This window comes from Protopterus annectens, chromosome 2.part0 (assembly GCF_019279795.1).
Source record: "Protopterus annectens isolate FY-2018-M chromosome 2.part0, PAN1.0, whole genome shotgun sequence".
In the NCBI taxonomy this organism is placed as follows: Eukaryota; Metazoa; Chordata; order Ceratodontiformes; family Protopteridae; genus Protopterus; species Protopterus annectens.
Genome location: NC_056728.1, coordinates 47,026,697 through 47,098,785, shown reverse-complemented (window position 1 = coordinate 47,098,785; position 72,089 = coordinate 47,026,697). Strand labels below are relative to the sequence as shown.

Here is a 72,089-nt window from a genome sequence, read left to right as displayed (position 1 = left end):
CAGGACTAAGATGGAATATGTGTGTGTGAATGGGAGGGAGGATGGAGGAATGGTGAGGATGCAGGGAGTACAGTTTGCTAAGGTGGATAGGTGTAAATACTTGGGAACAACAGTTCAAAGTAATGGCGTGTGTGGGGAAGAGGTGACAACGTGATTATGGGTAGGATGCGGGTGGTGGGGAAGAGTGTCATGTGTGATTTGTGACAGACAAGTACCATTAAGAGTGATAGGGAAGGTCTATAAGAGGATAGTGAGACCAGCTATGTTATATGGGTTGGAGACATTGGCATTGAAAAAGGAGGCACAAGTCAGAGTTGGATGTAGCAGAGTTACTGATGTTATGATTTGTACTGGGTGTGGTCTAACAGTGTCTCAGTCGGTATTGTGCAACACACACTACAGTAGTGGTCATATGTGAGCCATTCTTTCCTGGGGTGACTCAGGGCCCTGAGCTGTGTGCTGTATCACTGCAGACAGACACACCTTCTATGGCCATAAGTTCTGCTCAGCAATATATCGGTACAGCATGTGTCGTTGAGACATAATATTGTTTGAACTTCCTATTTTCCACGTTTACTTGCCCCCTACATTCCATTACAGACTTGATTGTTTGACATAGTTGTGTTTATTTGTTTTCAGTTCAGTTGGTATACTCCTTCACTCTCAGTGTGTCTGAATGTGTCTGTCTGTGTGTGTGTGTGTGTGTGTGTGTGTGTGTGTGTGTGTGTGTGTGTGTGTGTGTGTGTGTGTGTGTGTCCCTGTCTCTCTCAGACAGATGTAGGATATACATCTGTTTTGTAAAGGCAGCATTGTGCCTTTAGTAGGTAATGCTCATGAGCAGCTGATGGGCTGTGCATCACTTGGAGTCCCCCACTTGCTAATTGCATGTGGAACAGCTGTGGTATCATTCCCATACCCAATAGCATGGAAACACAATCCTATAACTGAAAACTTAATGTGGGCATTGCCGCTTTTCCTTGCCTGGGAGGAGTACTTCATGGAGGTGTGTGTGACAAACAGCATCACAAAGTGTAGTTGGGAATACCTCTTATGACAAACACTGTGGAGATAGCCCAACAAACTCAGGGAGAATGTTCCAGACATAGAGACAGAATGTAAATATTGCTGTTATACAGTTGAATTAATGCTAGTTTGACAGAGTTTGTGTGGATATGGCTGATCTGCATGAATTTAAGTCTGATAGTGTTACGTGGTTGACATAACTTCCAAATGTAGGGCTATCCACAAATTGGACAGAGTTTGGACTCTTATATTTGGAAATTCAGTAGCATACTCTGAGGATTGCAGTCAGTAAATGGTAACATTCATATGTGTTTCTGACTTCATATTCCTCAGAACACATATGTTACAACAAGCCTGTTACACCAGCAACTTTCTCACTTTATGACAGCAATATGTCAATAATGAACCTGTGTTTGGACATCTGCCCCCAAATATGTCAGGCTTTGTCCAGATGTCATTCTGTAAGAGGTGTATAGGTGTAGTATATCATTATATAGTGACTTCATTCCAGATATCATCCCAGTGATATATCAGACTGCCAGACATGTTATGTAGAAGGCCTTATATATGAGAATGAAGCCTGGATGTTCTGTGGGACTCTATACAGTTGAGAGGACTGTGTATGTCTGGCAATTGTTGACAGACTGTCAGGATTGTGTAGCATTGTATTGTGAATGTGTTATTTCGCCTGTGTAGGGGGGGCAGATGTAAGTGTTGAGGGTCCTTTTCTATCTGACTTTACATGCTGCTCCAGCTTCTGGTGCTCTATCAGCTGTATATGTTTGAAGGGGCAGACTGAGACATGTCCCATACCACAGTCAGGTGTCAGACTACACTGTGAATTGGTCCAGTATATATAGGGGTAGTGTGTGAGTGGCAAACATGCTGATGATTTTGTTCACACAGTCCATATACTCTACTGTTCCTGTGGCTTACCAATATGTCACTTGAATGGGTATGCACATTCATGGTGGTGTCTGTTGGTCAGTGCTGTTACATCCCTGTAGTGCCTGATATATTTACAATTACATGTGTATTCCCCCATAGCAAAATTGGGTTTGTGTTGTGTCAGTCTGCCTATAGTTTAGACAGTACTTGGTGACACGCCTAGCAGCTCAGTGAAGTTTCCCTACTGTGATGTTATATCCCAATATTTATCAGATGTACTGTTGCCTGGCCCCCATACGTGTTGCGTATGTCTGACACATCAGTGGGATGATGTGAAGATGTATGTCAGTGAGTAGTAGGGAGTAATTTGGTTTTGGACTTGGGCTATTCCACAGACAGGAGGGTGTTACTGCATCAACTGTGTCACCTTATCTACTCCAGTATTTGGGATATGTTCCCAGTTTCATCCCCCCCCAGACAAGTTTGGTCCAGTTTTGTTGCACTAAGGGATTCTGAGCATACCTCTCGACTGGCCAGATTGTTTCAGACTATCCAGGATTATTGCTCATATGTATGTTCTGCTCCAAAGAATCATTATTTTCATTTCTGTGGTAAATCACTGTGATGATGTGAGGATTTCTGTCTGTAAATGATGACATACATGTCAGTTTCAGAACTCACATCTTTCTGAACAGGTATGCTGATACGAACTCTGTTACTGTAGGAACATTCTACATTTATAACTGCATTATGTACATTATGTCCCCATTCTTGGACCATTGTCCCCCTATTTTGACAGCCTTTGTCCAGAATTATCGCACTAAGAGGTGTAGAGGTATGGTGCTGGTTATGACTCCACTACATGTTATGGGCATAGATATATCTATACTGGTATATGTATATATTCATTTTGTATATGTTTATATAACAATATATATATATATATATATATATATATATATATATATATTCTATACATATTTGTTTTATATGTATAGCTCCATATATATCTGCTGTATATACTTTTTAATATTTATCTATCACCAGTCTCATCTATATGTATATATTTATATACACTATACATGACTGATTCCACAGTGTTTGTTCCCTACTATTCTATACCTGTACTGAATGATATATTTGAAAAAGCACCATTCATTGTTACATCTCAGATGGTGTAGTGGTAAATTGCTCTGAGTATGGTGTACAGGGTCCTTGGCTCAAGACTTGCCAGGGATGATTATTTTGTTGCTGGGCAGAACAGTGGCTGATGGAGACAGGGGAATAAGGCAGTTTTAAGCAGTTGTAAGCAGGTTTGCATGGGTTTTCACAATGGGAACTGATGCCAACACACATTAAATGGGAAACTGCTTAATCTTTGTAGGCATCGTTTAGCATTGCGCAAACTCACTTACTGCTGCTTACTGCAGCTTACTCCTACTTATCCCCACGCTAATTTCTTTAAAAGAAAAGAAAAAAGGGGTGATAGGAAAGTGGTGAAAAAGGAGGCATGCAGAGGGGAAAACAATGTGACAGATAGCTAGGGATGTGCAGGACAGGTATAGGGAAGGTGCATTTGTACAGAATTTGGAGGTGAATTTGGACACTCAAACACCTGAGAGAGGGGTGAAAACAACAGTAATGTGTTGCTAAGCCAATTAGACCAGAATACACCTGGCCAGTGGGCATGTTTGTGAAATGGACAGCTATGTATGGGGTGACTTTTTTTGTGGGAACAGATTGCCTTTTTTTTTTTTTTTATAAGGTGAGAGTGGGATGTTGGGGAAGGATAGTAGGTATATCTGGGGAGGTAGGTTGGGTAGGAAGACAGACAAGACAGCAGACAGGGGCAGTATATGACACATGTGGGGGGTAAATACCTTGAACAATGAGGGTGTTTGGGAATCGGACACTCATGAGCCCCCAAATGGGTACAGTGGGACTGAGGTCCCCACTTATGGGCAGTCACCACTGCACCTTCACAGACCCAAAGGTGGCTGTGCTGGGGGCTGAGCAGGAGGGGCAGGCTGACCCTCAAGATGCACCACACGGCCGCCAAGCTGGCATAGCAGATCTCTGAACTCCTTTTGAAGCTTGCTATGCACCAATCCCTGGACCTGACGATGGGTGACTGTGTCCTGTCCCCTCCCGCTCCCAGGGGGAGGACGGGTCCCATCCCCTGAGGTTGTTCCACCCGAAGATGGTTCAGGACCAGTGGACGAGGATGTCCTGGGTTGGGTCCCAGACATGCTGGAGCCCAGTGACATGGCCAGTTGAGGTGGAACAGACAGATCCTCTGGGATCGGCCTTCCCAGATGTGCTATGGTGTTGCAGTTTTATAACATATGTTGGTTAGTCATAAAAAACACATTCCAGGATTAGTTATAACAGCATGCATAGGTATTCCCATTAACCCAAAACAACAGATTTGGAATAGATGCATAGCAAACAGAACACATGCATATATAGAACCACAGTGGACATTATAACAGCATGCAGGTTACATTGATATCAACCGGCCACCAATGATAGTATTTGAACAGGGAAAATTAATAGTCAAACGTTTAAATATTTGTAGAACAATAGGACACATCCCAACAGTAGGTTTGGTGAAAAACATACCCATTGATTTATGTGTTTAAATTATTGGTGCAGATAGGATGGGGGAGAGAGAGAGAGATGTCAATTAACAACTGTATAGGTGTCAATTGCCCACAACTTTAATGACCATTGCTCTAATCATTACTGTCCAGGTATTACCTCACTTTACGTTGACCTATGGCCTTGGATTGGGCAGTGGTATGTTTGTACACAGTGTATAGTTACAGCCTTCTTACAACTAATGTATACCTTTTCTTACCTGGCAGACCTGTGGAAGAAGTTTCTCTTAACACTACCTGACTGTTTCTACCCATATTCACATAGTCAGGGTTACATATGTGCACTCATAGTGTGTGTGTGTGTGTGTGTGTGTGTGTGTGTGTGTGTGTGTGTGTGTGTGTGTGTGTGTGTGTGTGTGTGTGTGTGTGTGCTACTGCCATACTCCACCTTGATTTCTATCGGTCACCCTGTGTGTGGGTGGCAGTGACCACTAGCTCTGACAGCATGACACTTGATGGACATTTTCTGGAGGAGACTACTTGGTGTATGTACTTATCTTGCTGTCATTTGCAGCCTTGGGGATGGACAGTGGGTGTTGTACACAGTGTATAAGTACAGCTTTCTTACAGCTAAGATATACCTTTTCTTACCTAGCAGACCTGTGGAGGAAATTTCTGTTAACACTACCTGACTGTTTCTACACATATTCACATATTCCTGGGTGAAATTATGCATACAGCTTACTACCACTCCTGGGATTTGAACCATGCCTGTTTGTGCAAAAAAATACAACAAAGTTTGTGCTTCATCAGAATGAGCTATTGAGAAACTGCTGTCTTTTGTTTGACTGTTTTCTGCCTAATACTCTCTTGGTTGTATAATCTGACCTTGTAATTCTGACATTCATGCATGGCAGATAGTTCTTATACTGTGTATTCAGACTTTGACATAGCACAGTCTAGAAAACACTGGTTAACACAGCATTACTATGCATGTATCAGATCTTGGTGCATGGAACATTTCATATAGTTAATCTCCTGTTTTACAACTCCACAATCTTTGTCAGATGAGCCTTTTTTTAATACTTTCAGAGCTATAGTTGCTGTGCAGAAACTGTACACATTTTGATTCATACCAGCAGATATCAAAGTAAACACAACCAGTCCGGAGTTTTGACTTTTATTGACAGGTACTGATATTTATATTCATGTATACCCTGTACATAATGTCTCATTTATTCAGTACAAACCATACCCATTTTTGAATACTGACAGGTGACATTCTACTCCTATTTATTTGCCCTGAATACTACAAGCTAAATTAGTACTCACCAGCCTCTCGATGCAGCCTTAGTAGCCTGCTGGCATGGGTGTCCATGTTCACGGTCCTCTCATCTGCAGCTGTACAGGAGATAGAGAAACATTTATGCATATCTATCCATCACATACACAGGCTGGACTTTGGAAAACACTTATTGATATGGATACTTGCACACAGCGGGGACATTACTAGCCCATGCATCTTGGACCCACTGGTCCAAGAGCTCCCTCTTCCTACTCTTCAAGTCAGCAAAGTGGTGCCAGACTTGCTCACTAGTCCAAGGAATACCAGTAGCACTAGTGAGATCACGTGCAATACAGTCTCAGGCTTCCACTTTGTACTGGGTGCCCTTCATGGTCTTTTACTAGGAGTCCAACAATGACCCTGGACTCCTGAATGCCCCAGCACTGCACTCAAAAGCGCACACCTTCATCAACACCAGCCATAGTGACTGCAGTAATCAACTACAACTGGGTATGGTTGTATTCCCGCCTCCCAGTTTTAAATAGGGCTGGATTCCCACCCTTTGCCCTGATTGGCCAAGTTTGAATATGCTGAGATAAGCTAAGTGATGGGCAAACCCACTTAGCACAGATAAGCACTGCTTAAAGGAGTAGATGCTAAGCATTGCTTACCAGTGTGCAAATCTGCTTAGCTACGCTAATTATTGCTAAGCATACACATTTAAGCAATGCTTACTCTGGCTAAGCATAGCTGAGCACAATTTAGTGTTATTCAGCTTTCATTTTATGGACTATCTGGATTGTGGGATTGAGTCCTTCTTAATGACATCTTATGATATGTATGTTTTCCTTCCATAACATCCCTCTATGTGCTTTCATTACATTATATTCTTTTATAGCTATACTGTATGGGACACTTGTGTTTATATGGGGGTTTCACATCTATACTACACTGACACCTCACATTTGGACCTGCTACACTACTCTGGTTAACAAATGTATATTTTTCACTACCTATTTATAAAAAAGATACTTTTAGTGCTGTTTACTGTTTTCACATATAAAAATGAATGGACTGCATTGGGCTCAAACCATGAATAACTGCATGTGCAGCCAATGTTCTAACCACTACACTATTTCACTTTGACTAGTTTGGCTGTATGTTTCTATTTAGCTCCTTCAGATGTTTCAGCTATGTTATACACAGCTACATGACGCACACACCCATTCAGCTATGCTTAAACTTTATTGGGGAATGGAAAAAAAATAAAATAAACGTGTTTTATTTTTATTTACTTTAGGGGTATGCACATTGCTTTCTGCCTCTGAGGGCAGGGCAGCTGGACAACTACATCATACAGGGGGTATTATTTTGCATGTTCCTGTCAGGAACATGCTTACTTATTTGGTATGCCATCATGTACACTGGCGTACCATTGTGGGGGGCTGTGCTTCTGTGTGTATTCTAATCATATCTCCCAATCTCTTAGAGCAAAAAATCTGGACAAAGCCTAACATGATGGGGGGAAAATAGGGACAGATTTTAAATATTGCTCTAACAAACTTAGACAGTTGATGGAATAATAGGTTTTGCATTAGCATGAATTTTCTGAATGATGTTGGGTTTTCAACTCAACTGTTGGGAGGAACACAACAAAACTATGTGGCAAAAATCTGGACATTCTGTGAAAATTTGTACAGTTGAGAGGTATGTTTTGTCTGCAGACACTATTTTGTGGTAATAACAGTGTCCACGGACACTGTTTCTTGCTTTAGAATTGCTGTACGGCAATTCTAGAGTGCAGGGGGCATGTATACTGTGCGAGCAATGCTCAGACATGCCCCCTGCACTCGTTCATGGATTGTACATATGCAGGCTTTACAGCAGTGTGCCTTCATGAATATGCAAGGTGTGATGCTGTGCTACACTGGCACAATCCACTCCATGCAGGAATAGCACTATTCTGGCATTGAGTTTAATGAATCCCAGGGATCTTTCAGCCTAGGGTTTTAACCTTCCTTAGCATCTCATTCACTCAGTAGCTTCACTAGGACATAGTTTTTTATCCTTCTCTCCCACTTATTGCTCATTTAATCTGGTGTTGTAATTAGTTCACCCATTCCAATTATTTCTATTCCCATCCCATCTGGCCACCACCTGCAACATTGCCTCCCTTTTTTCCATTAAATGTATTAAATCCATGACTTCCAGCCTGTCTTTTTACAGTTTTTTTTAATAATACCATTTTCCCTCCAATAAATCCCTGTCTTGGTGGCATCAATCCCCTGTTTCTGGAAATCCCAAAAAGTAAACAGACATTTGTAATTATCTTTTTCATGGCCAGAGTACATTGTGCATTTCTTGAATAACATCTCTAAACTCACTGAATTTTGGGCAAATATAAAACATACAAAGCAAATCACTCGTGTCTACTCTCATAACACCAGCATTCATTTGTGGTGTCCACATGCATCCTATGTAACCTACTAGGTGTGTAGATATAATTATGCAAACATTTCCACACAATTATGCAAACATTTCCACACAAAAATCTTGTGACTTTTATCACTTTGAAGCCCCTATACATCTCATCTCACTGATCTGCTGTACAATGCATGTTCAATTTCTTTTCCAGCTTCTTTCTAGTTTATTTTATGACTAGAATTGTGTGGCTTATATAACCCTGTACAGTTTAGAAATTAATCCCTTCCTTACTATATCCAAAGTTCTAAAAGTGTCCAACAGCTTTCCTAACTATGGCATTTCAACTTTTAGCAGCAACTCTCTCTTAATTACAGTATATAGTCCTTAACCCCATACATTATGTAGCTAGCATTTTCTGCCAAGAATTTGTGTTGAAAAATTTCCCATGTTACAAATGTCTGTGTTTCCACTCTGTGTTTCCACTAGGGAGTCCTAACTGCAACCTTCCAGATATCTAGCAACCCATTTTTTAAATCCTGACCACCTCGTTCATGTTAATTGGCACAAACCAGTCCCTTACTTCTTTGAGGTCCCTTCTTTTATTAGACAGTTGTTGTTTGCTCTTAACTGAGTCCACAGATTCATTTCTTGCTTTAAATATTCTAGCCAAAGAAAGTGTCTAAATCCATCACCCTTTCTATCTGTGGCTGAATCCCAATTTCTGTAATTCTTATCCTGTCCTACTGATAATTTTGTAGAAGAAAAAATATCAACAGTATCATTCAGTGGGCCTTTAAGTCTGGTATTCCTAGTCCCCTTTGACCTTTTGAGAGTTTTCAACTACTTCCAGGAAACTCATTTTTTCTTGTCCCCAGATGAAATCTCTCATAGCATTAGTCAAATCCTTGCAAAAGATTGTACTTAGTCTAGAAGGACCAATTGGATATAACAGAAGGCCTCAGAGAGTATGGACATCTGCAAGGTTTATACCTTGTGATCTGGATCCACATCCTTTAACTCACATTTAATGAGTCTAATCAAACAATTTTCCTTGTAATTTGGAACAGGAAATATTCACTTTTTGGGATGAATCATGTGAGAGAGAGATTGCAAGATATTTTATACTTTCTGCGCCCCATTTTTAGGATATTTACTTCGTAATATTTGAGAAGGTTTATAGTTAAATGGTAGCATTTGTGTTTTGTCCGAGTTCATGTTATACCGAGAAAACTCACCAAATTTCTATAACTTGGCAAAAAGAGTTTCCATTTACCTGTCTGGATCTGACAAATACACAAGTAGATCATCTGCATATAGAGCTACTTCTTTCAGTTCCTCAGCAACCCAATATTCCATTAGTTCAGAGTACCTCAATCTCAGTGCTTAAGGTTCAAAGTATATTACACTCAGCAATGGGAAGAGGGAGTAACCTTGCTGTACCTCTGGTAATTGTAAAGGTGGGGATTCATTCTGCATTTGCATTTATACAAGCATAGGCACCCTTATAACTGTTTTACATTAAGTAGAGAAAATCCTTTGGAAATCCTACCTTTTGTAGAACGTTAATATAAATATTTCCACCTCAGCCTCTCTACTACACTTACCTGCAGCAACTACAGCAGAGATGTAAGGGAGACAGCTAGAAAGGTGCTTGGTGTGACATCTGGACAGAGGAAGGAGGACAAGGAGACCTGGTGGTGGAATGAGGAAGTACAGGAGAGTATACAGAAAAAGAGGCTGGTGAAGAAAAAGTGGGATTGTCAGAGAGATGAAGAAAGTAGACAGGAGTATAAGGAGATGAGGAGCATGGCAAAGAGAGAGGTGGCAAAGGCTAAGGATAAGGCATATGGAGAGTTGTATGAAAGGTTGGACACTAAAGAGGGAGAAAAGGACCTGTACCGATTGGCTAGACAGAGGGACTGAGCTGGGAAAGATGTGCAGCAGGTAAGGGTGATAAAGGATAGTGAGGGAAATGTACTCACAAGTGAGGAGAATGTGTTGAGCAGATGGAAAGAATACTTTGAGAGGCTGATGAATGAAGAGAATGAGAGAGAGAGAAGGTTGGATGATATGGGGATAGTGAATCAGGAAGTGAAACAGATTAGTAAGGAGGAAGTACGGACAGCTATGAAGAGGATAAAGAATGGAAAGGCTGTTAGTCCAGATGACATACCAGTGGAAGCATGGAGGTGCTTAGGAGAAATGGCAGTGGAGTTTTTAACCAGATTGTTTAATGAAATCTTGGAAAGTCAGGAGATGCCTGAGGAGTGGAGAAAAAGTGTTTTGGTACCTATTTTTAAGAATAAGGGTGATGTGTAGAGATGTAGTAACTACAGAGGGCTAAAACTGATCAGTCACAACTTAAAGTTATGGGAAAGAGTAGTGGAAGCTAGGTTAAGAAGGGAGGTGATGATTAGTGATCAGCAGTATGGTTTCATGCCAGGAAGGAGCACTACAGATGTGATGGTTGCTCTTAGAGTGTTGATGGAGAAATATTGAGAAGGTCAGAAGGAGTTGCAGTGTGTCTATGTGGACTTGGAGAGAGCATATGATAGTGTGCCTAGAGAGGAGTTGTGGTATTGTATGAGGAAGTCAGGAGTGGCAGAGAACTATGTAAGAGTGGTACAGGATATGTACCAGGGTAGTGTGACAGTGGTGAAATCTGCAGTGGGAGTGACAGATGCATTTAAGGTAAAGGTGGGATTACATCAAGGATCAGCTCAGAGCTCTTTCTTATTTGCAATGGTGATGGAAAGTTTGACAGAGGAGATCAGACAGAAGGCCCCATGGACTATGATGTTTGCAGATGACATTGTGATCTGTAGTGAGAGTAGTAACCCGGTTGAGGAGACCCTGGAGAGGTGGAGATATGCTCTAGAGAGGAGAGGAATGAAGGTCAGCAGGAGTAAGACAGAATATGTGTGTGTGTGAATAAGTGGGAGGATAGAGGAATGGTGAGGATGCAGGGAGTAGAGTTAGCGAAGGTTGATGAGTTTAAGTATTTGGGATCAACAGTTCAGAGTAATGCTGAGTGCAGAAGAGAGGTGAAGAAGAGAGTATATGCAGGGTGGAATGGGTGGAGAAGAGTATCAGGAGTGATTTGTGACAAACGAGTACCAGTAAGAGTGAAAGGGAAGGTCTACAAGAGGGTAGTGAGACCAGCTATGTTATATGGGTTGGAGACAGTGGCACTGACAAAAAGGCAGGAGTCAGAGCTGCAAGTGGCAGAGTTAAAGATGTTAAGATTTGCACTGGGTGTGACAAGGATGGACAGGATTAGGAATCAGTATATTAGAGGGTCAGCTCAGGTTGGACGGTTTGGAGACAAAGTCAGAGAAGCAAGATTGCGTTGGTTTGGACATGTGCTGAGGAGGGATGCTGGGTATATTGAGAAAGGATGCTAAGGATGGAGCTGCCAGGTAAGAGGAAAAGAGGAAGGCCTAAGATAAGGTTTATGGATGTGGTAAGAGAAGACATGCAGGTGGTTGGTGTGACAGAGCAATATGCTGAAGACAGGAAGAAATGGAAACAGATGATCTGCTGTGGCGACCCCTAATGGGAACAGCCGAAAGAGAAGAAGAAGCCTCTCTACTAGACATTCAACATCTAGGTTAATCAAAAGTAAAGAATCTTGGCTCTTTCCTATTTTTAACCTCCTGTATTACAGCCAAGGTTTTCAACACATTGTCAAATGTTTATATTCCCTTACATTTCCTTCACAAATCCACATTGATCTTTATATATTAACTGAAGGAGTACCTCTGCTAGTCTTGCAGCCAAGACTGACATTAATATCTTATCAATCTTGATTTAGAAAATATTAGTTTGCATAAACTCACTGTGAGTGTTCCTTCCCTGTTTTCAGGATATTGGTTATTACTACCCCCTTCCAGGAGGGGAAGGGTGTCTCATGGGTAAGAATTACTTGATTCAAGACTGGTGGATGTCCATCTAAATGTTGTTTCCAACTTTCTTATATAACTCCATGGGTATTCCATCCAGCCCTTGATGTTTTAGAGTTGTAGACCACTATCACATCCTGTAATTATAAACCAATCAAGTACTGCAACCAGTTAAGTATTTGACTAACATCAAAAGTAGTAGTTATAATTAAATAAATTACAAATACATATTGCAAAAAATAATTAAATAAAAATGTGGTTAAAATATAACCATCAACTAATAGTTAATAATATCAATACTTACAAATATAATTTTAACCACTTGATTGGTTTATAGCTGCAGGATGCGATAGTTGTCTTGAACTTGATGAAGTCCCCGTATTGTTGTACGGGACAAAAGCATTTCATTCTATCGCTTTATATTAATAAATCTGATACAAATTTATGGGCTTTGGTGGGTTTCTTTTTTTATTTTGATTCTAAGAAATCTTGACTTGGATATATTTTTAACAATGGTGGGTTGCAAACTGGCTGACAGATAGAACCCACAGTGTGAAAGTAGCTGACTCCAAGTCAGACTGCCCACTAGTCACGAGTGGAGTCCCACAGGGTTCGGTCCTGGGTCCTGTTTGGTATCTACTTCTCTGAAGTCCAGGCCAACACGAAGGGACTGTGGCTGACAAAGTTTCTCAGATAATTGCAAGTTGGGAGCCATTATTAACTCCCCAGGTGATGTTGACATCCTACAGAATGGCCTCACTGAGACCAACAACTGGTATAAGAATCATGGCCTTAAGCTTAATGCCAAAAAATGTGCCATTATCCCCTTTGGGAAAAACCTGGTTCCTATGAATTACCACATTGATGGTAGTCCACTGAATGCAGAAGGCGTTATAAGAGATCTGGGAACACAGGTTGAGAGCAACCTCTGTTTTGATCACCACATTGCCACTGTGGTCAGAAAGTCCTTCTATGTGGCACATCGCATTACTAAGAGTTTTGCATCCAGGAAGAAAGAGGTCATTGTCTCCCTCTACTCTTCCCTCATTAGAACAATCATCAAGTACAATGCCCCATTTGGCATGTACCTCACTAGACATCTGCAACAACTGGAGAGGCCGCAAAAGTACTTCACAAAGAGGATTCTAGGCCTTAAACACTTGTCCTATATGGACAGACTCAAAAAATTCTAACTATTCTCTGTCTCATATCGCCTACTTAGCGGCGATCTCTGCTTGACTTACAAAGCCATGTTTGATCCAGCTCTGTTAGAAATGCTACATCTAAAGACATCCCAATCCCTCCCCACCATACATTCCAGAGACCTCAACCTCATTACCACAATCAACAGAACATACTGGAGGGACAGGTTCATAACCCAGAGACTGCCCATGCTATGGAATAGACTTCCCATACATGTCAAGCAGAGCACCTCGCTGACCCTCTTCAAGAGAAATCTTGATGAGTGGATGGGAAATAGAAAATTCACCCCGGGGATAAGTCCAGTGGCTCTACTCGACAGAGGCACTGGGAACTAAGGTTGGGTGACATGATGCCAGGGTAATCCTGTGGATAGGCTTGTAAAGGCCCCAGGGTCATTAGCCTAGCACATGAACCTATGTGGAGTGGATGGCAACTTGTGGTTAGTAATAAGAATGTCTTGTTAAATGATTTTCTGAATAAAGTCTTATAAAGACATCCATCTGATTGTTTTTTAAATTGTCATATGCAGAATGGAAATGTCATTCAAATATGCATAAAAATAAATAAATAAATAAAATAGCTGTGGAAGCTTTTAACTAAGCTCTCACTAAGCCTAATAATGAAGACAAAAATTTAGCTAGAAAAATAGAGAGAGATTCCATCAAGGATCCATATTTATAGACATTAAGTTGTCCATGTCTTTATGAATTTTGGGAAGGATATAAAAATATTAACATTTGGAATCATTACTCATTCAGTAGCTGAATGTGTACCTTTTCAACTGCCAGTGATTTAAATTTACTAGTAGGATCTAACATCAACTTTTAATCGAACATTCCATCATTTGGATGTGCACTAGTTTTATATTGGTAGCCACTCGTATTAACCTCAATACTACATCTTCCTTGTCAGCCTTAGTTATTACTATGTCTCTATTTGTTTGTAATAACTTATGATGCTTTCTCTCTTCATTAGTTAGTCAAATGTTGCATACTGTGTTGCAGTTTTGCAGCTACCTTTTTTAAAACAATACTGCCAAGCATCTAGTCTTAAAAGGGGTCTATATTATATACTTGAAGAGACTTTTCTTTGAACATATAATCATCGACACCTAAAGAATGAATGATCTAAAGCACGAACGGCCACATCAGTGAATTTTTTCTTCGTGGAAAAAATTCACGGGGCTGTACACAAAAAACACAAACTTCAAAACTGTAATCTAGTGGGGGACCTGTGCCCCCCACAAACCCCCTAACAACTCCAAGATTGCTCTACTTTGGGGAAAAGGGCAATTCCCGATAACGGCCAACTGAATTTTTTCCCCGAGGAAAAAATTTGCAGATGTGGCCATTCACACTTTTGAGCATTCACTCCTTAGGTGTCGATTATATGTTCGAAGAAAAGTCTTTTTGAACATATAATATAGACCAATTAAAAGTAAGGTGAACAAAAACCCTGCATTCCCTAAATATTAACATAAGCATCTTCCTAAATGCAAGAACGTTTTAGCATACTGTGAAAAAACTATCACTGCATCTGTTTCTGTATGGTACAACACTGAAGGACATAATGCAGCATATACTCTGAATCGGTCTCTGGTATTTAATCATTTCCCCATCCCTCTTAAAAGTTTTCTTTGACAAACAATAATACATTTTTGTTTTACATTTTTACACGTAACAAAAAACATGAAAAATACAAGTGATGTCTTGCGCAGTTTAATGACAAAAAAAAAGACAACTTAATGAGGGACAGATTTCATAAGGGGGTCAAACTGTAAGACTATGAAGCAACAAGTAAACTTCAAATATTTTATACAGCATTAATTATGAAGAAATGGCTTTGGGATGAATCACAGCGGATATGCATGTGGACATAAAATGAGACAGGAGAGCATATGGGGAACAAAAGTGTCTACAAAATTACTAATGAGTGCATGGCAGGTCTTGAGTAGCATAAAGATGACCTTTAATTTTACTGCTTTTTCCGGATAGCCTCCACCAGATCATTTTTGAGTGCATCTTGTTTTGACTTTTCTGCAAGACTTTGCACCATCCTCAGTCCATTGACTATGTCCTTTGTTTTGCCAAAATAAATTTCATTCAGCGTACTTCTGATCTTATTTTCCATGTCCTCTACAAGCCGTCCAATATTTGCTATGTGTGGGGATGAGTCGCTTACAGTCTCATCTTTTTCCATCTGACGAGTAAGGCTACCTCCCAGATTCATGGTACCAGATCCGGTTTTGTTAGCCAAAGCATCACTGTAGATGTGAGCTTGCAATGGGCTGTGCGACCACTAGACTTTTCCTGCACCTCCACAACATGGATAGAGTCCCAGCAGACTTTGATCTTCTTAGAGCCATCACCAGCCTTCTTGATGAGAATTACACCAGCAAATCCATGGTCTAGATCCCAAAGATACACTGAAGACACTCCACCTTCGAAATATAGGTCTCTGTACTGGTCAAAAGCATTGTTGGCTTCCACTTCTAATTTACGCAGCCGAGCTGAAGGCATAGCACCATCCTCCAGTGGAGGGTCATACTTGTTACTCCATGGTGACCTGTATGAATCACCATCTCTGTTGTAGTCACAAAGCAGGTAATCTTTGCCTATTACCTTGTCTCTGGCAATTTTTAGAGGCTGGTCTACTGAGGAGAGGAGGTCTTCACAGAGACTTGGGACCAGATCAATGAGGTCGCTGAGGTTCTTCTCAATTTGTTCTGGAGGCAAGCGCCTCATTAAATTCAAGGCACAGTCCAACTGCTGGTCACTCATGTTGTCTCGTGTTAGGGACAGTTGCCTGATTTTTGCAATTCAGATAAAGACGTGGAAAACTTCAGCGAAACCCCTTCTTTCAACCTGTCCCACTCCTAGACCCTCCACTTCCTCCAATAATATATAATAATATAATGTTTGTTCTCTAAATTTATACCTGATTTTATGATCATTGTTTTTTTTTAAAAAGACTGAACACTAAATTTGTTTTGTGGTAGCATTAACTATCCCTAGCATTTATTATTTAATTCAGTGTACACCGCAGTAGTTCATAACTTAAATATAGCCTATTATATAACAATGCCGCTTGTAACATAAGGAACTAGCTATTATCTTTCTGAAAGTACAGGTAGCAACATTTCACACAATTTTACCCTGAGAATTTTCTGCATCAGTGTGTTCTAACACTCGAGCCTTATAATCACTATGTTTAGCCTCTGAGCCCACCATTTCCCTTCTAACCCATTCAAAGTTCAGATCTCAGTGTAGATGACCACCATGCTAGGTTTAGTGCCCAAAGTAATGAAACCTTCAGAGCATGTGCATGAATCCCACATAATCAGCTAAGTCCTGCACAAACATTGTCTCTGCTGCCTGGGATAGAAACACAGAATGAAACACTGCTAATATACTAGGGATACATTTTATTTATATTTGTTTTGTATTTGTTAAACTGGTAAGTCTACTGGACTATGGGCACTAAGACAAATAAATATAAGAAGATTTTACATGAAGATAATAAAATAGAAATAAACTAATATACAGTTATTGTCAGTGTTAACAGTACCAGAAGCCCCTGTGTGTTGATGTATTTTACTTCCTGCAGAGCACATAAATAAAATTGTAAATTTAAAGCTATACTGCAGTAGTAACCTGGTACAGCAGGCCAAATCAATGTACATCTTTAGAATTTACACACCATGTGCGGTTTGGAAAAAAATATTCTTGATGTAGGGTGCATTTATTGCCTTTCAAAAATTCTAGCATTGTTAATGCAAAATACATATACTATTATTTATTTCCACTGAGTAAATAAATTTAGGAATATTGTGATCTGGAATACACTCAAGAATTGTGATATGTGTAATGTATTCATTCCATATTATTAAAGCAGAAACATTTGTTGTCTTTCAGTGGGTATTTCTTTCTAACAACTGTCAGATTGTGAATTTGTCTTTTGTTTCCTGGAATACTGTTTCAAGTTGATGGTGCTCTATTTGTAAATGCTTTCTATGTCGTGATCAGTTTAAAAGGAGGTCTAACCAGTTCCACATGTTTTGAATGTGTGAGCAAGTCTGTTCTCCTGTGAACGGTATGCTTTTTAAAATTAATTGTTTATTTTTTAAATGGTGGGTATTAATTTCCTTTGAGAAGCTTGAAGGTTATTTTCAGTATCAATATATCTCCAGTTCAAACAGGTAACATTTTCAATTAAAAGTTAAGCAATGGTGTTCCCTACTGCAATCAAGATGCATAAAGTGGAGTGCATGGTTTTCTGTTATCTGAATAAGGTAAGTATTTTTGTTGTGAGAATAGGACTAAGTGAGGTGGACAATATTCAACTCTTGGCATTAGCAATTTCACTGCACTGTTATTCCTTGCCTCTAACACAGCTAGGTTACATTTCCTATAATACTACTAGCTTGGTTAGTACTTTATTAATCTGTGTTTCTATATGTGAGATTAAGGAAAGCATCTGATCTAGTAATATTCCTAGGCATTTTGCTGTGTTGTTCATGATAGTGAAATTCCAGAAAAATCAAAGATAGTGATGCCCTGATACCTTTTATTTTGTGCATTACTAAACAGGATAACTAGTTTTTTTTTTCAAATATAATTTTATTGCATTTCACTTATATTTAAATACAAGAAAAGAATGGCACAGAAAATATACTTACAAAGTACTTGGGATATCAAGTTTCAGTCATCCAAATAAGATATACATAACATAAATCATCAGTGTTAGGGTAACAATTATACAGAATTGTCTAATAATCAAGCTGCTCTTAATGAGCTGTAAAACAGAAATTTACATAAAGATAGTAAACAACATATTGAAAATGTGACATTAAAACATTGCAACCAGATATTCGAGTCTACCTAAATAAACATTCTGTCTTGCACTAACTATGTACAATATATACATCGATGTCACCTTAATGTCCATCTTATATGTGTTTGCCATAACCTGTACACTGTTATTGTGGTATTTCTATAATAATTGTCTTTAGTTTCTCTTAATTATGTAAAGTAATATTGATAGTGAAGTCCCTTGTTCATAAATCAATTTTGTCCTAGGATTTCTAAAAGTGTTTTCCAATGTTTCTGATAGTAAGATGGCTTCTTGTAATTAATTTGCTGGCTAATAAGTGTTTTATAGCCATCCCTTTAAATTCTTTCAATGTGATTTTACTTCTATCTAACCCATTTTGGGCTATATATGATTTGATCATTGCACACAATGTGACTATGATGTGTTTATTTTCGTATGAGAAATTATTAGGGAATATATGTAAAATTGCCATTTCCCATGACAGGGTAGATTTGGTGTATCCCTTTTTTTCTAACTTGGTTCTTAGTGAACACCACAACTTGTAAACATTTTTACAGCTCCAAAAAATATATAGGGCGTCAGCAACACTGTTTTGGCATAGTACAATAAGGGGAGTGGGATGGATTAATTTTGCTAAGAAAAAGTGGTGTGTGATACACATTGTTATTGATCATAATTTGGGTATAAATTAGTTTTTTAAGGGGAGTTAATTTCAAAGTTCAACAGCAGCAGATTTTTGTTCATCATTTATCTTATTATTTTTCTCTTCCCAAAATTTGGAATATAGAATTGCATCTTGATATCTAATTGTTGTTATTAATCTATATGTATTTGATAACATTTTAGATCTCGACAGTAGCAGGTTAATAATTTGTTGATATAGCTGCATGTCTTGGTTGTCTGTTTTGACATTCATAGTAAATGTGTTGATCAGGTATATTAATTGGTTGATTATGGTATTACAGGTTTTATTTACTTCAAAATTTTGTCTAATATTGTCACCTGAGAAACTTTTGATCTGGTATAGGTCCCATACAGTGATATTTTTAATTTTTGGATACTGATCCAGGTTTAATATAGTATTGTTTAATGTAATATTAGGATTAAGGTGTACTGGCTGTCCCAATACCAAAGTATCTTTAAGATTTAGGGAGGCTACCAGCTTTTGAAATATTACTGTGTTTCTTATTATTATGGGATGAATCTTAAAATGCTTTAAAGTCTTAGAATTTAGAAAGGGTACTACTCTAGGGTTTAAAATGCATGAGATTAGATGATTGTAATATATTTTAATCCATAGTGGATACCATGCTTTGATGGATGGTTCAAAATTTGCTACTTGTATAATTTGACTAGCGTTTAATATGTTGTAGTATGTTTGGAATTCAGGTAGGCCTAGGCCCCCTTTTTGTTTGGGTAATGTTAATTTAGTGTATTTTATTCTTGTACTTTTTGGATGCCAAATAAACTTTCCTAGTAGTGCTTTAAGTTTGGAGAAGAAGTTTTTTTGGTATATTTTGGTTAATAGCACTAAAATGAAACAATAGTCTTGGAAGAATATTCATTTTAACTATGACCGACTTAGCTAGTGGAGATAGATTGAGGTTTAACCATCTCTTAATGTCTTCAGTGATGTTCGTCCAGGTTTTAAACAAGTTGTTGTTAGTCATGTCAGATTGGGGGTGAGTGAACATAATACCCAGATATTTGAGATTATAATTGACTTTAATTTCAGTTTCAGGGAAATAGAATTCTTTATGTCCTAGAGTATTCATAAGGAATATGATGGATTTATTAGGGTTAATCACATAATTAGATATTTTTGAGAATTTTTCAATGGAGTTTAGTATCTTATTCAAATCAGTATTAGGGAATTCAAAATAAATGTTAAGATCGTCAGCAAAAGCTGTATACATTATTGGGACTTTGGAAATATTCATAATGTGGTGGTAAGTTCTTTGTGATATTTTAAGCAGCAGAGGTTCTATGTATATATTGAACAGGTAAGGTGATAGTGGGCATCCTTGCCTTGTACCGTTCACTATTTGAATAGGCTTTGATTGCTTTTTATGTATAGTGTTGTTGTGACATTTTTGTATAAAGCCCTAACCATGTTTATATAGCCCTCAGGAATACTAAATTTCTTGAGTATATTTAATAAAAAATCTAAATTTACTCTATCAAAAGCTTTGGTTGCATCTACTGACAGTGCATAGCTAGGGCATTTATCATTCACTTTTAAACTAATGATTGAATCAATAGTAAGTATGTTGTCATATATTTGTTTGTTGTTCATAAAGCCTAGTTGCTCAGAAGATATAATGTGAGGTAGAATTTGTTTGATTCTACTAGCTAGTATTGTAGAAAGAATTTTAATATCAATATTTATGAGTGCTATTGGCCTGTAGTTATTTGGGCTTGATGCATCAGATTTGGGTTTTGGTATAAATATAGTTTTTGAGTTATTGATATACAGGTCTTTGGTACCATACTTTATTATGTATCTGTATACTTTCAGTAGTATAGGAGCTAACTGTTTCTTGAAAGTCTTGTAAAATTCTGCCATGTAACCATCAGACCCTGGTTTCAACTTATTTACAGCAGCAATGATTTCTTCTACAATTAAGGAAGCTTTAAGATTATTTATTTGTATCTCATTCAGTACTTGAAATTGTAACTCTTCAGTAAATTGATGAAATAATGACTCATTAAACTGGTCTTGGGGGGGCATATAGTTTTTGGTATATCTCTTCAAAAGCTGCAATGATCTCTTCATCTGTCTCTAAAGTTTTGTTATTATAATTTAGTTGCTTTATTTTGGTAGGAGGATTCTTAATGTCTATGATTCTTGCCAGTGCTTTTGAGGGTGATTGAGCCCATTCGGCATATTTATGGAGGAGTTTAATTTCATTGATTGAGTACTGTTGTGTTTGAATTTCACGTAGTTGTCCTTGTAGTGTAACCATTTGACTTTCAAGTACTGGTGAATAATTTATTTGCAGTTCTGATTTTGAGTCTATTAATATGACTTTTTCTCTGTTTAATTTTTTATAGAAAGCAGCTTTTTGAATTAATATACCCCTAATAGTGGCTTTTGTAGCTTGCCATTGAATGTCGTATGGTATATCTACTACTTCTAGTTTGTTATAAGTTTGGGTAAGAATGTCTATGATATTTTCTGAAACATCTTTAAGCTTTAGTAAGTTAGTATTTAACATCCAGTTCATAACTGTTTGGGGTCCTTGCACTGAGCTCCCCAACTTTAGTGTAATATTTATCTTTGCATGATCCGATATTGTCCTAGGTTCACTATTGTATGTGACTGTATTATTTAATAAGATTTCAGATAATAAAAATACATCTATGCTAGACCAAGACTTGTGATATGGTGAATAATAAGTGTATTTAAAAGTAGTTATACTATTTCTATAGTTTTCAAATGGGTCAGCTAACTTAAAATCTTCCATTATTTCAGCTATTAGTGTAGTAAGCTGAACCGATTGCTTGTTATTTTTATTTATCCTATCAAGTTCTGGATTAATTAACATATTCCAGTCACCTGCTATGATATAGAAGTAATTAGGATAGTTCTCTAAGATTCTGTATATCTCATATAGATAAGTTATTTGATGCAAACATGGGGCATAAACATTCAGGACTAAGAAAGGTTTTTTAAACAGTGACAGTTCACAAGTAAAATAACACCATCTACCATTTGGGTCACAGCTACCTTTCCATATATTACCATCAAAAGATTTTCTAACTACTATGGCAACTCCCCTAGAAGCCGTACTGTCACCACCAGCAACAATATATTTCACCCATTTTTTTTTGTATCTTTCTCCCATTGCTCTTTCAACATATGCATTTCTTGTATGAACGTTATCTCTGCCTTAGATTTAAAAATTAAGTGCATTAATAGATTCTTTTTGTTCTTATCTTGTAAGCCCTTTACATTCCATGAATCCACAGAGATCATCTAAAGGGTATAATACACAGATTGCTGGCTTTCAGAATAAGTGGATATATATATATATATATATATATATATATATATATATATATATATATATATATATATAGGGACAAAATAACATTTCAAAATTATTAGAATTTTTTGTACGTATCAATGGTGTGGATATAAGTGTGACATCACTTCCTTTCAGACCCCCCCCCCCCGTGCATACCCACGCTAGCCTATTACCTGACAGAGAGGTAAAAGGAATATTAACAACTATAATACAAAAGGTTTCTGTCATTCTAAGTCCCAGCAATAAAACATCACCCATAACAGCATGCCCACACAAATCATGTATAAAAGATATGCATTCTAACCTTTTGTTCATTTGAAAATAATTAAGCTGAGAATATTTTAACTGAAATTTATATTATTTATTATTTATTTATTTACATTTGTTGACCGGGAGTGTCCGACTGGACGTAGGTCCATTTTCAGTGGAGGCCCGGGGAGAAAAGCTCCACAATTAAAATAGACAGTAGTTACATTGGATTACATAGCGATTAACAATTTAACATAGCAATTACCTACAACATATTTACAGATGAAGAACTTAGTACATCAGTAGACAACTAGAATATTTATCTGTGAAGTACATAACAGACATTAACAAATGTTACAATGAGAAGTTCCTGCTGTATAATAAGTACTAGGCGTATGAGCATCTGAGCTTGCTATAATCAAGGTAGTTAGTGGAGTGGAAATAAAGGTAGTGGTTGGATGGAGTGGGTGATATTAGAGTGGGAGTTGCAAGGACATAGCCAGCATGTTTTTAGGTGCGCTTTTAGTAAAGTTTTGAAGTGGGTGCATGATGGTACGGAGGTAATTGTGGGTGGAAGGGAGTGCCATAATTTGGCTATGGTGCAAGAGAATAGTGCTTCACCATCAGAGTTATTGGCTTTAGTGATCTGCAAGTGATTTTTGTTGCTGGGTCTTAGTGGTCTGGTGGTGCGATAGGGTTGGAGTAGATTCTGGAGGGATGGGACATTTAGTGGATGGTTTACTAGTTTGTGGGCAAGTGAGAGTTGATACCACTGAAGGAGGTGAGGGAGTTCAAGCCAGCCCAGTTCAGCAAGTGAGAGACAGTGGTGACTACGGTAGGATGCCCCTGTGGCAAATTTGGCGATTTTGTTGTAGCAGGTCTCTAGCTTGTTTAGATTGCATTGCCTTAGGTTGGTATATACTGGAGAGGCATAAAGTAGGGTGGAGATAAGGTGGGAATTTGCTATTGAAATCTTTGCTGCTTTGGTAAGAAATTGCTTATTTCTGTATAACGCTCCTAGTTTTTTGTGGACTTTTTTATGGTCATGGATATGTGAATGTCAAATTTTAGTTTATTGTCTATTTCCACTCCTAGCAATTTGGTGTGTTCAGTTGGGTATATAGTGGTGTTGTCTTTGCTGTGATGTTAAAGTGAGAGTTGTTTTGAGTATGTTTGGTGGGTTGGAAGATGAGTAGTTTAGTTTTGTTTGGGTTGAGTATTAATTGGGCATCGGATAACCAAGTTTCAACAGAGGAAAAGGCTTCCTGTGTGACTTTTTGCAGTTTGGGTAGGGACTGGGCTGAGCAGATGATGGTTCAGTCATCTGCATATTGTATGAGTGTGCCATGTTTGGTGGCAGAGGCTAGATTATTGGTGTAAACAGAGAAGAGTAGGGGTCCAAGGATGGATCCTTGGGGAACCCCTATGGAGACAGGTAGTTGGGGAGATATGTCATTCTGCCATACAACGGATTGTTGGCGGTCAGACAAGTAACTTTGAAACCAGTTAGTGACTGATTGAGAGAAGGATAGGTTATTGAGGACAGAGATAAGTTGTTTGTGTGGGACCATGTCAAATGCTTTAGATAGGTCTAGGAAAGTAGCAGAGGAGAGATAGCCATTGTTTTTATGCTGAAGGATAGTGTTAGTAAAGGAGAGTAAGGCAGTGGTGGTGCTATGGTTTGGTCGGAAACCATGCTGAGTACTGGAAAGGAGGTTGTTAGTAAGGAGGTAGTCTGAGACCTGAGAGTGTATGCATCTCTCTAGTATTTTGCAGAGTGGAGAGAGAATAGCTATGGGGCAGTAACTGGTTAGTTCTGTGGAGGGTCCGCCTTTGTGGAGGGGAATTATATGTGATACTTTCCACAGTGTGGGAACATAACTTTCTGACAGAGATCGGTTAATCAAGATGGATACTGATATATATCTATATATGAATGTATATATATATATATATATATATATCTATATATATATATATATATATATATGATATATATCTAGCTTAATAGGCAAATAGCAATCTAATCAAAATATAGTACAAAGCAAACTATTGCGTTTTAATTGTGATCATACATAGAAGAGTAACAACATACACAACTGATTTTACCTTAATATAGTTTTGTCAAACAGTGTTTGCATGTTCCTTGTTATGCTGGCCATATGTACATTCCTTTTAAATATATATATATATATATATATATATATATATATATATACCAGTTCTTTTACTTTTTGGGTCTGTGTTTACTGCTACAGCTATATCCCTGGGTGTCCATTTATCATGTAAGAATCGAGCATATATACAAAAAAAAAACAGCATTGTGATGATAAAAAGAAAGAAAATATGAGACAGAAAAACAAAGAATCCCTATATATTCTCTGCTGTACAAGATTGGTATGCTTACACTTGATGCATACTTATTTTAAAGCTTAAGAAAGCATATTTTAAAACTATGTAAAACAACACAAACCTAACTACAATGGTTTGCTTTTCCTAGTATGGGCTGAGTATTTATTGCAGCTGCAACAGCTGCTACAGTTTCTAACCCAGAAGATTTTATTAGTCCAGTTTGTATATATTCAGGAAGGAACAAGAAAAAAAAGCAGCACCTATTTATTACCATTTGTATATAATCAATTAACCTGTGGTACTATTTCTAGGCTAGATTTACCTTCCATACACCATATACACCAGAATCTTCACTTTTTGAGTCGGGAAAAAATAAATCCACAGGTATTCTGTTATGTGAGAGCCTTACTTTCGTTTTAATTTGCAAACACTGGTTTTCTAAAAAGTTTTGGAGTTGAATGGATACCGTAGTTTTTCCTTTGACCTCAGCTGTGCTTAATTTTCCTGATTCATTGTTGCAAAGGATTCTGGGTAATGTAGTTCATTAGCGACAGTGTGGAGATGCTCCTTAAGCTGTAGTTGGAGTGCCCAAATGAAAAACAATGAATCCAAGCAGAAAACAGGTAGTTTAGGTATTTTACCTTGTTGTTGAGAGAATCAGTGTGCCAAAAATATACAGAAGCATATAGTCTTTGTATTAGGAGCCTGTTTGTGTAAAAAAAAAAAATTACTTCATGGCAGGTCTTTAAAGGCTTTGAAAGAAGCTGTTTTTGCTTCTTCTTTATTTTTAACTCCATAATTTAAGCCATTGTATTGAAATTGCAGAGTTGCTAGGTATTTCATTTGGAATCTAAAGTTTTTGCTTACTAAGTAAGTGCAGTATGGTGAAAGAACGTGTCTTAACTGTTTTATCTGTAGAGGCAGATCCTGAGCAAAGGTTATCTTGTAGCCATTCCATAGAATATGTTTCCTTTTTTTTTTTTTGCAGCTTGAATTATTTCTTGAATATGTGCAGCATTTAGAATTCTTACATATATTTGCCTGGGGGCATCCAGAGTCTGAGATTTTCTCAGAGCACAGTGTATTCTTTCAATAACAATTTTTTGGGATAGTTCTTTGTTTTCAAGAATAAGACTGAAGATTTCTTTTGCTACATTAGCTAGCTGTGACTGTTCATATTTTTCTGGGATGCCTCTGATCAATACATTATTTCTCCTTGCTCTAGCTTCCAGATCAATCAGTTTTTGTTGTATTTCTTTGACTGAATTTTCAGTGATGGAAGAAGCTTTTTGTATTTCTTCTATCTTTGTCTCATTACTCAGTATTCTAGCCTCATTTTTGTCCAGTCTAGTTGTTATTTGATCCAAGTTATTGCCAAACGCTGTAAGTTTTGAAGAGAAAGATTTTATTTCTGTTTGCAGAGGCATTAAAGCTGCTTTTAGTTCCTCAAAAGCTTGATCAGTTTTTGGTTTCATTTGGTTCTTTGACACTTCGGCTTGAGATTTGATAGTTTTCTACCTCTTAGTAATAACTTCCTTGTCTGGAGAAGCAATTTGAGATAGTCTTGTTTTAGATGTGTGTGTTTCCATTTGGTCCAATTTTCTATGTTGTGTGAAAGCTTGCTTTTTTTCTTATTTTTTGTAGCTGCTACTTACTGCTTGCAGGCCCAGGCACATGTGCAGGAGTCACTGCTTAGTCATCACCCAAATCCAAGGTATGCATTTCTTATTTTTACACTCAGAAGATAAAAATAAGCTTCACTCAGGTAGCGACTTAGGTTTAATTATGCAGCAGTTGCTTTTTTGTAGATTTACACTGTAGCAGTAGCCTTAGATGAGGTTAGATTTGAATTTAGTAGTTGGAGCAAGCTGAAGTGTGTGCAGTCTAGCTGGCGGCCATCTTAGAATCTCAGGATAACTAGTTGTGATGGTATTTATGACTAACTTGTTGAGGCTCAGCTAATTCCATAGCTGTTTAAAGTTATTCTGTAATGTTTTTGATACAGTATGTACAGGGTGTTCACCAAATGCATGGCAGTGGTAGCAGCTCACCTGAGACTGCTTGGATTCGGAGCATTTCCCTGTTTAAATTACTGGCTCCTTACCACACCAATCAGGCATCTGCTAATAAAAGCCAGAGATTACTTGTTTCACCTGGCACTATCACTGGGGATCACCATCAACATGCACAAATCTCATCTTCATCCAGTTCAAGTGATAGACTTCATACGGGCTCGCCTAGATACAGTCAATTGTATGACCTCTCTACCTCAGAATGGATTTCTTACATTGAGGATACATGTCAAGCAAGCTCTTTCCATTCCCATGCCCCCAGCAAGATTGGCTCTCAAGACATTAGGATTGATGGCTGCTGCTATAACTTTGATTCTCATTTCCCACCTACACATAAGAATTCTCCAATGGACTGTAGTGGTTCAGTGGCCGCTTCATTGGTATTCATTGAGGTGGCCTAATGGTTAAGGTGTTTGCTTTACAAACACAAGGTGCAGGGTTTGAGTCTCACAAGGGATAATTGGCTAGGCTTACAATGGCTCGTAAGGGCACTTAGCCTAGTACTAATCTATGAATCCTGTAAAACTGTCTCAAATGTGCAAAGATTCCCTTTTTTGATGGGCCCACTCCCAGGAGTTAAATCTAGTATGTCCATTTATCCTTCCTCCTCCCAGCACCACAATGACCACAAAATCTACCCAGTTGGGGTGGAGGACATTATTTGGAACAGACTGTTCAAGGCATGTGGTCAATACTAGAGACCAATCTGCATACCAGTGTCCTAGAGATGAGAGCGGTGCTTCTAGTGTTGCAAGTATTTCAGAGCTTTCTACATCTTGGGGCTACTGCAATACAAACGGGCAACATGTGAGTAGTCTGGTACATCAGCAAACAGGGGGAACCAGATCCCACCCCCTTTGTCGAGAGGCAGTGAGGGTTTGGCAATGGGAGATCTCTTTCAGCTGCTTTTTAGTAGCAATGCATATACCAGACAATTCCAACATTCTAGTGGAGAGATTCAGCAAGACTGTCCTCATGCCTCACAAGTGGTCTCTCAAACAGTCAGTGGTAAACGTGATCTTCCACAAGTGAGATCAATCTTGCTGCGACATATTTGCATCTTTCTTCAACAACAAATGCAGGAGGTCCGTTGCCCTTATCCCTCCTCAGGGACAGTCCCTGAGTGATACTCTAGTCGATGTTTGGCCCTCCAGGCTCCTTTACCCTTTCCCTCCCCTGCCTCTCATCCTCAAATTTCTTCAGAAAGCACTTCAGTTGAAGAGCAGAGTGATCCTCATTGCCCCCTTTCTGGCCTCAACAGGTATGGTTTCCCTTCCTTTGGTCTTACTTGATACATCCTCCTTGGATGCCGGATCCCAGTTCCATCTCACCCATCAGGACAGATTCACCCAGCTATTGCAGGCCTCAAGTTGACCGCATGGTTTTTCAAATTCTGATGATGGCTAGGCATTCCAGGCTTTCCTCCATAGTTCTAAAAATCTTAGTCTCTTTCCATAAAGCTTCTACAAGGAAAGTTTACAAAAGCAAATGGAAGAGATTTGCTATTTGGGCTCATTAGAAACAATTACATGCCTTCACTGCTCCACTTGAAGGATTTCTAGACTTCCTTGCTTCAATTTTCCAAGACAGAGCAAGTTTTTCCACTATTAAAGTTGAACTGGCACCCATCTTGAACTATCATATAGGGGATAAGCCTTCTTTAGCATCATCTAAATTGTGTAAAGCATTCCTTAGGGATAACTTTCTACTTAGACCTCCACTCTACCTTGGGATCTCGACATGGTTTTACAAGCTTTGTTACACTCCCCCTTTGAACCATCAACTAAGGTGGATCTCAAGTATCTTTCTTGGAAGACAATATTTTTGGTAGGTATAACTCCCAGAAAATGGGTATCAGAACTTCAAGCTCTGTCTTCCAAACCATCATATTTGATTTTTACAAAGACAGGGTTAAGTTACACATAAATCCTTCTTTCTTACCAAAGACTGAAAACAATATCAATCAAGTCATCAATTTGCCAGTTTTCTTTCCTAAATTTGTGAATAAAGAAGAATACACCCTTCATTTTCTTAATGTATATAGACAATTGCATTTCAACTTGGACAGAACTAAAGCATTCATAAAATCTGAACAACTATTTGTTTCCTTTTCTAGTATAAGAATGGGGAGACCAGTTTCTAAAACTACACTGGCTAAATGGATAACAGATTGTATTTCCTATATTTATTCCTTGAAAGGTATTGTCTTACCTAGATGACTGAAGGCACATTCAACTAGGTCAATGCCTACTTCGGCAGCCTTTTGGACAAGAGCCTCTTGATGATATTTGTGCATCTGCCACTTGGTCTAATACTCATACCTTTATTGTGCATTACAAAATGGATATTATTTCCAGAAATAGAGCTGCCTTTGGTTCCGCTGTGTGCTGGAACATCCTTCCATGAGGGCTACTCAAGGTTACTTTAGCTGGTGACTTGTCCCATTCATTGAGGAACAAATGAAAATGACATCAGTTAAAGAAGTTATGCACTCACCATAATGTTACATCTGTGTTGCCCATTTTCATTCTTCCTCAACTTCCCTCCCACCTTCTCCCTGTCCTTTACCCTGGGAGAGACCTAATAGAAGAGTGGGTAGAAACTATGGTTCCTGTTTTAGCTCCTGATCTTTCATCTGTCACTTTCCTGTCATGGTATCATTATATATTGGTGCAATGTATGTAATAGCAGCAAACGTGATCTGAGATACTATGAGGGCTAGGGGTCTTACAGGTAAGGAAGGGGCTCAAGATTCAGATCATAGAAGGTATAAAAAAGTCTGAGTTGAACCTATTCATTGAGAAAGAATGAAAATAGACAACAAAGATGTGAGTTGGATGAAGTTGTGGTGAGGAATGCAGAAGGTCAGATGATTGTGGATTTTATGAAAAGGATGGACATGGCTGTGGTGAATATGTATTTTAGATGCTCACAAGTTGATTATATACTATGTAGGAGGGCCAGTCTTAAGGAGATTGGAGACTGTGATCAAGAAGAGGAGGAGGAATGTATGGGTAACTACAGCAGAACTAGTTGTGACATCTGGACAGAGGAAGGAGGACAAGGAGACCTGGTGGTGGAATGAGGGAAAGTAGACATGAGTATAAGGAGATGAGAAACAGATTAAGCATGGAGGTGCTTAGGAGAAATGGCAGTGGAATTTCTAACTAGATTGTTTAATGAAATTTTTGGAAAGTCGTAACTACAGAGGATAAAACTGATTAGTCACAGCTTGAAGTTATGGGAAAGTAAGAAGGGAGGTGATGATTAGTGATCAGCAGTATGGTTTCATGCCAGGAAAGAGCACTACAGATGCAATGTTTGCTCTGAGAGTGTTGATGGAGAAATACGGTCAGAAGGAGTTGCATTGCGTCTTTGTAGACTTGGAGAAAGCATATGACAGGGTGCCTAGAGAAGAGTTGTGGTATTGTAAGAGTGGTACAGGATATGGTAGTGTGACAGTGGTGAGGACTGCAGTGGGAGTGACAGATCCGTTTAAGGTGGAGGTGGGATTACATCAAGGATCAGCTCTGAGTCCTTTCTTATTTGCAGTGGTGATGGACAGGTTGACAGATGAGATCAGACAGGAGGCCCGTGGACTATGATGTTTGCAGATGACATTGTGATCTGTAGTGAGAGTAGGAATCAGGTTGAGGAGACTCTGGAGCAGAGGAATGAGGTCAGCAGGGCTAAGACAGAATATATGTGTGTAAATGAGAGGGAGGGTAGAGGAATGGTGAGGATGCAGGGAGTAGAGTTGTACTTGGGATCAACAGTTCAGAGTAATGGTGAATGTGGAAGAGAGGTGAAGAAGAGAGTACAGGCAGGGTGGAATGGGTGAGTGATTTGTGACAGGGAAGGTCTACAAGAGTGTAGTGAGACCAGCTATGTTATATGGGTTGGAGACAGTGGCATTGACAGTCAGAGCTGGATGTGGCAGAGTTAAACATGTTAAGATTTGCAATCGGTGTGACTAGGATGGATAGGATTAGGAATCGGTATATTAGAGGGTCAGCTCATGTTGGACAGTTTGGAGACAAAGCAAGACATGTGCTGAGGAGGGATGATGGGTATATTGGGAAAAAGATGCTAAGGATGGAGCTGCCAGGTAAGAGGAATAGAGGAAGGCCTAAGATAAGGTTTATGGACGAGAGGACATGCAGGCGGTTGGTGTGACAGAGCAAGATGCAGAGGATAGGAAGAAATGGAAAGAGATGATCCCATCATCTAAATTGTGTAAAGTATTCCTTAGGGATAAATACTTAAAACTCCAGTAAAGGACCCCACTCCACCTTGGGATCTCGACTTGGTTTTACAAGCCTTGTTACACTCCCCCTTTGAACCATTAGCTAAGGTGGATCTCAAGTATCTTTCTTGGAAAACAATGCTTTTGGCAGCTATAATTTCCACAAAATGGGTATCAGAATTATAAGCTCTGTCCTCCAAACCATCATATTTGATTTTCACAAAGACAGGGTTAAGTTATGTATAAATCCTTCTTTCTTACCAAAGACTGAAAACAATATCAATAAAGTCATCAATTTGCCAGTTTTCTTTCCTAAATTTGTGAATAAAGAGGAATACACCCTTCATCTTCTTGATGTATATAGACAATTGCATTTCTTGGACAGAACTAAAGCATTCAAAAAATCTGAACAACTATTTGTTTCCTTTTCTAGTATAAGAATGGGGAGACCAGTTTTTAAAACTACACTGGCTAAATGGATAACAGATTGTATTTCCTATATTTATTCCTTAAAAGGTATTGCTTACCTAAACAACTGAAGGCACATTCAACCAGGTCAATGTCTACTTCGGCAGTCTTTTGGACAAGAGCCTCTATTGATGATATTTGCGTATCTGCCACTTGGTCTAATACTCATACCTTTATTATGCATCACAAAATGGATATTATTTCCAGAAATAAAGCTGCCTTTGGTTCCACTGTGTGCTGGAACATCTTTCCATGAGAGCTACTCAAGGTTATTTTAGCTAGTGACTTGTCCCATTCATTGAGGGCCACATGAAAATGACAACATCAGCTAAAGAAGTTATGCACTCACCATAATGTTACATCTGTGTTGCCCATTTTCATTCTTCCTCAACTTCCCTCCCACCTTCTTCCTGTCCTTTACCCTGGGAGAGACCTAACAGAAGAGTGGGTAGGAACTATGGTTCCTGTTTGAACTCCTGATCTTTCATCTGTCACTTTCCTGCCATGGTATCATTATCTTAATATATTTGTGTAATGTATGTTATAGCAGCAAACTTGATCTGAGATACTGTGAGGGCTAGGGGTCTTACAGGTAAGGAAGGAGCTCGAGATTCAGATCATAGAAGCTATAAAAGAGTCAGAGTTGAACCCATTCATTGAGGAATAATGAAAATGGACAACAAAGATGGAAATAAATAGAACATGCTAGAGGGATAGATTCCTGTCACAGAGACCCATGCTTTGGAACAAAATTCCTAACTCTCACTAACACTCTTCAAGAGAAAGTGGATGGGTAACAGAAAATACACCCCTGGGATCACTTCATTGTCTCTTCTTGACAGAGGCTCAGTTAATTAATCAATGGGGCGGCGAAAGCTGACACACTCTGGCTAGGCTAATAAATGCACTCGGGCAGATAGCCTAGTACCTACCTATGAACCTATGAACATTATGGTGAATACATAATTTCTTTTTTTCTATAAACTGGCTAAACTTTTTCTATTAAATCATTGTCATATGTTATATCTATTCATAATCAATATTTTCATATTGTCTAATTTGGTATAATTATTTAAACTGTAGTTGTTTTTTTAGGGTTCAGATTACATTATCGAAATTCCAGAACGTTGAACACCAGATGTTCGAACTTGGAAGATCAAAATGTAATAACATCGAAACATCAGAACAGCGAAATTTTTCCCCAGGGAAAAATTGCTGTTCCGAAAAACACACACACAAGCACACCAAAAACCTTATAAACCTACACTAAACCTTACATACATAACTACCTATGCACAAACCTTAACCCAAACCTTAACCTAAGGTCTGTCACTATCACACACTTACCTTACCTGCACTCTAACCCTAAAGTTTGTCACTATCGCACACTTACCTTACCCGCACCCTAACCCTAAAGTCATTCACTATCGCACACTTGCCCACACCCTAACCCCAACGTCTGTCGCAATCACACGCTTACCTTAACCTGTTCGTGTGGAGAAAATGTCATTCGAACTTCTTGTGTTCGACCTTCTGGAAGTTCAATTAGGTAGTAGGAACCCATTTTTGTATTATTTTTAAAAACTTTAAAATTATTGTTCTTAAAATGTTTTGAGATACTTTACAGATTTTCTCCCCGGACTTCCACTGAAAATGGGCTCCTACCCAGTCAGACTTTCCCTGTAATCAAATGTCAATAAATAAAATAAATAATAAATGCATCATGTTGGTTATTTATTTCAGCCTCCACATTACAAACATCAATATATTTTGTTAACCAAAATTTTGAACAAGTTGGTATTTTGGAGAAATGTTTGTTGAATGATAAAGTTCCTAACACAGATCCTTGTGGAGTCACACTGGACAGATATTCCAAGTTGATTAACTACCTTGAAGGAGTACACACTGTTCTAATTCGAATAGCCACTTAATTATCCATCTTATTAAGTAAAAATTCACTTCTAATCCTTTTAAAAATCTATTAGGTAATCATGTCTTAAAATATCAAATACTTTGGATACATCAAAATAAATTACAACATTTTACTTGGGTCTACATTATAATCTCAAAGTCTGACATTATCAAATACGATATTGTCGACATGAGAATAGCGAAAGTGCACTACATCGAACGTTGAAATAGAAAATCTCCAAAGGGGGAGATTTCCATTTACTTCAATGTAATGCGTTCTCGGAGTTGGTATATTTAAGTAGGGGGGGGTGTGAGGGGAAGTTCGATCTTTCGTGATTCGAAGTTTTAAACCTTTGAGATTATAATATAGACCCATTTTACCCATATCCTCTACATTTGTTATGTTATCATAATCTTTTATTTGTCCAGTGATGGCAGATTTTCCACTAATGAAACCATACTGAGTTATTTCCCAATATTCCCTCATTTAAGACTTTCTTTCTCATACTTCTCTCAAAACATTTACCTAAAGAAGATGTAAAACTTATCAGAAGATAACTGATCTTATCCAGTTTATTACTTCCTGTCACTGCAGGGACCACATAAGATATTATCCAGTGTCTTGGTAGTGTACCATTCTGCAAAATACAAGTGTATATCCCTGCTAATGGGGAGAGGTATAATGTTGGAACTTAAATAAATAAGCTAACCTGATATAGTAACATGTCAGATTGATCTGTTTGCTTTTACTTTGCTTAAGGATATAAAAACTTCATCTTCCAGTATAACTGGATGATTATTATTCTCACAAATATCATTCATTGATATGTCATTAGGTTTATCTAGTGTACTTTATCCTACAAGATAATCATTGAAAATGTCTTACATTTCCTTTCTTTCCCAAATTTCCTAATCTCCCTGTCATATAGTGCCCATAATTTCTTTATAATTTCTCTCTGGCTTAACATACTTGAAGAAAAGCTTCTTATTATCACAATTTTAATAAAATAACTTTCATTTGTCAGCTTCCAATATAGCTCCTTGGTGATCACAAGTGCTTTCCCTCCAAATTATTTTATTCACAAAAAAGGATAAATATATACACAGATTATCCCATTGGAAAGCATTTTAAAGATGTGTAGTGGATGCCTGAATGCCACCAAAAGCAGTAAAAAAGATTTTAGTAGGAAAGAGAAAACTGAAGCAACAGAAAAAAACTATCCATAAAACTTGAAATAGTGAGCTGACAGGCCACCCACATGGGAGAGATGGATGCTGCCAATCAAGTTACCATGGGAGACGTGCTGAAAGAAATTAAGAAAATGAACTTCACATTAGAAAAATTAATTGCCAAAACTCAAACAAGGGCAATAGAGGTTGAAAATGAGCACAGTAATCATGTTGATGCAATTCAGGACACTTTGAAGGAAATGAAGCAGCTCCGGTTGAGAGAATAATCAGCAGAAACCCTGCTTGATCTGCTAGAATAGATGCTTCATGATCAATAGGACAAGTTACTTATAAAAAATATTAGATTTATTGGTATAAGTGAGGGGAAAGCAGAGAAGGACGGTCATCAGTTTGTAACATCTCCTTTGGTGGAAAGGACTTAAATCTTAGGAGTGGATGTGCATATTGAGAGATAGCACAGAACAACATGGAACCCTGGAAATTGTTAGTATCCAAGATAAATCATAGTAAAGTTTGAGAGTTATAAAAATGAAGGAAAATACTTTCTTTAATTTGGAAACCAAGAGTCAAATAGATGTATGGTGCAGATCAAGGTTTTATTGATCAAGACTTCTCACTAGAGCCGTGCAGAAATAAAGCAACATTTCTTCTTGCCCTTAACATGGCAAAGTACAAAAGAATTCGAATTAAGCTGCAGTAATTGGCAACATGTAAATTGTGTTTCCCAGTGGAGTGAGATCAACAATTGATCCAAAGTAAGTGTTGCAGTGACAAGAAGGAAAAGCAAAAACACATAGGCTGCAGAGGATGAAGATAGCCAGGTGCACACCGGTGAAGATTATAACAGGGCAGAATATACACTTCAGCAAGAAAGAGGAGATAGATCAAATGGCAGACTTTTCCCCTTATTTGAAAGATGACAGATGCTTAAGGAATGGTCAGAAATAGCCTGGCAGTGAGCACAAATCTGTTCTACTATTGTAGTCCACAGCTAAAAAGTAGTGTTTAGTGCCATATGTCACTTACTTTAAACACTTAAAACTCAGAAGACAATAATGCAAAGAAGTGTATAATCTGTACTTAAAAGACATGATATATCATGATTTATTGTAGCAGTGTGCTAGTAAAGTGCCTGAGCAGGACAAACTTCAAGTCTTACCATAATTTGTTATATAATTTGCATGTTAAGCATGGCAGCTTGTAAAGATTAAGAAATAATGGAAGTCCTAATACAAGATTTTCATATGTCATTTTCCTAGGCATTATAACATATATAACTTTTTTTATAGCATTTAAGCATCTTTTGTTATATTTACTTTCGTTTCTGCTATATATTTTATAACACTGACTTTTCTTTCTCAATAATTTTTGAAGTGTTACTTTTGTAATCACTCTTCTTTTTTCTGATTTTTATTTTCTCTAAATATTTATTACAGATGTTCATAAAATGTAGCCAACCATAATGCATTTTTATTTCCCTGCCTTTTTTCTATATCTCTTTGTAATACATTCAGAATTAACTAATTTCAGTCATACCTTTGCACATGCTCATGCTGTTCTCTAATTAGCTTATAAATGTCAAATATAATACTTTCAAGACCAGAAGTACTAAGAGGTTGAAATGTATTCAAGTTATTTATTAACCCACTCTGTTTTCCAATATCAAGTCCAGTAAATTTGATCCCCTAGTTGGCAACTCAACTTTTTGTTTAAAAATGAATTCACTTAAAATGTCCAGAAAATAAGATTCCATTGAAACATTCATCTTCTAGTCAATACCTGGGTAATTAAAATCATTCAAGATTACTGTTGGTAAATAATTGAACTGGCTTTCTAGTGTATTCAAAAAAGATTGATGTTCAGAAATATTCATATTAGGTCTATGCTATGCAACTATCACTCCTATACTATTACTAACTATTACTATTCACAGAATTATAAATCAGCACCAGCAGGCCCCCTCCTTTATCTCAGTTGTTTCTAAACTGTGTTTAACAAGTCTTGGTATTAACATGGTATCTGTTTCCCAATACTCAGTTATAACAATAATTTCAAGCTTGCCTTGACTGTATAATAAGATCTAGTTTTTCCTTCTACCTTTTTATACTTTGGGCATTTGCATATAGGCATCCTTTACTTCTATTAAATTGGATACCTTAAACAATTTTACCTAACTTTGAATGTCGGCAAAAAAAATCAGGCTTTTCTTTATCAATATTTTAATTATTGACTTAATTTGTTACTGAAATGCAAAAAAGCCATTTGTAAACATATCATAGGACTTAATTTCAAAAGGCTTGTTCTTCGAGTAAATGACTTACACTGGGGAAATACCTTGCATTGAGAGCAGGTGTTTTAGAATCCAGTCCCTCACTGTAAGCATGTTTATAGGTAGGTCTTACACTGAAGTAAGTTACTTACACTGACAGCAAGTCTTTCAGAACCAGCAGACTTACACCAGAGTAAATCGCTTATACTGAGAGCAACTGTTTTGGAATCTGGCCCATAGTCTGCTATAATTGTGAGAACCTTAAACCCCTTTAAATAATCTTGCCAATGTAACCAGATTCATTAAAACATAATCTGAAAAAAGGTTACAAGTTGGGCTCTCACAAAAAATCAAAATTGCCTTGCTTTGTAAACTTTCTGTAAGAATTCTTATAATTGACTTTTTCATGCATTCTAAAAAATCATTGTATAAATAATTTGTGCCAGCCATTATTAAAATTTCTCCAGACTCATATCTTTCACACAAAAACCTGATACACATACTTGGTATTGCCAGCAGCTTTACTCTTTTTAAACATGCTGTTGTTGTTATATGCTCTTTATCCAAAAACTACATGGATTTTATTTGCTATTGTAAATGAGGCTCACCCAACAAGAAGCCTTCATTCCTTACCCTAAAATACATAGTCATTCTTAGGTGATACATTTCTATTAACTATGTTAACTAACACTTCATCTATTTATACTATCAGTTCCCTCAATGAAAGCCTTCCTTTTCTTATTCAGTTTTCTGTTTCCTCACTAAGCTTTGTTTTTACTGTTTCTCTTACTTTTTATCATCTTTACAACCTGATTTATCAGTCAGATTAGTGTCTGTGTTATCCATGTCAGCAATATTTGCTGTATTTATATTATCCTTCAAGTTAATAGTTACAGTAACCTTGACTGGAGGTGACGTTTCATCTTCTTTGGCATTATTTGTACATTTAACCCCCACCATTTACTGTCACAAATGGTAATACTGCTTTCTTTTTTGCAATAGATTTAGACATGTTTACCTTCTTCATTTTATTCTATTCTATTTTCTTTTTGAAACAGTTTCTTCATATTTCCTGTCATAATAGAATCCTTCTTGTTTTACACACTGACTGTAGAGAAGTTCCTAAATTTAACTAGATTTTTTTAACTTTAGCTTCTTATTTCTTCATAAATATCCATTATTTACTTACTCTGCTATAATTGAGTATTTTGTTAATTTCCCCCCTTTCAGATCCATTGTTATCTCTTTAAGGGCAATGAGAATCTTCTTTCCCAGCCACATTAATTAAGTCATTAACTGATTCTATAATTGGCTTCTCATTCTACTTATTAATACATTCTCTTATGGTGAATACTGCTCTTTTGTACTGGCAGTTACAAATGCTATAGCTCCTATGTAATTTAACCCTAACAATGCTCCAAAGACTAAGAACTATATCACATCTGCAGGTCTTTTAAGTATTATTTTCTGTCCTAATTTTTTTTACAAAACTCAAACTTTTGCAAATATCCTATAGATCTTTCAAAATATATAAATTCAAAGATGACATTGTTGGGCCTGTTAACTATATTAAATGTATTTCCATTATCGGTGACAACTTTATTTTGTTTGTAAATAAATTACCTCAAAGTTAAAACTAAATTATCTTATCCTATAAACATCCCATGTTACATGATACTCAGCTCATAAGATGGTCACTTTCACCAATGTTCTTATATAGAGATAAAAAGAAGTGTCTATTTCCTACCTTTCTTATTAGGACTGCCAGTCCAGTACAACCCCCCAAATGTCTAATGCTATAATTGTAGCATAGCACTACACAAATACCTCAGTCCTGAAAGAACTTTCACAATGGGAAGGCAAAATAAAATAGCTATTAAAATGTCACAAATAACATTTAGCAGCTGCAACAGTTTCAAAGAAAGATTTTAAACTAGCTTTTACCAGTGTTCTTATGCAGAGAGAACAGGAAGTGCCTATTCCCTAACTTTCCTATTAGAGCTGCCAGTCTACTACACACACACACACACACACACACACACACACACACACACACACACACAAATACATTGTGCTACAATGGCAACGTAGCTCTACAAAGATACAATTTAATATGTCCAGGTTGAGTTTTTCACCTGTAACCATTTTAGGTAAAACTTGTTCTAGTGGAGATAGTTTTTACTGCTTGTCAGAAACATTTACGCAGATCATGATGTTTTGTTTGAAGTTCCCCTATTTACTGAACTTTTATGGCATTTGTGTACAGTTTTACCTATCTGTTTTAGTCTTTGATATGACCCATGTTTGCTCCCATTATTTGGATCCTCTTTTCAGGCCATCCAAACCTAATGTCTGCTATTTGCTGCTTAAGTTAATCTATTAACCGTGGTGTAGTCCTGTTTTCATTGGGTGCCAGGTTTATGCCTGGCCTAACCCATTTCAAAGCCTCTTTAAAAAATCATCTCAAAATACATGGCTCTGCTCCTGCATAAAGCCTGCCTAATGCTCAGCTCTTCCTCCATATTAGCCTCATCCTCCTCTTCCGTCACATTTCAGTCCTTCACAGTCTGCAAGATCCTAAGGCTCTTCTAACTTCACTGTTTCTATACCATATGCTTAAGCTACTAATCAGACTGTATTGCTTCTATTCTTTTAATTCCCTCACTGTCTTTCTGCATCACTAATTTTCTGACTATTATTTTCCTAACTGAAACTAACATTCTATTTTTCATGTACAATAACAGTCTGTCACACAGTGCACTACCTACGTACTATTTTTGTACACTGTTTACATCATGTATGGTGAGAGTGACTATTATTGTCTATAATCTTTTAACTCTATAGAATTGTCTAAATGTGTAGCAATATATTGCAACATCTTGTAACATAGTTTGTTCTTTCTACTTATTTCTGCGGTAGTGGTGCTGCGGTAGCATTGTCGCCTCACAGCAAGACTTCACATTCGATTCTCAGCTGGAGCGTCTTCTGTGTGGAGGCATGTGTGAATGGGCGTGCCTTCGTTGAAGGTTGTGCGTCAGAGCTGGTAACTCGGCACGTAAAAATCCACTAACAAACATTAGCGGACTGGAGTTCCACTGTGGCGACCCCTAACCGGGATAAGCCGAAAGACACAAGCAAGTATTTCTAATGTCATTTGTATTGGATTGGACTATACTGTACTGTACTGTATGCAAAGCTTTTCTCCCTAGGTCTCTGCTGAAAATAGGTACTGTAGACCCAGTCAGACCACCCAGGTAAACAAATGTCAAATAAATAAATAAATAAATAGATAAACAAATAAATAAATAACACACCCCATAGAGTTGACCCAGTAGTCAGGGACCTAGGGACACACATAGATAGTGATCTAGCCTTTGATCATCACGTGTCTACAGTGTTGAGGAAATCATTCTATGTTGCGCAACGTATAAGCAAAGGTATGGCATCTAAGCCCAAGGAAGTCATTGTTCCACTGTATTCGGCATTCATCAGACCTATCATTGAGTACAATGCATACTTTGGTATGTACCTAACCAGGCATATCCAACAATTTGAACATCCACAGAGGTTCCTCACTAAAAGAATACAGGGCGTAAGTAATGTGTCCTATGCAGACTGTCTCAAGGCCCTATCCCTGTATTCTGTCTCCTACAGGCTATTGAGGAGAGATCTATGCCTGGCAGACAGGGCATTGTCAGACCCCACTCTGATGGACCTCCTGCATATCCACAAAACAAACAGCACCAGAATTACTCGTTCTAAAGACTTAAACTTTGCCTGTGATATAAATAGGACCTGCTGGAGAGATAAGTATGTATCACACAGACTACCCCGTCTATGGAACAGGCTCCCCATCCATGTGAAGCAGAGTTCCTTCCTAACCCAATTCAAGTGCAAGTTGGACAATTGGATGGGAATAGGAAATTCATCCATGGTTTGGCACTTATGTCTCTAATGGGCAGAGGTAACCTGTAAATGGTTCATTTCCCAGGCCCCTGCTTGTAAATGTTCAATATCCCAAGACCCTGATTACACTTATCAAGGGTATCAGAACTTGTCAGGGATTTAGAATGCATAGCTAGGCTTAAAAAGGCCCTTGTGGTCGATAGCCTAGTAAACACCTATGAATCTATAAATAATTTGCCTTGAGTAAGAATTAACAGATTATAGAAGGCTCACAGAATAATTTAATGTGTTTCCAGTATTGTGAAACTAATTTGCATTAATAAAAAATAAAATTCCAATCCACTTCAATTTCAAGTTTTTATCTCCAACAAACAACGCTGGTAAGTTTTTCTTGGTTTACAATCACATGTTCATTCGTCTTTTAGACGAACGAACTATGTGCAAAAACCACTTAGCAGAACTGGTAGGATGATCACCACAATGTCGAAGCTGACAAGAGCGAATGGCCGCTGTTGTCAGCTCCAACATTACGGTGCAGACTGCACTATAGTGGGGATGGGGAAATGTACCCTTACTCTCACTGTAGTGAGATCTTGGAGTTTGTATATATAAGTAGGGGGGTGGGGGAGTGCAGCCCCCCTGCAAAAAATAGTTGTAGTATGTTGAGTAGGTAGGAACATTTCAGTGTAGTCAACATTTTCGAAATTTGACTGCACTGAAATGCGCGGTTCGAATTTACACTGTTCGGTGTACAGATTTGCAAACATTTGGTTCGGACATTGTACATTCGAACAATGTTATGTCGAACATGTGATAGTAAACCGTTTTTCTTGTTTATAATATGCTGTGCATGGATTTCCAAGTATATCTTTCCCAAAGGGGAGAAGATGATGTTTATTATTGAATTTAGAATAATATCCTTATCTGTTTTTCAGAATTTAAACTCCTCATTCTTACATAAATAATTTCAAAATGCATCATGTTTTTTAATATTCAACTAATTGTTGACTATATCAGTATTTTCTGTAAATATACTCTCCAGTTGAAATTCAGAGAAAATTGATGTAAGTTGTAAGAACATGTTTAAAAATCTCAATTTGCTCACTTTACAATAGGAATATTGTAGACTGAAAATTAAAAAAAATAGGTCCATGGAGATCACTACTTTGCCCCAGAAACAAATACAAATGAATTAATGAAGGAATAAATAAATAAACAAATAAATATTAGCATATAGGGCTTTCAAGGAGGAGCAACTGTAGGTATCTGGAGATATATGCAAGTAAATTAACTCACATACATAAAAATGTAACTTTTAAAGCCCAGCTGAATAAAGTTAAAATAAGAAGTTCATACTTGGCAATCTACACAGACAGTGTGGAAGAAACGGTCAGTAAATGTGCATAGATCAAACATATTATGTGAATAAAAAAAATGGACAATTCAGTGGGAGATCTGTTCTAACATCCTGGGACGTTTAATAAAAAGTATGAAACATGAACTCTCTGGTCCACTTGAATCACTTTTCAACTGGAGCCTTCAGTCAGGTTTTGTGTCCAAGGAATGAAAGATAACTACATTCATTCCCCTGTACAAAGGATGTCCAGCCACTGATTTGGGTAACTACAGGCCCATAAGTCTTACCAGCCTCATATGTAAGGCCATGGAAAGAATCATCATGGACACATTAAATAAGGACATAGGTAACCTGCAAACTCTGGCCCCATCACAGTTCAGCTTTGTTAAAGGAAGGTCATGCCGATTAAATCTGGTGGACTTTTTTGAGAGGGTCACCAAAGCATTGGATGAAGGTAAGACTGTGCACACAGCTTACCTCGACCTGGCCAAGGCTTTTGATACAATACCCCAATCAGGCATTATAGTCAAGCTCACTATTTTAGGTATAAACCCTTTTATCACCTGCTGGATAGCCAACTGGCTCACTGACAGGACCCAGGAGGTCAAAATAGGTGAGACCACCTCCACCAAGAGGCCAGTCACTAGCAGAGTCCCCTAGGCCTCAGTACTGGGCCCACTCCTTTTTGGCATCTATTTCTCTGAAATGGAAGCAAATACTGAAGGTTTATTGCTGACTAAGTTTGCAGATGATTGCAGACTGGGAGTTATCATCGATTTCCCTGCAGACACTAACATTCTTCAAGAAGGCCTATCTCTGACTAACAAATGGTGCCAAAGCCATGATTTTAAACTCAATGCTAAGAAATAGATAATTGTACCACTTGGGAAGTCAACAATCCCAGGTAATTACCATGTTGATAATACACCCCTAAGAGTTGACCTAGTGGTCAGGGATCTGTGTACACACGTAGACAGTAGTCTTACCTTTGACCACCATGTGGGCACAGTGGTGAGGAAGTGCTTTTATGTTGTGCAACTTATAAGTAAGGGCATAGCATCTAGGTCCAAAGAGGTCATTATCCCACAGTACTCTGTCATTAGTAGGCTAATCATAGAGTACAGTGCTCCCTTTGATATATACCTGACCAGGCATATGCAGTAGCTGGAGGGACCTCAAGGCATAAAAAAAAATCTACCTTATGCAGAGTGCCTTAAAGCCCTTTCCTTCTGCTCATTCTCCTATAGATTGTTGAGGGGGTGATCTATGCCTAGCTTACAAGGCATCCACAAACCCCTCACTTATGAATCTCCTACATATTCGTAAGTCAAATAGTACCAGAAATACAAGGCCTAGGAACCTGAATTTTGTCTGTGACTTAAACAGAACATGCTGGAGAGACAGATATGTGCCCCAGAGACTGCCCCTCCTAGGGAACAGTCTTCCCATCCATATGAATCTGAGTTTGTCTATTACCCAGTTTAAGTGCAACCAAACCAGTGGATGGGGAAAACAAAATTTACACCAGGCCTGGCACCCATGTCCCTTATGGACAGAGGTAGCTTATCAATGCCTGCCCTCAATGTCTTATTTGGATACAGGACATTGTTATTCTTTTGGGAAAACGTGGGTAAGATTAGAAAGTCCCCCCTGGGTTGTTAGCCTTGTAACAATCTATGAAACTATGAATCTCTCTCATTCTGTTGTGAACTGTAGTTACATCTGAGTAAGTTCTACTGACATGCATAAACTGTGAAACTGGGTAATTTTATTATGTGCTTTGGGTGACATACTGTTGCATTCCTATCTATTGACGTCTGTAGGTATCACAGTATAATATTCCTTCTTTATTCATAGATATAAACATATCTAAGAGTGTGGTAGAACTCTTTGATTTATTCTGCATTCAAAATGTAATTCCTTACATGATTCATTGATATATTATAGGAGCTTGTCCCATGCAGATAGACCATATTTCTGTGTGACTATGTCATTTAGGTAGCAGCACTAATAATCAGATGGAATTCTGGGTGAACAACATCCTGACAGTTTCTAAGGAAACAGCAATTGAAATATCCTTGTTTATCTGATTGCCTGTAAGGAGTTATACTGCAAACAGATGCTCCTGTTTTAAACTAGGAGCCTACCACAAGCAGTGTATCTATTGACTTCATGGTTTAATATTTCCTGGTTTTCTGTTCTATGCCAGCACAATGAATTATGGTATGGCAAAGCACAGAGACTGGGACTTTTTTCTATTGTAGTGCTGTGGGGTGCATATTTATTTATTAAAGAGGTGCTTCTATACTTGAATCATTTCTCTGATAAATAAAGAAAACTTAGCCTGTGCTACACATGTTTAGATGACATTCCTGGTGAATATAAAGATGTGAATACTTGCTGTGGAATTTAATGCTTTAAACAAGAAACATCTTTATTGAATTATCTCTTATGACATAGACAATCATACATTTATATAAATAAAAACTAACCATAATGACATATTTTCAGTTGCAGACATTATGCATTACATATAATCTATACAGTCATTCTAAACCAAACATTACATAGTTTATTCAATTTCTGCTTTCCTTTAAATCTCATTCCTCCTTAAAACATTATCCTGCATGTATTGTTCTTACAACTCCCCTTTTTTCTGCGTAATTTGCTCATATTATTTTCTGAAGATCACACTTCTAGTTCTTTAATCTCTGTTACTAAATGTACTACTTTTAGTACCATTAGTTTAGACTTTGATTTCCATTTTCCAATAATTGCTTTTTGGCAGCCACCAGAATTAAATGCAGCAAGGCCTTACTATGTCGACAATTCTGATTATGTATCACAGCTCAAAAAACATTTCCTTAGTTACACCAATTTGCTCACTCAGTATTTCTGAAAGATAGTCTGCAGGGAATTTTTAAAGGCTGCCAACTCATTACACTCCCAAAAAACATATGTTCCCAATTACCTCTTTCTTCTCTACCACATCTCCAATATTTGCAATCTACCTGAGGAAAAATTATTTGTAGTCTGCTTGGGGTTTAAAAATTCCTATGCAGACACTTCCAAGCAAAGATCCTAAGTCTTCTAGATTTTTTGCATATTAGAAAGCCATACATATAACCTCCAATTGTTTTATTGTGAGTTGTTTGCCTAATCTTTCCTACAAATCCTTTCTAACCTGCGTTGACTGATTAATTATAGTTATCATGTAGTATAAATCTATGTCCTACTAATTATCCCTTTTTTTAGCAGCACCTTCTAAACAATATTCTACTAAATGCTCCACCAGTGCTGGTCTTTCACTTAGGATCCCCCTATTCCTTGCCTATATTCTGATGTCAATCCTTGATAGGGAAGGCAATCTCTAGCATGCAGTCCAAATAAATTATTGGCCTTTTCCCATTCTGCTACCTTTCCCCGTATAATTATTTGTTGCAACTACCTTGGTTCCTTTGCCAGTTTTCTCAGTAATTTCCAGCCCCCTCTTGCCTTTTCCCTGTACCCCTAATTGTAGTCATCCCTATCAGCAGAATCTCCTTTCTCTATTTGTGTGTTCACTTAGTTCATAATACTTTCTGCTACTTTATGAATATAATATTCTGTATGGTTATTGTTATTCTCCTTAAAGATCTGAATTCAAAATCCCAATCTTTCCTTATTTCTTGAGCTTACCCCATTTCATCATCATCATCCCTTTACACTTTGAATTATAGCTTTCTGCTTGTGCTATATATAGAGCGGCCTTAACTATATACTGAAATTCCCCTTCAAATCAAGCAATCCCAAATCACCTTCTTCTATTGGAAGGATTAACTTATACCATTTGACTCTTGCCCTCTTCCCCTCCCGGATAAAATCTTTCAATTCTTTATTAATTGCTATCCAGAATTTCTCCTGTTTAGTGCTTTTTTTTTTTTTTTTTTTTAATATTAATTATAAAAGAACATTTTTCCAGACATGCGTCTGGAGCATTTCTCCCCGTGCCTCCACTGAAAATGAGCTTTGTCCCATTTGGACTATCCTGGTAAACAAATGTTAAATAAATACATAAATAATAAATAACATTTTTGTTTGGTAATGAGTGTTCTGTAAAGCACATGCACTAATTAAAATAGGTTCACAGTGCTGTACTTATGTTTTTTAAATAAAATTATTTTATGACAAGATGGTGAGTAGCTGCCCATGGTCCCACTTGCAGCTGTGGACACCAGGCAGCCACACAAATCACCTTAATTATAATCCACCACTGATGAGAAGAGATAAAACATACAGAAATTTGGGTCTATATTACCTTTTCGAAAGGGCTGTTTATTGAATGCCCTTTCATTGACAAATATCCACCAAAATACCAAAGCTCTGAACAGCTACATAAGCGAATTTTTTCCCAGGGGAAAAATTGCTTGGCTGTTGTTGGGAATTTGCCCTTTAATTCACTGTAGTGAGATCTCAGAGTTGGTATATTTAAGTATGGGGGGTGTGGGGGTGAATCCCCCACTTCATAGTGTCTGACGGTTTGTTTTGTTTATTGTTGGCCCAGTGATTTTTTCCCTGGGAAAAGAATTGCTTTTCTGGCCGCTCAAAGTTTTGATATTTCGGTGGATATGTGTCGATTTAAGGGTGTTCGATGAACAGCCCTGTCGACATCGTAATATAGACCCCAGAAACTCTACTGTAAATGGCACTATTTAGAAAAGGCAAAAATTTTTTTAAACAGTACCTTTGTATAACAGCAATAAATCATGTCTAGGTGTAAGTAAAAGAGGTTTACTCACTGCTGTGCTTGTTTGTTCACTTGGGTGTCACCCTCATGTTCAGAACACAAGAGCTGTGGGTAAAGCATGCCTTACTCACTCCCACAGCATTATTTATTGCTTATCACTCCGCCATCCATTCAGCTGCAGAAAAATTACTGCAAACAGAGATCAGTTATACAAATGTTGTGGTCTGCAACCAACTGTCAGAATGAGTGACTTATCAAGTCTTTCTTTTTCAACATTATGTTCGATTCAGTAGGGCAGCTCTGAAAATACTTTTCTGCAGTTTTCCCAGAGTCTTCCTATCATGTCTATGAAGTCCTGACTTAGACTCCCACTCAGTTTTTACTACAAAAGTACATACAGAAGAAAGACTCCATCCTACCTAAAACTACTGCAAAAGCACAAAAAGAAAAATCACAGAAAAGAAAAGCAACCATTCAGAGATGAAGAATGACTTATTGCCCTGCTCAAAGATTCTGCTTAATGGATACAGTTCTGGCTGTCAGCAGGATGATTGTTAGTCAGATGAGTAAAGAGTTGCTTACTTAAAGGGAGGTAGGGAGGGGTAGAAGGGTGGGCTACTGTGAGAAATATTTTAGATATTTGCTGTTGAAACCCTCCTTGCCCTTGGAATGGATGTGTATACTGCTAAACTGCAGTGCGTAGCAGAGATATGAGCAGTAGTCCATGTCACACCAACATGCATGCCCCAGATTAAGCTTTTCTAAAACATGCAGCAGATGACAATGTGCTAGTGAAGCAAGCCTTAATGGACTCGGTCATGGATTTAGCTCCAGGGCATAATACTTCTGAAAGTACCGACTTACGCCAAGCCAGTCTGCTTTTTCACAGGATTTCCATGTCTTCTGCTAGCAACAGAGATAACTGTAGCTGTGTGGGTAATATCTGATTTCTCCCTAAAATTGTGCTTGTAGTCTAATCCTGCTTCCACTAGAATAGATTAAGCACAAAAGCAGAAAGAAACACAAATAACTTGATTTAATGTGAACTAAGAGACCACTTCAGAAAATATTTAGGACTTAAAATAACTTCTGTTACACCATAAAGCTTGAAGTCCAAAAATTCTGACAACTGTAAATGAAAGCTACTAGAAACAGTCTTCTATGAGAAACAATGGAAATAACAAGGGAGACATAGTTGAAAGGGATGCTATACTGTCTAGGAGATGGTGCTGTAGCAGGTGGTTAGACATCAACTACAGTTAAACAAATGTTCAAATAATTACGTGTTCTAATGTTTTTTTCTGGTTACAGGGCTGTAAAATGTCAAAATGACCAATGCATTGGACATTAATAGTGGGACATTGCACACCAACTTCATAACTTTATGTCAGGCTCACAGAAAATGGGAACTAGTGCTTTTAGCACCTACCCAAAAAGTAAATTTATTCTCTTTAGCAGAATAAGAGAGTCTAATGGACTCTCACTACTATATATGTGAAAATTGGAACCAAGTATACAGCTTCTATACACAAGGATCTATAGATTCAGTATCCTTGACGAAAACAGACATTATAATTGCAGAATAAGAGGTAAATGTAATGGGAAACAAGAACAAATGCTGAAGCAGTGGATACCAAATCAGGCCCTGTCCATACAAACCACAAAATAAAAAAAAAATCATTGGGTCCTGACCTATTTTGCATAACTGGGATTTCTAGATGACAGGAGGTGGCATTACAGATAAACATGAATTTCCATGAAACAGGTAAGATATCCATGAAGGAAGTCCAAGACTTTTACAAGGCTGTATAATTGCAGTATTGCACTGTGCATGCTGATACATACAACTCGATGCCTGGAAATATCAGTTATGTTTTTACATATGAGGTAAAACCAGAGCTGCTGGTACCTGTCAGGGGTGTAGATGTCCCTCTTTGCTGTAGTTTCCTTCCTGCTAAACAAAGCAGGAAAACAAATTGACTGATTTAGAGACATTTCAGAATCCAGTTTAGGGAGGAAATGTGAGTGACATGTGGGTTAGTTCAAAGGGATATCAGATCTTTGCGTAAGATAAGATATGGCTCTCTATACAGAAGAGTCTACAGCTCACAAATGCTGTGCATTTTCTTGAGTATGATTTTCAATACACGTATACTGCAGGTCCTAATAGGAGAAGGGCAAAACCTGCCAGTCATACGTTTCAAATTCACAGGAAGGAGGGGTTCATTTATAATGGGTTGAGATGTATCACTCCTGAAAGAAAATGCCACAGTCCCACCTGCTACAAAGATGATTAACAGAGAAAAGCTGACACATGCACCTTGACCACAAAAATAACTCAAGCCCCCATCATACAGGTGACCAAGATAGGTCTGGATGATAGGATGACCTGTAAGCTGAAAAAAATGGAAAAGTAGGGAGTACCACTCCTCAAAAATGGAATAACTCTTCCATTTCAAAGATTGCCTGTCTGCCTGGTAAAAGGCTTACTTATAGTCTTATCAACTTCTGATTCCCCAGCTAGAAAGTCTGGGGGTGAGCAGATCTAAGAGAAAAAAAGAGGACTAGAAGGGTAGCACTTTGTGGCCCACATCCCATAGAGCAACCCACTTGGCTAGAACCCTAATTTCAAATTCTTGAATTCCAGAGGAACAGAAATCCTTCTTTACTACCATGGGACAATAGCAGGTAGAGAGAGTGAGAATCAGATGCCAGGAAGGAGAGTGGGATGCAGCATTTCAGAAGTTCTGTTTGCAGCAGCAAATAGCAAGCTAATGAAAGAGAAAGGCAGTGAAATGACTGGTGTTGGTGGACAAGGGAGAAAAACTGGGGATTTGTAGGAAGATGTAGGGAGACCTGGCAGAGCAGCTATATACAAGGGACAGGCTCCATCTTAGCCCGTGTAGTGCTTTGTGCTGGGTTGGAAAGGTACACCTTTAGATGGCACTTTTAAACTAAGATGGAGGGAGGAATAGAATGTCAAAGAAACAAGGGGGTACAGCTATTCAGGCAAAGCACAGAAGGTGAAAGAGATACAGAACACAGCAGACAACCAAGGTGACTCGGAGTATGACTGTGTAATATTATTCTGTAATGCAAGGGAGAGTTACAAAAAGTGATACAGAAAGAGTGAAGCTGTTGCTTTTACTGAAATGTGGACCACTGACAAAGAGAGGAAGGAGCATGGATGTGTCTGTGTATAGACTGATTGTAAATGACAGGCAAGGGGTGATGGAGATGGAGTAGTAATTAACAAAAAGGAGGGAATCTGTTGTGAGGTCATTAAAGAAAGATAATAACGAACCAAGAATGGGGATAGAAAGCAGAGGAAGAACTGAGGTTAAGTGCCCTGACAGCAGAGCACAGAGGGAGAGAGATAGTTGACAAATATTCCCTCAGTCAAACCAAGTGATGAGGATGAGAGACTAGATTAGAAGAAAAAATAAAAAGCTGATGCAGGAGTTAAAAGGTAATACTGAAGAGGATCTGAATCTGACAGGATCAGACTGGAAGGTTCCAAGCTCCACAGCAACAAGGGAGTGGGAGTTTCATTGTTACACTTCCTGCATTTTGGTTGTAAGACCTTCTAGCAGTACAGACTCCCTAGTCCCACATACACTTCTTACCTTATCCTAAACATACAGCTCCTGTCTCTCAAGTATTCAACCAACTTAGGCTTAAAGAAACTCAATTATTCAGCATTTTTCAGTTCTTTTGGTACTTAATCCAGCATTTCTCATTTCATTTGACAGTCTGCTACATAAACATGGCAAAGATTGTGAAATATAGTAATCCCTCTTAGCTCTTTTGTTAATTTTAAAACTTTTTGAACACCTTTATTAGGTTCACACATTTTGAACAGTGACATATGTGCACACACACATTAACAGAAAAGAAAACAAACGATAGGAAACATTTTTCATTATTTTCATGCACAATACATATGGGCTGGGATTCAATAAAGGCTACACTGAGCGGAACTCCATGTCTGAATAGTGTAGCAGCTATTGCATGGAATATGGCTGCCGAGCGATCCAGTAAACAAGTCTGGGGCATGCACAAGCATCCCAGCACTATTCTAACACAGACACAACTGAATAATGCTAATTACCTCATTTGCTGGTGAAAACCATGCAAATGAGATGAATTAGCAATTCAGTAAGCAGGCAGGCATCCGTATCAGAGCAGTTTCTGCTGCAGAAATGTATTCGGTTACTAACTGTGTACATTTCCGCAAAAATCAAAATGGGGGCATGACAGCTCAAAGTAAAGCATGTATTATGAGCATTAGGCATGTCAATGGTCAAAGATATGGCCATTGGCATGCAAAGCTGTTTCAAAATTATAAAATTCAAAGTTTTTTTTTTTTTTGGCCAATGTCGGCCGTTTAAGCAGAGCGCAGTTGCATGCAAACGAGATTGTGCAGAAAATAAAATAATTGTAAAAATAAAATTATGAATTTTGCCATTATAGTGGGTAGCATGCAGAACCAAAACAATAACAGGTAACAGGGGTAGCTAACGAGATAGGCTTCAGTGTAGTGGCGTAACAAGGGACTAAGGCAGTGGGAATGCAAATGAGCTAAATTTACTGCATAGCAAAATGGGAGACCGTGTCTGCCTGCAGCTAACCGTGTAGGAGCTATAATGCTGTGGGGTAACCAGGAGAAGCAGCTGACATGAAAAGGGGTGTGTCATGCATGGCATAAGCAGATTGGAGCTCTGCAGCTTATATGTGCACTCAGCTAAGCACAGCTAAACAAGGGGAGTGTGTCTGAGGCTGCTTAGCTGTGCTTAGCTAGGTCAAGAAATGCTAAATGTGTTCGTGTCCATGGGAGGGCCATTTCTGATCAATACTCTTTACTTTAGCTACACAGGTTTGCGTGGCACATGGCAGGGCTTAAACACAACAGAAATAAAAAAAAACAGGAACTAGCAGAAGTGTTTACATTTGAGCAATGGGTTTGTGTGGTGCGCCGCAGGGCTTAGAAGGGAAAAACGGGAAATAGAATAAAAGCACTCAAGTACAAATAATATAGCTGGCAGGTGGAATGTATCATAGCCAGCCAATCACAAAGGCAGCATCTGCAGCACACCTGTATAAACTATGCAAACTCCTTTCAATCTGTTTTTTCCTACAAACTCTGTACCATTGGTGGACGCACTTGGGAGAATTTTAACTGAGAAAATGTTAGGGGCTGCTGTCGCTTTGCTACATTAGTATGTGGTAGAGAGTGAGGGCAGTGAGGAGGATAATACTGACAACCATCACAGACTGAGGAGAAGGAGGAGAGTGTTCAGTCCCAGGGTAACCTACCAGGGGCTACATGATCTGGAGATACTAGAGCACTACTGTGTGGACAGGAACTTAATTCAGAAACTCAGCAAGCTGTACCAGCCTCACCTCAGACCCAGAGTCAACAGAGGGGAACGCATCCCAGGTGAAACTAAGGTATGTGTAGCCTTAAGAATACTAGCTACAGGTACCTTCCAAAGACCTACTGTGGACATCATGGGGGTCTCACAGGCATCTGCATCCAAGGTACTCCACCAGTTCCTGGATGTCGTGCGAACACATGTTGGTGAGCACATATATTTCCCCCAGCACTCGTTAGGAGAGGATCAGCAATATGTGTCTCTTCCACTGTGTAGCAGACTACCCAGAGGTACTGAGTGCCATATACTGCACACACATCCACATCAAAGCACCACCTGGTGAAGAGAGTAGACTCTTTGTCTACTGCAAGGGCTATCACTCCTTCATCTGCCAGGTCATGTGCAATACCCAGGGAATTATCATGAATGTGTGTGCTGGCACCCCTGGTAGTTATCTCGGCTCCCACATCTGGCATACCTCACAGCTGTACCAGGCATTTCCCAGAGGGGACATCCCATATGACCATCTGATGGGGATGCTGGCTATGCACTGGAGCCATGGAAGATGACACCCATCAGAAATGCGCTCACACACACACACACACACACACACACACACACACACACACACACACACACAATGAAGAATGCCATAATGAGGCACACGCACAAACCAGGAACATTATAGAGCATGTGTTTGGGATGCTCAAGTCACAGTTCCGCTGCCTTGACATATCTAGTGGAGCCCTGCAGTACTCTCCAGCCACATGTGCACATATGTATACAGTATGTGCCATGCTACACAATATGATCCCGCAGAAACAGCTATGGCAGGAACATCACAGAGAAGGGCCACACAGACCCCCCCCCACCATTGCCAAGATCCCTACAGGCACAGGGGGACTCAGAGGAGGAACCTCCTGAACCTGCTCCTGTAGGTAACAGAGGTGTGCCTAGTATGCCCAGGCCTTGGCAAAGAGGCAACACATAGCAAACACACTGACACTGTAGGGACCCAGGGACTGACATCTCTCTCTGACTCATATACACAGTAAAATGGATGCCACACACATCTCTCTCTGACTCGTATACACAGTAAAATGGATGCCACACACATCACACTACCTGTATCTTACCATGTATAGGATGTGTACTGTGTGCATCCGACAGAGCCAGCCCTCAAGCACCATCCTCACAACTGCCGTAGGCACAAGGTAAGTTAGTCTTCTTAACAATAAATGAATGGAGGAATACATTGTGGTAGCATAGCTATGGTATGCATGCATGCAAGGGAATGGGGTGGCCTACTGGGATAGCAGCAGACAACTGACAGCTATGTGTGAAAACAGGAAATGTCCACCCAGTACTGGCTTCCTCAGAGTATGGAGTAGTCCACTAGGTGACAAATTTCACTGCAGTATATGTGGGGGGCTAACTAACTGGGGGTCATAGGTCACATGCATGGATGTCAATGTGGGGGTCCCATACTCACCCCTCAGCCTCACCCAGCAAGTCAGCCATATAAAACCGTAAGGAAATGTCTGGCAAAGGCCTACAAATGGGGACAATGAGAAAATATTCCCATACAGACTTACAAATTGATATCATAGCAGGTCTTGCAGTTACAGTAAGGCTCTGAAGGGTAAGAAGTCTGAAACCCAAATGTCTGCCATTACAATCTAACCTGTGTCTTTAGTGATATGCCTGTAGTCTCCAGGCCAAGCACAATACTATGCTAAGTGGAACCAAAATGTAAAGGGAACATCAGCACAGTCTGTGCAAATGTGGGCAGTTGACAGGTGTGCCCTCCCACACACACCCATGTTCCCATAGACATGCTGTAATAGTAATGTTTGTAGGGTAGTAGCAGCAGAACACACATTCCCAGGGCAGTCCCAATCAACTTGATAATTTGTTGCATGTCCACAATATGCAGGGGTCAATGAGCTATGTATATGTGTGGTCAATACTGTCAGTATGTCGCCTGCACTTACTCCTGGCTGTCGTGTCTTAATGGCCTAGGTACAGTACTGTGGTTGACAGGGTCCGTGTTCCAAGATCTGCAGTGCAAACTATTTTGCATGTCAAATACAGCTACAGTAGGAGTTGTACACACTGTCCGGATGTCAATATCTTTTACTGCAGGAAAGCTGGACAGGTCAGGAACAGGGGGCTACACATATGGACAGTGCACAATTCAGAGTAACCTACGCAGTGCTTAGAATACCCCTCAGTTGTACAGACTTTTTGCAGAATGTCCAGAGGTTTGCATCATATCTATGGTCTCTTTATCATGTAATCGTGGTTTTCTGGCAAATCACTGGCAAATCACAAAAGACTAAAGTCAGAAAATAATGACAGATTGTACGTTCAGACTTCATACCCATTAGGAAAATGCATGCTAATGCAAAACCTATTATTGTATCACCTTTCTAGGTTTGTAAGGCCAATAGTTAACAATGATCCCTATATGTAGGCCTTTGTCCCCAGATTACAGCTGTTCCAAGTATGGAACACTTGGGCGGTGCAGTGGTGTAGCAGTTAATGTTGTTGCCTCACAGCAAGAGGTTCTATGGTTCGATTCTTGACTGGGGTACCTTCTGTGTGGAGTCAGCATGTTCTCTCTGCATTCATGTAGGTTCCTCCCACATTCCAAAGACATGTGTCTAGAATGTTTCTTCTGGGCCTCTGCTGAAAATAGGTTCTGTCCTGGTTGGAATTTCCTGGTCACCATATGTTAAATAAATGAGTACCTTGCTGAGAGCATTAACCAGAAATTCAGAGCTGTTCAGAGTGCTTGCTGAGAGTAATAACCATACAGCTGTGCCAAGGTGAGAGTTTTAATCATACATCCATGTACCTTTTTGCGAGTATTAACCATACTTCCACAGCTGTTCCAAGTGATTTACTGAGGGTATTAACCTTACATGTACACATGTTCCAAGTGCCATACTGAGAGTATTAACCATACATCCATAGCTGTTCCAAGTGTCTTGCTGAGAGAATTAACCATACATCCACAGCTGTTCCAGTTGCCTTTCTGATGTATTAGCAGTGCATCCACAGCTGTTCCAAGTGGCTTTCTGGGAGTATTAACCATACATCCATAGCAGTTCCAAGTACCTTGCTGAGAGTATTAAGCAAACATCTGCAGCTGTTCCAAGTGCTCTGCTGACAGTATTAACCATACATTTTCAGCTGTTCCAAGAGCCTCGCTGAGAGTATTAACCACAATTCCACAGCTGTTTCAAGTGCCCTGCTGACAATATTAACCATACATCCAAAGGTGTTAAAAGTGCCTTGCTATATTAACCATGCATCCACAGCTGTTCCAATAGCCTTGCTGGGGATATTAATCATGCACCTACAGCAGTTACAAGTACAGTGCTGAGAGTACTAACTATACATCCACAGTAGTTCGAAGTGTCTAGTTAAGAGTATTAACTGTATATCCAGAGCAGCTGCAAGTGCATTAACCATGCATCCACAGCTGTTCCAGGTTCCTTGCTACGAGTATTAATGATACAACGACAGCTTTTCCAAGTGCCTTGCTAGGTGTACTAGCTGTGCATGTACTGATATCAAGGGCCTTACTAAGAGTTCTTACTATAGATCTACGGGCATTTCAACTGCTACATTTGCATGGATGGATAAAGTGCTAACTGCAGCCTAGTGTACCAGGTTTACTTAGCATCTCAGGGAGCTGACAGATAGGCAAGACAGAGGTAGGCATGCTGATTATTTGGGCATCCCCTGCAGTGACCTCTGCTGGGGGCTCAGGGCATTGAGTTAAAAGGTCATGGTTCAGGGAGGAGTACGACTGATGGATGTGGGTGAGCCGCCATGGAGGAGGGCAGTACACATTACCATCCCATTGTATGCCGACCACTTGAACATATCATAGACAGACATCGCAGAGGTGTATGTACCATCCCATCGTATGCCCACCCCTCGAGCATATAGACATCATAGAGGTGAACTGCCCACCCTTTGAACATATCGCAGAAATCGCAGAAGATGTGAAGAGTAGTGGGTGTGGCATAAAAAAAATGGAATGGCAGAATGGTGAACACCAAAACGTCCGGGATGCTCTTAGTTTCTACAACTGCTCCCAGTTGAACCAGAGTAAGTCTTGGGAGGGGGGCTGGTAGACCTAGCCCTAGCATGGACATGTAGCACTTCGTCAAAAGGCCATAGGATGATGCAGGTACCAAAAAATCTGTGTGTATTTTAGTGCTCTTGCTAGAAGCGCTAGCTGCAAATCCACAGCTTTTCCAGTCACCTTGCTGAGAATGTTAATACTTGCTGTAGTGGGGGTAAGGAGCACTGATTCAGGTGTTGTGCCAGGAGTCTTGTTAGGATTTTACCTCTGTAATAATAAATAAATAAATAACAGGTAGCCGCACTGGGCACACAGTCCCTTTTCAGGGGTGAGCTGGAAGCACTGTCTTGTTAAGTGACTTGCTCAAGATCATACAGTAGTCAAATTAGGGCTGAGGAAATCAAACTCCATACCACAGGAACTACAGATGGCAGCTTTAAACAGGTGTACCAACCTCCGCAGAGGTCTTTCCAGAAGCAGTGCTTCTGCAACTATGACACCAGTCTTGCTGAGATTATTTAAGGTGTTGATGTATTACTTTTCTGGAAAGTCACACTCTGTGCCACTATGCCTAAAGCTTTGCTGGAAATAATAACAAAACTTGCTTTCAAGATTTTGTGTAACCATGCTACCTTCACTGTTTCTATAGACTGCCTTGGAGCAGTGGCTTTACTGGTAGTGTACAGAACTGCTGAGAGAAGTAAGATTTCTATGCCAAGCAGTATAACGTGCATTATTCAGCAGGGCATGCATTTTGCGGTGGTTTCTTTTTCAGAATTGCTGTAGTTGTGTGCTTATTTATGTCACCTGTGTAACCTGTCTCTGTTGTAAATAGAATGAAATGATGTTTCACTATAATGGCTCAGTTATGCATACTTATATTCTGTTTTCTTTTGCCCCTCACAGGAAGAGGAACTGCATAAGATATGGATACAGGACAAAGTAGAAGAGAATTTAAAACCTCTGGGGTACAGCTTCAAATAAACACTCCTGCCTTCAGCTGTACAAGGGATCTTCAAAAAAAAGAATGGCATCTCTGCCGTGTCAGCCTGAAGTAAAGATGCCGAAGCAAGTGGCTACTAAACACAGAGTCACACTTGATGTGTTAATTATTGGAAGACTGGTACTGCTTCTGTAAACACTAAGGCCTGCTGGCCTAGTGATGCAGGCAGGGGCCCTGTGCTCTCATGTGATGTTCCATATTTGCTACCAGGGGTGTACATCACATCCTAGGTCTTAACGGGTATGTGCAGAGGCAGCTTTGTGAAGAGGCATGTTCCTGTTGTCATAAATGTTGGTGTGGGTTCCACATCATTACTTACTGGACAGTACATAGTGGCACATACTGTCTTGGTTTCAAGTCAAAGACCACATGGTTTGAGGACCATACTAATAGAAGATAGTATTCAAGACAAGCAGTGCATGTCAGTGGAACCAATTTCCCCACTGACCTACAAACGATGCATTTCAGAAACCTGTCTAACCATCGGCCTCCTGCAGAGCATACATACCAAATGAACTGATTATCCACTGATTTCCTGCAAAGCATTTCAGCCAAAATAACCGATTACCTGCAAATCACATATGTCAACCAAACCACTTTTGTAGACGCTTATCAACCACATGTGCCAAATGAACTGATTTCCTGGTGACCTCCTTTAGACTGTGTTCCACTGCCAATTGAAACAGCTATCCATGTATGCCAAAACAACTGATTACTCGGTTACTTCTTGCAAGTGTATGTGCCAAATAATACTCAATGATCTCCTGATGTCCATATGTACCACATTAACCTATATCTTAATGACCTGCAAGATATGTATGCCAATTGAAATCATTACCCAGTGACCTACAAACCATGAAAGCCAAATAAAGTGATTATCACATGACTGTACTTTCACATATACTACACATACTTAAGGCTGAGAATGACTGCAGCTGTCTGATGACTAAGCATGTCCCATGGTCTGGGATGTAAAGCTGATGGCTCCCTAGTGAACACTTTACATGCTGGAAACAAGACAAAAAAGTGGATAGTGAAAGAGTTTTCATGTGGATTACCTTTAATACAGTATCAATGGTGAGCAACTGGAAACATGTTTGGAAACCCACAGTTTTAAATTGTTTATTTAGGACTCTTTTCTCTAACAAAAACTCAAATTTATTCACATGTATGAACAAGAGCATGGTAAAAATGACTGCAGGGAACAAAACCACCCCCCATGTTAAATGCATGAAGAAGACTCACAGATGTGGCTTGGTACTTCTCTGTTGCCATGCCATGGCTACTGTAAGGTTATTTCTGTGTGTTGCTTTCAATGAAAAACCCCAGATGCCTTTCTTCATTGTACTGCTTTAGCAGAAGCCTCTAATTTTCTTACTACTCCCCTTCTGAAGTTCAGTGATATAGCAAACTATTTTATCTTTTTGTTTTCTATATTAAACTGACACGCAGACATAGTTAGATTGGTCTAGCAGTTTAGCTCAGCAGGTTAAGGCAGTTAGTTGTTAACAGATTTATCCTGTAGTTCTGGGTTTGATTCCATTACCAGCTGAAAAGTATGCAACTTAAACAAATCACGTTGCCAACAGTCTGTCTGGGTTGTCTCAGAAAAAGGTCACTTTTGCTCAGTGGGATGAACTGCCTAATAAATTTTGTTTTATTGACTGGGGTAGAGCCATGATCTCAGTTGTCCAATTTCAGTCTCAGACCAGTGTAGACAATTTAATTTATTTACCAGAAAAGTCCAACTTGGAACAAAGCCAATTTTCAGCAGAGGCCCAGGGAGAAATGTTCCAGAAGTATGTCCTTGTAACATGGGAGGAAACCCACACAAATGCAGGGAGGACATGCAAACTCCACACAGAAGGTACTCCAGCCAAGAATCAAACCGGAGAACCTCTTGCTCTAAGGCGACAACGCAACCGCTGCACCACTGCACCATATAATAACAATTATTTCAATACTGATATATTTACAATGTAGGAGGAAGTAGAAAAAGGAGAGGAATAAAGGAAGGAGGTGGGAAGATAAGGTGGTTAAAGAGATTTAGTAAAAGTCTACAGGAAGGCAGGCAGTATGTGTCCTTCTGTCTTCTCAGTCTGTCTCTCAAGATATACCTGAAACAGTATCACCTCCAACTACCACAAAAGGCCAAGTCCTAAAAGTGCTATCAAAAGCTAAAAATATTGCATCAGTGGGTCTTGACACTATCTCTGGATGCATGTTAAATAGGGGTCTATAGTAGAATACAGAACATTTAAAATGTCAAGTGTTCTAATATCGACCCATTTTCAGTGAACACTGAAAATATCAAAAAAGCAGAAAACCAAATTCTTTCCTAGGGAAAGAATTTGGTTGTCCGTTTCTGTTGCTTCAGTATTTTCAGCGCTCTGTTGGAAAGTTACAGGTTGGGTTCAGGTAAGTGTGCGTTTGAGTGTGGGTTAGGTATGTGTGTGATTGTGTGGACGTGAGGGTTAGGGCGGGTTAAGTGAGTTAGGGTTAGGGCGCGGATTAGGTATGTGTGCGATTGTGTGGACATGATGGTTAGGACGGGTTAGGTGAGTTAGGGTTAGGGCGCGGGTGAGGTGAGTGTGCGATAGTGACGGACCTTAGGGTTAGGGTTTGGGTTAAGGTAAGTGGATAGTTAGTGGTGTGTGTATAGTTTAGTGTAGGGTTAGGTGTAAAATTTTAGGTGTGTGTGTGTGGATTGCTGTTTGTTTGGTGTGCTTGTGTTGTGTGTATGTGTTTTGGAACACTGAATTTTTTCACTAGGAAAAAATTTGCTGTTCTGAACATTTGATGTTTGGTATTTTAGATTGGTAGGGTTTGATATTAGAACACTCGACATTTTGAATGTTCGGTGTTCTAATATAGACCTTTAAATAGTGTGAAGCATGATTTAGCCACACCCCTAAAAACACTGTTCAGTCTGTCTCCATGCAGGTTTTCTGCCAAGTGAATGCAGAACAGCAACACTCATTCCCCTGCAAAAGGGAGGACCTACACAGACCCAAGCAATTGTGGATCCAGAAGTCTGGCTCACCTCATATGCAAAGTCATGGAAAGACTTATCATAGAACTAATCAATCAGGACATTTAGCACCTCCAAACAGTGGACCCATCTCAGTTTGGATTTGTCAGTGCACTTTTTTTTTTGAAAAGAAAACCAAATCAGCAGATGTAGACCAAATGGTACACACTGTATACCTTGACCTGGCCAAATCTTTTGACACAATTCCATATTCAGTAGGGTAGAACAGCTAAGTAAACTGGGAAAAACCCTATATCATCCACTTGGATTTGTTAACTGGCTCACAGATAGGATGGAGGAAATAAAAATAGGGCAAGTTACCTCCACAAAGAGACCAGTCACTAGTTGAGTCCCCCTGAGTTCTGTGCTGGGGCTTCTCTGGTTTGTTATCTACATTTCTGAATTAAAGGCCAATGCCAAAGGGCTCTGGCTGGCCAAGTTTGTAGATGACTGTAAGCTAGGAGCAGTCATTAAATCCCCAAATAACTTAGTCATCCTGCAGGTAGGTTTGTCTCAAATAAATAATTGGTGCCAAAATCATAGAATGAAACTAAATGCCAAAAAAGTGCATTATTGTACCGTTTGGGAAATCATCTACCCCAGGTAACTACCACATTGACAATATGCCCCTAAGAGTTGACCCACGTATACTAAAATTGGGAACTTTTGTGGACAATGACCTAACTTTGACCATGTGTCCATTGTTGTAAGAAAGTCCTTGTATATTGCACAGCTTATAAACAAAGGGATTGTGTCTAGATCTAGGGGTGTCATTGTCCCCCTTTACTCTGCTCTCATTAGGCCAGTCATTGAGTATAATGCTCCCTTTGTCATGTATCTGTCCAGACACGTGCAACAACTGGAGCACCCACACAGATACCTTACGAAATGGATACAAGGCCTAAACAACATGTCCTACGTGGACCAACTTAAAGCTCTGTCACTGTACTCTGTATCCTGCAGACTGCTGAGAGATGACCTGTGTCTGGCATACAAGGCAAGCTCCAACCCAATAATGATGGAGTTACTGCACATCAGCAAGTCAAATGGCATCAGAAATACTTGGTCAAGGGATCTAAACCACTTCTGCAACGTCAACAGAATGGTTTGGAGGGACATGTATATCTTGCAGAGGAAACTACTGATGTGGAACAGACTCCCCATCCACATAAAACAAAGTTTATGGATGGGAAACGAAAAGATTACCCCAGAACTGACCCTTGTACTTCTAATGGACAGAGGCTGCTCCTAAATTCTTTATGCCTTGCATGGGTCCCCTCAAATTATTTATATGATCCCACTTATTCTCATTAGGATTAATATATAATTTTTGACTGTGGGGTGGACAAGGCCAGTCTCTAACTACAATAATTTGAGCACAAAGAGAGAAACTGGCTAAGTTTAAAATGGCCTGCAAGTGCAGTTAACCTAGTACTTTCCTATGAAACTATGTGATAGAGTTAATTTGTTGATAGAGAGTGGGAGAGGTGTTAAGTTATGTGTCTTGGTTGCAAGCTGTTACATTTTGGTAGGATTTCAACTCAGTTCTGAATGTTGGATAAGAAGTAATTTATCTGAGAGGAGGTGAAAGAGATTTCCAATCTATGCTTAGTACAGTGAAGTTTGGAATATAGTGTTTCAAACTCTGTCCCACTGTGGTCCTGGTTTTAAAAATTGCAGGAGGGTGTTTCTGGGTAGAGCTTGAAAGCTAAAGGAATCTAAGTGCAGAATTTTAAACAAATGAGAGGCCAATAAAACATCTGCCATATAAGTGACTGGAAGACATTTGGCTTTTGTTATGGTTGAGCAGTCACTGGTGGTGGTGTGTGCCAGAGAGTGTGATAAGGCTGCAAATTTTATTTTAGAGTTTGAATAATTTTTGTTCATTTTGAGGCAGTGACTATAAGTTGTATGTCATATTCAAGTTGTGACAGACTTTACCTATGGCTGATCTCACAGCACAGGATAGAAATTGGAATATTTGTCTGGCCCAGAATAGGAGGTAATTTATTTGTATTCTACTTATATCTATGTATATTTGAAAGGAAAGAAAGAAGAGTTTAGCCAAATTCCATAGTATTTAAAGGAAGAGACATTTTCAATGTGTATATTATCTGTAGATCTGATATACAAGGAGTTGGTGAGTTTAGGTCAGTGATTTGTGCCAGAAAACATGCATTTTGTTTTGGAGGAGTTCAGAAGTGCTTTTTGATAGAAATCTAGGTTGAGATTTGTTGAGGTGGGATTGTAGGTGGTATTCATGGTAGGGTAGTGAGTCACTGGGGTGGAACAGTACCCTGTCATCAGGTCATCTGGTCCTCAGTGTACAGAAAGACTGGGTGTTAAGGAATGTCACAGGAAAATTTGCTGATAAAGATGGAGAAAAGTAATGTTGCCAGAAGTGATTCCTGGTGAATACCTTGAATTAAGGGACTTTACAAGTGACACCGCTAACTCTGACAGAAAAGTATCTGTTGGAGAGGTAGTGGTAGAACCAGAGGGTTGCTTCCTGATTTAAACCTAGTTCTAGCATAAATGTTATGAGAAAGGAACAGTGTGTATCAGATCAAAAGCTCCTGTAAATAGTCCTTTGCCTGTATTAGAGTGTCTCATCTCTTAGTAGACAGATTTTTGTCATAGCACTATGTTCTGTCTAAAAGTCATGTTATCTGTGAGGTAGTGGTTTATATTTATTGATGTATTCAACTAGTTAAGTTTAAATTAGTTTATCAGATATCTTATGTGATGTGGTGATATCACTGATGTGCTTCCCTTAGGTAACGGTTTGACTAAGGCTGGTTTCCCGATATTTGGCTTGATTTTTTTGTGTGAGGCATAGGCTATATATAATGATATATATATATGCAAATGAGGGAATGATGAATCATGGGTATAAGATGGCTGCCTGCTGGGAGCATCAAGGTGGGATTTGTTTAAGCAGAGACCAGATATCTTACAATTTATTAGTCTGATGTAGAAGGGAGGAATGAAAGGAGGTGGAAGTGGTTCAGCATCTAGAGGATTGAAAATTGTCAGGAAGGTTAGGAAGATTTGTGAATTATTTTAGAAATTCCATGAAAGTAAATGGTATGAAGGCAGAGTTAGATGCTGAACATGTGTTTCAACCAGTAAGGAGATTACTTCTTTCCAGAACAGTTTTGGTCTGTTAAGTAGGATGCTTTGTTTAGAGTTGTGGAGGTGACATCTGATATCATGTTTGCTAGGTTGTGTAGTTGCATGTAGCATTGATGTGTGAGGGTTATTTGGTTGTGTTTCATAACATGCCAGGCATTATCCATAAGTTTTAGAAGACTTTTTTGTTCATGTGTCATCCACTGGTTTTGTTTAGTTGAGTCTGGGAATTGCTAGGAAAATGTGTATGGAGATTATGAATGTTGTGGAGGGATTGCTTGTTTTCACTAAGTCTAGAAGAAGAAGAGTTTTTCAAAGATTTCCTGTTGGGACAGGTAGGTTGGATGACTAGCTGCATAAGATTGAGCTCTGCTAGGAAAGCTGGGATGTCATTTTGAATATGTCCTTATATGTTAAGACTGAAGTCACCAAACACAGGGTTTCTATATTTTGGAACACATGAGAGTACCTGAATGAGTGACTGGAATTATTTTGTTAAGGCTGGAGGTGGAAGATACGCTACAACTATGTGGTATGTTTTGTTAGTGGTATTGATTTTAAGTAAAATCCAGTTTTGACTGGAAGAAGACATGGGGTTGCCTTGTGAGACTATTAATGTTAAAGTTGCATTTCTGCTGAAGTAATGTTTTACCTGCCCCTTTGGATCCTGCCCTACAATTAAGGGAGTAGTCATACCCAGGGAAAAAGTGATAGATGGAAGGGTTGTCTGATTTTAGCCATAAAAAATCAATTGCAGAATAATTAGATTCTGTTTTGAGCTTGCTTATTATGCTCCTACATTAAAAACACTTTATCCGATGTTGTTAATCTTCTTTCCATTCATCACTGATGGGTTCGGGTCCGAACCCTCGAAACCAAGTCGGCCAAATACCAAGCTTGTGCCAGCTAAAACAACTCTTGTGCTAAGTTTCTACCCTTGTTACCCCAGATCTCGTTTGCTGCACAGCCATAAAGCCTCGTTTTAGCCGAGCTCTCAGCTAAGTGAAAACATTTTGATCTCTCTTAGAATTTTTGGTCTCTTTTCCTTATGATTGTTCTTTATATTGATAATTCTGTATATTTACAGCTATATGCAGACCTTCCACTTCTGCACTACCCATTTGGTAAACTTTTTAAGTACTATGTGGTATTCCTTGAATATCATCGTTGGTATTTCTTCTCGTCTCCCTTTTTCTGAGTAGTGTGTTTTCTGACATAGTTCATAGATATTGTGTGTATTTAGATAGTTTTAGACATAGAGATAGCAGAGTTTGAAATTTTTATATATAGTACTCTTCTTCATTGTTGTCTGTAAATTTCATGATGTCTGATAAAAAGGGCACATCGGGTTTTAAACATTGTGCTTCATGTAAGGGTAAACTTCCAAATATTGATTCTCATAATGATTGTGTTTATTGTTTGGTGGTGCCACATCTCTCAGTGCAACCTCCCTGTGTGATTTGTCAAAGTTTCAGTCAGCACACTTTGAACAAGCGCAAGAATAAGTTGATCCTGAAGGGCCTACTTAAGTTGCCCTTTTCAGAGGCCCTTTCTGCAATGGAGGTCTCACCCCCTCCAATTAAGGATAAGAAAAGGTCCCATTCAGTCCCCTCTTCATCATCTGGTGACCAGTGCAAATCTGTAAAGCCTAAAGTGCCAAAACTATCTTCAGATCATAAGTCTGCCTTGTTGGCACCGACCTCTTCTGCTCCAGTTACGACTGTACCTATGGTGGCGCCAGCTTCAGCTCCAATACTGTCTCTGGCACTGACTATCGATCTCACTATGACTACTATGACTTTGGCACTGAGTGCTGCTTTGGCAAGTGCTCGCCTTTGATGCCTATATCTGCAATTATGATTGAACCTTCCACATTGGCTCTGAGTGCCCCTTCTGTGCCGAGCCCTTTTATGGCCCCGACAAGTACAACTTTGACTCCACTGCTTTCAATCTCCAAAACTGAGACATAAATGCTGGTAGATTCCACACCACAGATCCAATACTCTCCATCCATGGACCCATTTCTAAGGCAGGTATACTGTCTGTTCCTACAATGACCTGACTCCCATCGAGAGTATCCACTAGATCCACCAGGAGCCTTTCTGAACTTGATGTGGTGCATCTTGTGGAACAGCTGATGACAGCCAGAGGGATACCAACTCCTTCCAGGACCTATCCTTCTGCAGGACTTGAGTTGATTTCTCCATGGACTCCATCCTATTCTCCTCCTTTGACCATACCATTTCCAAAGCCTTCTGCTCTGACTTCTTTTTTGGAACCCCTCCATCTCAGTGCCTGTAGTGGACCTCACTAGGGCTCCAGAGTTGTCCCTTTGGTCTTCAGTTCCCACTGAACCGGTCCTTCCTCAACCCCGTGATTGGGCTGCAGGTTCCTCAGTTCAGGGCACAGTTCCTAGTGTTTCTTTGGTTCTGTCCTCAGTGCTGAGAGTCCTGTCTGTACCAAACCTGCTTGAGGCTCCATCCTTGGGAGTGGGTTTTACAGAGTGGGGAGTGACCTCAGTTCCAAGGTTGTCCTTCTCGGTTTCGGGCTCCCATCCCTCTTTGGGTGGACCTGCTTTCCATGTTATGGAGAGGGCATTTGCTTCTGGAAGCATTCCACTGACGTCAGAACCCCAGACCTCTCCCCTGAGCTACAGCTATCACAGACCACCTCCTCAGGACACTGGGCTGGAAAGCCACCCCCTCTTCTGAGTCCTTCTCAGATGTCCCCTCTGAGGAGCCCCCACAGAAGATATCATGCAAGAGGAAGCACATAGGCTCACCTGAAGAGTCCCTTACAGAGGACATGGACTTTGATGATAGTGAAGGGTCCCCACTGTCACCCCTGAGGATGTCTCCTTCGGAGACATCCTTGAAATGTTAAAGCAGATGGGTGGTTGGAAGCCCACTAATCCTTCTTCTGAGGAGTCTTTTTCTGCAGGCTTTCTCTGCTCAGCCATCTACCTCTTGGGTGACCCGCCTGCAGATGAGCTAGTTCAGCTCGTGGTGCAGCGTGCTTGGAAGAACCCTGATTCTGTTGAGTCAATCCCTTGGAGACCTGGCAAGATACTTTCTCAACCCAAGGAAAACCCACATTGGTCCAGAGGTTTACCAGTCAATGCTATGATTGTGGAGGCGGCCACGAAAAAGGATCTCGCTGAAGAGAGTCATGCTGTACAACCACCCAACAGAGACTCCCAGGCCATGGACAGATTACGGAAGTGAGTCTTTGCTTCAGCGACCTTTGCCATACAGTCCCTGAACTACTTGGCATATTTTATGAGGCTCCAAAGAGACTTGCTTTATGAACTCTCTGGAACACTCACAGGACAGGTGTCTGACGAGGTAAGGGATAAAGTTGCCTCACAGCTCGTAACCCTGGAATCAATCTCCAATTCACTCATGAGGTTGCTCTCACACACAACTGAAGGGGCGGCTAGAGCTGTGGGTTCAGGCATAGCTATGAGATGCCATGCCTAGATGTGCCTTTGTGACTTCATGGACCCTTTCAAGTCTTACTTTCTGAATGCTCCCATTGAAGCATCTTCCCTTTTTGGCCCCAAAGTAAAGGGCACTCTGGCCAGGTGTGAGCAGGATGGTAAGACCTTGTCTGCTGCATGCCTACATTTTTCCAACCCTCAACATTTCTTTTCCAGGAACCAGAAGAGTGGCAAAATGTGGCACAAAAAGTCTCATGGTCCTTTCTATGCTACACGTGGTGATGATACCCCAGGGGCAGAGTAGGTAACAATTCTGGAAGATTCCCCTACCAAGGCAGAGGGGGTCCATGTAATCATGGACCCAGGGATTCTTTCTCTGGGCAGCCTTATCAGTGGTCCTGAAGAAAGGCTCGATTGCTTTCCTCTGGAAGCAGTCGGTGGTCATTTCTCTCTGCACCAGGCTCCCTGGCATTCAATAACTACTGATCGTTGGGTGCAGAAGATCATAACCAGAGCCTACACCATTCCCCCTCATCACTTATCCAAAGCTTCCAACAAATCTTCCTGATGTTCCACCCAGTCAAAGGGAAGAAGCAACTGTGGAAATAAACAAGCTGTATCAAAAAAGAGTCATCCAGTTAGTCCCACCAGACCAATGTGTATCCAGAGTTTACTCAAGATTCTTTTTGGTGCCAAAAAAGACAGGGGACTGGAGACCCATTCTGGATCTCAGCAATTTGAATAAGTCTGTTGCCCAAACCAAATTCCGGATGGTCATGGTTCAGTCCATTCTTCCTTTTCTAAGGGAAGGTGATTGGATGGGCTCTATAGACCTTCGGGATGCGTATTACCACATAAAAATGGACAAATGCTCCAGGAGTCTTCTTTGCTTCTAGCTAGGAGCCAGTCATTACCAGTCTCGTGCCCTGCTGTTTAGACTCTACAGTCCCCAAAGTGTTCACAAAGTGCATGGCAGTGGTTACAGCTCACATGAGACTGGAAGGATTCCGGGAGTTTCAGTATTTGGATGATTGGCTCCTTACTGCTCCCACCAAGCATCTTCTGGTAACAGCTTTGCAATACATCTTTTCACTGGTGAAACTTTTGGGGATAACTGTGAACTGGGAGAAATCCAATCTTGTTCAAGTCCAGAAGATAGAATTCATCGGAACAGTCTTTGACACCCGCTCTTGTCTGGTATTGCTCCCAGCTCACAGACTCCACAGACTGAGGCTTCAGCTCCTGGTGATACTCTGTCAAAACAAAGTCTCAGCAAGACAGGTTCTTCAGGTTTTAGGATCTATGGCAGCTTCCATACCAATAGTGCCTCTTGCGAAACTGCACATGCGAATACTCCAATGGCTTCTTCTTTCTCAATAGTTTCCAAATTACCATCCTTTATGTTTTCAAATTCAGATAACCAATTCTTGCAAGCAGGGCCTTCTTTGGAGGATGAGGCCAGACACAGAACTTTGGAGCCATCCATTCCAACCCCCTCAACCCAAAGCCATTGTGACCATGGATGCTTCCGTGATAGGGTTGGGGGGGGGCAATTCCAGGGAAAGACAGTCCAAGTTGCATGGTTCACATTGGAGGCCAACCTGCATATCAATGTTCTAGAACTGAGAGTGGTGCTGTTAGCGTTGCAAGCATTACAACCTGTTCTTCCTTCTGGAATGATTGCGATTCAGTCAGACAATATGTCGGTAGTCTTGTATATCAAGAAGCAAGGAGGAACCAAGTTCTATTCCCTGTGTCGAGAAGCCATAAGAATTTGACACTGGGCATAGCTTCCAACCACTTTCTGATAGCAATGCATATCCTGGGGGTTTCCAGAGTGATTGCAGATAAGTTGAGCAGATGTACTCTCCTGCCTCACGAATGGTCTCTCAATCCTGAAGTAGCAGCAAAAATTTTCAGCCGTTGGGGCCAGCCTTGCTGCAACCTATTCACCTCCCCATCAAACAACAAATGCAGCAGCTATTTTGCCCTATTCCCTCCAAAGGGGGAGTCCTTGAGGGGATTCATGATTGGCCCACGGGACTGCTTTACGCCTATCCCCCCATTCCTCTGATACCCCAATTCATAAAGAAAACTATTCGATTGAAATGCAAAGTGATCCTCATAGCCCCCTTTTGGCCTAAACAAGTTTGGTTCCCCTTCTTTGGCCTCATCTGTTATGTCGACCATGGATTTTGGACCCTCTTCCAGACCTAATTTCTCACCCCCAAGGGTTGAGTCATCTGAACATGTCCAGCCTCAATCTGACAGCTTAGTTTCTCCACTTCCATTAATTGCCAGGCAGGATGACCTCTCCTCATCTGTTCATGACATTATTCTGGCCTCTCATAAACCATCCACCAGAAGACTATATCTGGACAAATGGAAAAGATTCTCTGTTTGGTCAAAGAAAAACATGCTAGATCCGTATTCGGCTCCAGTCACAGCAGTTTTACAATACCTATCTAAGTTTTTCGAGGATGGAGCTGCGGTTTCTACCATACGACTACATCTAGGTGTGTGGGAGGTGCTAATAGTAGAATTAATGTACCATTGACTGTAGAGTGCAATGGTACATTAACATGCATAGCAGGCTATGTTGAATACATTGAACTACAGATGTTGATGTATTCATTTTCACCTTGGTTGCTGTTTCGAAATTCCAAATTCAGCATTTTGGGTCGATATTTTGAATGGTAGACCAAATCAGACACGGAATTTCAAAAGTAAACCTACATATATATATATATATATATATATATATATATATATATATATATATGGATCTATGTTGATCCATCAAAATTATGTTTCATCAAAATGTAAACTGTCGAACTCACTTTCGCAAAAGTACACTTTGTTGAAAATGCACTTTCGCAAAACACAAAATAACGATAAAACACCCACAAAAAAATAATTAAAAAACAAAAAACAAAACACTAAATCACATTTATGCAGGGGGGAACCTGCCTGCACCCCCCACCTCACTTAAATAAACTAACTCTGAGATCGCACTACAGTGGGGAAAAGGATATATTCCCTTATCCCTAATCTAATGCGATTTGGTGAATCGGCTTTCGTGAAAGTGCCCTTTCGCGGAAGTGGGCTCGTCCTTCTGTTTGTCGATGAAGTGTATTTTCGACAAACAGAAGGAGCCCCATATATATATATATTTATATATATATATATATATAGAGAGAGAGAGAGAGAGAGAGTTTATATATATATATATATATATATATATATATATATATATATATATATATATGTATGTGAATATATGTGTGTGTGTGTGTGTGTGTGTGTGTGTGTGTGTGTGTATAAATGTATAGATATATAAAAAAAAATTGTATCGGTCTGGAAACAGTTGTTATCCTCAGAAACCCCATCCATGTGAAGCAGAGTCCATCCCTAACCCTATTTAAGCATAACCTTGACCAATGGATGGGAAATCAGAAATTTACCCTAGGACTGGCCTCCAAGTCTAGGATAAACAGAGGCAGACAGTAGTGCCCAAACTAACGTAGCCCCCCCCCCCCCACATAAACTCTTACTAACATTCCCACTCCTAGTAAAAGTTTATAGGGACACAACTGAGTTGTACCGCAAGGCTAGGCTTGTAAATACCTTGGTGGTCATTAGCCTTGTTTATAACTATGCACCTATGAAAGCTGATCTCACTCAAGAAGCTTTGCTGTAGGTGATTTGTTTATGTGAAAGATGAGGTAAAGTGGGGAGGTAAAATTATAGCCTAACAGAAAACATGAAAAAAAGCAGCCTGTATCTCAGGCAAAAGGAGCAACCAAATTTTAAAACAGTAAGCTGCAAGACACACTCCTTCTGACAGGCAAAAAACATAATGCAGAGTTTGTGGGTGGGTGGGGGAAAAGAAAGATTGCTTTTGCCTGGCATGCCATATCATATTTAGAGCTGTAGGCCAAACACAGTTTAAAAGGCAAGCCATCTGATCTTCTGTAGAATCAAAGTCAAATTTCTCTGACAGCTGGAGTTCTGTATTACTGTTATTACTTTGGGGGGTTGTGGTGGGATTGTTTGTTGACATCAGCTGTTGTATTGTCATTATTAGAGAGGTTTTTAGACTCATTAGGAGAAAATGTTTATGTGATCCTGCAAGGTAGCTTATGTAACTTGCATATCAGCTATATTGAATATAACCTCCAACAGGAAGAAATGTTTTCTCAAGAAATGTTTTAAGAGTCTGGGGGGGAAGGAGGTAATGCAAAATGCATTTTTGTGGGAGTGTGATGAATTGGCAGGCTTTAAAAATTCTCTGTGGACTACTCTGTTAGAAATACTGGATGAGCGAATTGGTGTTACTAAGGAAATTGTTTTTTTGAGCTGTGATACAGAATTAGAATTGCTTAGACATAGCAAGACCTTGCTGTGTCTAATTATGGTGGCTGCCAAAAAAAGCAATTACTAGAAAATGGAAATCAAAGTCTAAACCAACTGTACTAGAAGTAGTGAATATGTTACTGCAGTGGTGGTGCTGCGGTAGTGTTGTCGCATCACAGTAAGACGTTGTCCTGTTCGATTCTCAGCTACAGCGTCTTCTGTGTGGAGACATATGTGAATGGGCGTACCTTCATTGAAGGTTGTGCGTCAGGGCTGGCAACTCGGCCAGGAAAAATCTACTGCCAATCATTAGCGGACCGGAGTTCCGCTGTGGCAACCCCTAACCGGGAAAAGCCGAAAGACACAACAATTAGAAGTAGTGAATATACTAACAGCGATAAAACAACTAGAACTGGGATCTTTAGAAAAGGGTCGGAGCAAACTACATAGACAAAATGGGAATTGTGGGAACAATACATGCAGAATAATGTTTTGGAGGAGGAGGAATGAGGTTTAAAAGAAAGCAGGATTTGAATGAGCTGTGTAATGTTTGATTGAAAATGGCTGGATAGATTATAAGTGATGTATAATGTTTGAAACTGAAAATATGTCAATATGGTTGGTTTTCATTTATATAAATGTATGATTGCCTATGTTGTAAGCGATCCGTATGGAGAATCATTCAAGAATTTATAAAATTGATTGTGAGACAGTG

General features: G+C 39.3%; 1 protein-coding gene and 1 long non-coding RNA gene across 2 annotated transcripts; one reads left to right on the top strand and one right to left on the bottom strand.

Annotated features, from left to right (window-relative positions):
- Positions 1–14,852: 14,852 nt before the first annotated feature.
- LOC122792943 (F-actin-capping protein subunit beta-like) lies at positions 14,853–16,220 on the bottom strand. Its single transcript, XM_044060532.1, is given in 2 exon segments — positions 14,853–15,577; positions 15,580–16,220. Coding segments are annotated over 2 exon segments (804 nt in total). The 5' UTR covers positions 16,106–16,220; the 3' UTR covers positions 14,853–15,299.
- Positions 16,221–25,329: 9,109 nt separating this feature from the next.
- Positions 25,330–59,199, top strand: LOC122793701. Its single transcript, XR_006363508.1, has 3 exons — positions 25,330–25,413; positions 26,435–26,504; positions 57,320–59,199. It is a non-coding gene; the product is annotated as an uncharacterized LOC122793701 (long non-coding RNA).
- The last annotated feature ends 12,890 nt before the right edge of the window (positions 59,200–72,089 follow it).